This window comes from Pleurodeles waltl, chromosome 7 (genome assembly GCF_031143425.1).
Source record: "Pleurodeles waltl isolate 20211129_DDA chromosome 7, aPleWal1.hap1.20221129, whole genome shotgun sequence".
Taxonomy (NCBI): Eukaryota; Metazoa; Chordata; class Amphibia; order Caudata; family Salamandridae; genus Pleurodeles; species Pleurodeles waltl.
Genome location: NC_090446.1, coordinates 296,408,702 through 296,480,790, shown reverse-complemented (window position 1 = coordinate 296,480,790; position 72,089 = coordinate 296,408,702).

Here is a 72,089-nt window from a genome sequence, read left to right as displayed (position 1 = left end):
TAATTCTTCAAGCAACGAGTTGAACCCCGTTTGCCATATCATCACGAGATAGACACAACTCCCTTCATTTATAATTGATAATAACTCCAACTCATTCATGTATAATTGATTCCTTTTAATGCATGCATAATTCATCCAGCCCCTGTGCATTTGATTTATTCTATTAGGGCGACAGAGAGTAGAGACAAATCCAGTTTTCAGAGTTTGACGTGAGAGCTACATCCTCAAATCCCGGATCTGAACTGTGGAAGGCGCCTTGCTGAGGAGCGGCAGGTGGCTGGGGACATGCTCCAATACTTAGAGCCTCGTTCAGAGTGCTTCCCAGTGAAGAGCGTAGAAAATACATCTGTTTTCAACTCCGTTTTCGCACCAGTGTTTCACTATATTGCATGTTTTGTGGTGTTAAATGGGAAATAACGTGTAAATACAGTACTATGACAATTCTTTGAACATTGTTTTTTCTCTATCAAATTGTATGGGTAGTTGCAAAGTAGAAACCTTGCTACAGAGCAACAGAGCATTGAACATGGGTGGTAGAACCGACATATGATTAAAGTTATTTGCAGATAGGCACACTGTTAAAGGGCGGTGAACCTACTGTGTAGAGGTGTAGTGTTCTCTGCAAAAGTAAGTCTTGGGATCCTTTCTGAATTATAGGTGGATTGTAGCAGTTTTTCTGTTGGCAGGGTTGTGTGTCCTGGGGCTCGTCCTTAAGTAGGCGCCAGCTTGGAGGCAGGGGCGTTGGAACTATTGGTGCCTGCTGTAATGCAGCACCCCCAGAGTAAATTTGCAGGACTTCAAAAGAAGATTGATCAATAAAGAGGCCTTTCCTTTTGTTTTAATCTTGTACCATTTGCTGTGTATTCAAAGACAGTTGTCAAGTGTCAGGTAACGGCTTCCGCAAACCAGTGCATTCTTTTTTTTAACTTTGAGACTAGCATTTAGTTTTCTTTTCTCTCACTGTAAAGTGAGTGTATTTTGGAACCACCTGATAGTCCTCTTGGGGTACAGAGAGTGTGAAAGGAGAATACTGCAGTATGTCAACTGTTTTCTAAAACAAATCAAAATTGGAATACTTGTAAATGGACTTTACAAATATTTCAAACTATTTGCCCAGCAAGTAAAAAGCATATGACTACTGGGAATATGTTAAGTCAAGCAGTGGCAAAACATAAAGTTGCAAGTGACAGGTATATGTTTTTAATGCTGAATCCCCCATCAGGAAACAAACATTTTAATATGATCAAAACAAACCAAATTTGATGCAAAGTTAATGGCGACTTCAAGAGTTCATTTCAATTGACATTGTGATGTCTGTAAATGGCAGAACCCCCCCCCCCCCCCCCCTCGTCTCCGTGGTTTGGGAGCTTAGCTGCAAAATGCACCTTTGAAGCATACTACAACCTTACTGCTCTCCTGCTGATTGGACGTGGATCACTTGCTACAGTTCTTGCAGCATTTTCTTAGATTTTTCACAAACTCTGTGACTTTAGTAACATCACATTGATAGCAGCACCCCCACTCTGGAAACTGTTCCAGCGCCACTGCTTCGAAGACCGACCTGTGCATTTCGTTCGAGGTTGGGGTGAAGAGGGTGAATTTCTGCAAGACTTTGATGAGACGTGCTGCAGCGTGAGGGATGCCTTTTCCAAGGGTCTGATGTGGTGTCCAAGAGACCATGATGCAAATATTTTCCTGCGTCCACTTGTGAGAGGGCTGAGGTTTGGACTGTTTTGAGTTTGGTTTCCGCGAAGAAAGATTCCACATTTTTCTGATAGGGGAGCTGACAGCTTGCTGCTTGGCTTTTTTGCACACTTTTGCACCCATGTAGCTTCTTCCTGGTAGGAAATGAAATACATTGGATGTGCAAAAGCCAATAGTTAACATTGCACAAATTTCGTGAAAAGCGAAAAACAAGTAAAAAAGGTGTTTTTGACTTATTATGCACTATGCACACAACTCTGATTGAGGCAGTCAAGATTTATTTCTTCCTATATCTAATGTTCTTCTAAACCTAAACACAGGCACACATTTTTGCAGGCACAAATGGCAGTTGATGCGTCACGCACAGAAGAGTGAAACATCTTTGCAACAGTTTCATCTAACCTGGTTAATTTCACACACTGGAAATACAGATTATAAAATAATTGCAACGATTTCCTCTCCTCTGATTACATTCTCTTAAAGGATTGCACGAGTAATGTAAGATTTACATAGAGACACAATCATAAACCTAGAGGTGCAAAATGCAACACAAAATTACATGATTAAAGCACAGAACAGACACAGCAGAGTGCAAACTTCTTCATTCACACAGGGCAGGCAGTGGTGCAATTTAAAAAGATGCCCATCCACGCCTGGTGTAAAAAGAAGTGATGGACATCTGAAGTTCTCTTAACCCATGCTTAAGTGCCTAAACACATATACTTAATGACAGTGGTGTTGTGGTATGCGCCTATTGTCTCTGGTCCTGCTGAGCGACTAGCCAGCTGGAGAAGTTAGATAGTTATTTTGCATGAGAACAATATTATATCCAAAACACCAACTACCACTACATTCCAAGGCAATTGACTAATTTAATACTGCACTTGATCATTCTAAAGCACCTTTGCCTTATTAATTGCTAATTTGTTCTGGTGGGTGCTGGTGGTGGGCATCTGCGCTCAGTAATGGGGGTCGGGACTTAATTTTCATCGTCAGATTTTGACACAGTCACGAGAGAGAAAGGCAGAAAAGGGATAAAAGGAGAAGATAACATTAATAGTAAAGTGGCAAAGGGAGAAAGAAGGGAAGACAAGGAACCTGCAAATGTGAGATAAAGAGATGAAAAGTGTAGGTTTAATGCAGAACGATGCACGATGTAGAATAAGGGTTAGGCGACATTGGTATTTGGCAACCCCAGAGATCGACAGTTTATGTAGGTAGACTGCTTGAAAATTTTTGGGGCCACTGAAACATTGTTTTACAAACAAACACTGGCTGCGTAAATCTGTGCAGAATCGGTAATAGTTTTAAATTCTGGAGGGGCCTACTAAGACTTCTATTCTTCGTAGGTCAACAAAGAGCACCGATTTACTTGGGGTATTGCTGAATCTGTTATACATGGTGGTATCAAGAAATAATACTGTGAAACACACGGTTTATTTAAACAAGGTATTGTAATCATTAGGATATTAATAATGCCTGTTTCGTAATCATAAACATATATAATGTGCACCATATTAGTCACAAAATAATTTACCTATCCTGTGCAACAAAACGAGTAGCCTCTTACTCCACAAAGTTAAGTATATGCTAATTTGACCCCTTCTTCTTACATCCCTTCACTTCACTCTATATTTTAGTGCAAGAACAAGTCCTGCAATATACTTTAAGCAACCCTCCAGTGCTTAATTTGTGCATTTTTGTTTCCAATGCAGGGCACCAGCACTTATTTTTGAGGGCCGGCACTTCTTTTTCTGCTTCTAGCATTTACTGGGAGCAAAAGACACATAAGGAAAAGATGGAGGATTAGAAAAACGAAAAAGTGTCACAATGGGAGAAAGCAGAAAGCTGCAAAAGTGAGCTGCAGGGGCAGGGAGTGTATGTAAATGGATTGAAGAGACCTGAGAAGGCTTCAGGATTACACTGCCTCAGGATTCAGGGTTCGCACATTTAATTGCAGCAGCCATGTATTTAAGAGGAGGGCTTTGGGCACCGGCACATTTTTATTTACCTATTAAGCACTGCAACCCTCTGAACTTCACACACATAACCACAACTCTCCTCTCAGAGGCCATGCTGAAAACCCCACTCTACCATCCATGCACATAAAAAAAAACACAATAACCACTTACTCAGCCACTGTAAGTTCTTCGTGGCCTCGTCATGGTTAGCGGGCTAGACAAATAGTACGCTTCATTTATAGAACTATAGATGGGTAACAGTGAATTACTGAGTGACGTCAAATAGACAACGAGTGTGAAGCTCAAGTGTTCTATGGTGTCACTCAAAAAGCTGAGATGAAAATCATCCCTGTAAATTTTTGTTTTATCCCTCTACATTGTTATGTTATGAATGCCTCCCCACCCCCTCCCAATCATCTGCCTGTGCTTTCAACAGTTATCTAAGCAGAGGAGTAACGGTGAGCTACACATAGCATGTCATCTCCTGCCCAACCCACATGTAAAAAATATACCTTACCAGCTTCCCTGCCTTCTTTGCACTCCTGAAGCTGAGCTTTCTGCTAGCAGTCAAATTAGACAAGCAAGGGTGCGCTAGAGAATCACAGAGATCCCTATTGCCTGGTTGGCCTAAAAGGACTTTATGAAGTAGCAACAGTCGGCAACTACGAGTTACCAGATTTAGAATCTGGTGTAAATGATAGGCTTCCTTTGGAAACCATACATAACAGCATAATAAAAACACCAAGGCAGGAAAATCCATTTACATTCAGACTACAGTTCCAAGAGAAATAATGTCACTCATAACATCAAGTTTTGAGAAATAATATCTCAAATTATTGATTCAAGCAAAATAAAAGTGCTAAGAACGTCCCGTCAGATGACATATTGCCCCAGTTATGTCCAGGAGGGATAATGACCACTGAGGCACTGTGCCAGGAAAACAAATACACTTCAGACATTGTACAAGGAGAATTACCTCTTTGTAGAAAACTGCTCCTGAGACATAAGGTCCCGAGAGTGGCACAATAAATAATGCCCTTCAGAGTGCGATGATAGGGCAATGATACAACACATATTCCTAAGCCAGAAGCAGGAGCGTATCTATCAATAGAGCAGAACGTGCGGTGGCATCAAGGCCAGGCGCCACATGGACCCCTCGGAAATCCAATCATGAATGTATTTTACTGCCTGTTAAGTGGATTGGGGCATTTTCCTTCTTTGCACCAAAGTCAGAAGTACTTTTGCGCGGCTAGTGGGCAGAAGGAAAAGCCCTATCACAAGTGTGAATATTTTCACAATACAAATAACGCTCATGAGAATATTGTGCTAGGAGGACTGGTGAAATCAGGTGAAGAAAGGTAAAGAACCAGAGCCCAAGAATACTAAGCTATGAGGACTAACTAGGGATGGGAGGAACTTAATTCGCAGAATTCCATGGATTTTACGTAAAAACTCCATGAGATTCCGCAGATTTCTGTGAGCGGCTGAATTCCGGTCCGCTGACAACATGGTTGTAATGTTTGATGAGAAAGGCTCAGAAACCTTTGAGGCTGCTTTGCGGTCATTTTGAAATGTATTCTTTGTGATTTAGGGGTATATTTAAGGACCCTCTGAACTTCACATACATAACCAAAACCCAAACCTAGTGCAGCACCACTTTCCTTGCACCCCTTAGTACTCCTCTACCGCCTCCAATGGGGGCGTCATACCAATAGGGGCGCCGTATTTAAGATACGTCTCACAATGGTGCAGAGTAGGGGGCAATAGCGTAATTTTTATTGATGCTATTGATGTACTCTGCAGGAGTAGAGCCAAATATTGGTGCTACTCCGGCAGAGTACAGAGGGGCGTATTATATGTAATGGGAGCCCCCTTTTAATGCCTGCTCTGAGCTCTGAGCAGGCATTAAAAGGGCCGTAAAAATGATGCAAAGAAATGTATTATATATCCTTGCACCATTTTTTCACCCCCCCCCATAATGGGGAAACGCCCCTTTGCATACATCATGCCTGACGCAGACATAATGTAGCGCAAAGGGTTACAAAGTGGCGCAATGCATGCATTGCACCACTTTGTAAATTTGGCCTTTGTAAATATAGCCTCATTGCTCATTGGGTTACATTAGCTTGAAAAAAATGACAGTAATGTGGCGCAAGGTGGTTCTAGTGGCTTATAAATATGCCCCTTAGTGTTTCCTAAATGAAAGAGTAATGATGATTTAAATAATGCACTTCTCATATCAGTAGCCAACAAACTTATGTTTTTATTTCCTCAGCAATTCCAACGTATTAAGTGTATGAGTAGGCCTTGTAAAGAGTGACCTTTATGTCTCTGTGTCTCCCAGACAGGTGAGTGACAGGCAGGATTCTGTCACAAGCTTATTGACCAAGATAAGCAAGACTGACACAGCCTTGGGGTGAGCCACCATGGCAGTGCCAGCAGACTTGTTCGAGCATGGACTGCAGTAAAGGTGAACAGAAGATGTAAGAAAATCACAGACACGGGACTGAATGCTGTCCGTCAGCCGTGTTTTCTCCTAAGGTTTGTCAGCGCTTGTCTTTCAGGTGCCACCACTTACAGGATCATGGATGCGGGGAGGGCTTGTCATCTCACTCCAGGCCGCTGGTGTGGCCCCTATCTCGTTGTTGCAGTCAAAAACCCTGGGAGCACCATTTCCGAAATAAGAAGACATTGCAGCTATAGCCAACTGGCCATTATAGGTCATGCAAAAAAAAACAAAGGAAGTGTTAATAATGTCTCAAATTAAGCAAAACCCTCAGATTTGCATTTAACAATGGAGTGCAAATGGAGGCTTCTGAAGTATGAACAGTTTCGTAGATGCTGCTTTATTCACATCTACACAATGCAGACAGCAATGACTCCCTCCCTTTTAGACAAGTATCCCCATACAGAGATCCACAACCAGCAACATTCTGCAAACCATACTCCCCACAATGTACCCACCAATGGATAGCTACGTTGTCATGACCGTGGCCTACTGCCCTGCAGTAGATGTTCCCATCCAACAGAAAATGGGCCCGAATGACAGACAGCGCTTCCCAACAGACGGTTGCCCCTGAACAGACTGTGTTCATCCCATCTTAGGACAACTCCCCCAGATTACCTCTCGTGACAGTCTCCCAATAGGTGAGGAACCCTATGCAGGTCTCATTGGCACCCAGGGCCTACTCAATCCATGATGGTGGAGGCAGCTCTCCTTATCCACGAGCTGCCTGTCTTCTCCCCCTGTATGGGGTGCTGCTCGCTCTGCTTTCTTCTCACCCTGCCGATGTCTCCATACTAGTAGGCCCAGATGGTAAACTCTGCCCCGCTTGTGGTGTTTTTGATATTCGGGCACTCTGTGCTACACAGAGTAGTGGTGAGTTCACAAAATTCCAGCATCCGATATGAACTAGAGTTCTTTGTTTCAGTTCGCAAGCATGAGATTTGTTTTTGGCGCTTGCTCACGAGTGCCCTAATATTCTCAGGCTGCTAGTGAGAGTGCGCAAGATTTTGTTCCCCCTCGTGCGGCTTCCACCCATGACGGCATGATGCGAACGCACCTTGATTGGATTTTCTACTTGAGAAGCAGCTAAATCTAGGCAAAAAACATGTCCAAGTAGATTTTCTTCTAATTGCAGGAACACGGTGTTGGGGTAGGTCCTCGATCTTCATCGGTAGCGCCACAATTCTGCGCTTTCGGTGACAGACCCGTGTACCCCTAAGGCACCATAATCTCTAAATTGGGTTAGGAGACTTTTTATTTTTTAATAATACTGACCAGACGTGCAGTGGACATAAGTAAATGACCATAATACCTTTACTTACCCGTACCCTATTTGGGTTTATGGAATATCTAGAGGAGAAGTTGCGTCTATTTGTTGGTCCTGATGAAGCGTCACTGGATCCTTTGTGACCATTGAGACGCGAAACATGTTGACCTAAGAGGAGAGGGGTTAGAACAGTGTCTTGTTTCCCCCTATACATATTTAGTGAAAGTGCATAGGAGCATTATCTCTTTAGGCACACTGGTTATTTTTTAATCTTAGCCTATACCTGTCTCTGATACATTAAATGATGATGGTTTGGGTTTAGAGCTAATTTTATCCTTTGTCTATTTTCTCTCCTCACCATGGTTACCAATTGTATTCATTTCCGGCACAGCTTAACTTAAAGAACTCAGGTTAAGAGCCCCCACTTTTTTGAAGGGATGCCCGTCAGACATTGCAGCACCGGTCTGACGAGGAGCCTGCCCGGTGATGAAGCTTGACATCCGAATGGATGTTTGAGGGCTCTCGTTGCTCCTGAGAATATAGTCCCCCTGTGTCTTGTTTGTGTTTTTGTTTTTTTTGGGAACAGGGTACTTCACGATTTTTTCAGGTTATGTTGGGAGACTGTACACTGGACCGTTAATCTCCCTGTCCCCCCTTTTTTGGAGTGATTTTCTTCTACAACAGCACATTCAGGTTGTTTTTTGGTGCAAGAAGCTTTTTTTGCCAACAGGATAGAAGCGCAATAGAAACTCCAATGTCGTGTTCCTGTCCAGCAGGTTCCTAGCAGGGCTATGTCAATCTCCAGGTCACTTTTCACTTGGACGTTGGGGTGGAAGGATCACTCTCTTTTTCTGCTGGATTTGTAACTTTAAATTTAACGTCTTGAGGTCTGATTAGAAGTTTGGCTATCCTAGGACTGACAAACTCGTGGTGGCGGTCGGACCCCTGCAATCTTCATGGTCCAACTGTCAGATTATGATCCTGGTTGTCAAACGGACAAGAGACTGCCACCCCTACCGAGATCAGGGATCCCGAAAGGTTGGCGGCGGTGAAAGTCATGGTCAGCCTCACTGGTGCTGAGTTCGGGACCACCATGATGATCACAACTTTCCTTTCTGCCAGCCTTTTCATGGAACGGCAGAGTTAGGGGCCACAGGGGGTTGTGGGCAGTGCAGGGACCCCCTGTCAGCACCCTCAGAATGCACACTAGCAGGCAGTGTGCATTCTGAGGGTGCTGCGTGTGACAGAATTTGCCTTGGCTCCCTGTGGCAGCTGAGGTCTGCCGCACTGTTTCCACCGGGAAAATCGTAATACGATGTTTCCACCTGTTAGCCTGGTGGAAACATCGTAATACAACAGTGGTGTGGCTGCCGACTTCCCGGCCGCCTAACCACCGCTCTAATGAAGTTCAGGCGGTTCGTCTGCTTAACTCATAATCCGTACCTTTGTTTTTGTGATATCACACAAGTAAGTTACAAAATTATTGTATAAGGGTGTTGTTTGTTTGATAAGGTGTGCATCAGTCTTTATCTGTAATTCTAAATGTGATTCCGGTGGGTGGCCTGGAGTTTTAATGGGGGCCTAGTTACTATTTTTTTTTTTTGCATTTCATTTTTCACCTTTTGTAAAGGTAAAATATTGCACAATTCAATACCTTTTCTCCATGTTTGATACAGTTGCAATACTAATTTATTTTACTGTGTGGGCCATTCAGTCACCAGGCCCAGTACTAGTCATTAGTGTATGAAAGAAATGTTTCTGTGGTATATGTTTTTAAAACTTAATTTAGTGAAGGAATGGCATTGTATTAATTTAAAATTATCGCTATTGTTTGTATTTTGTGTGTATTTCAGCAAACTGACTACATGCGAGGTTATATTTGATGTCACATGAAGATGTGTGTTGTAAAATTGTTATAGTTCAGTTCATTTTCGAGTTTTGTATCGCTGAATTAATGGTAGTGTTTTCTTCAGTGTTGCAACCATGCCTCCTTTTTCTATCCAGAGTGTGTGTCTGTTTGTCATTGGCCATCATTTGTCTTTGTTCTCCATGCCATGTGGCCAGGGGCCATTTTGTGTACTCTGTGTTCATAGGCCTGAATGTGTTCTTTGTTCTCCATGCCTCCTTGCTTGCTATTGTTGTTTGACTATGTGGCCAGTGGCCATTTTGTGCATCCACCCAGTGTGCCTTTGCCACAGGCATGCCTGTTTTCTTTGCTCCCCATTCCTCCTTGCTCGCTGTTGTTGTTTGAATATGTGGCTGGTGGCCATTTTATGCATCCAGCCAGTGTGTTTTTGCTATAAACTTTGAATATGTTCTTAGTTCCCTATCCCTCCTTGCTCACTGTTGTTTTTTGACCGGGTGGCTGGTTCCCATTTTGTGTATCCAGCTAGTGTGTTTTTGCTACAGACTTTCATGTGTCCTTTGTTCCAAATGGCAAGTTACTCACTGTTGTCGTTTGACCATGAGATTGGCAGCCATTCTGTGCAACTAGCAAGTGTGCTTTAGCCACAAGCTTCGATGGATGGATGTGATATCCGTTTAATAATGTGCTTGAGGATCATTGTAGTATATGTATATTAGCAATATGTATTTGACTAGCAGTGCTGAAATGCACTTTTTTGTATTTTTCATTTGCACCTCCTTGCCTCACAAAAGGTTTCTTCTTATTTCTTACTCCCATACAAACATCCACAATTATTTTTCTTTTTTTTTCTTTTATTTCAACATTTCCATTTTTATTCTAATTTTTTATTTAATCTTTTATTAAATGTTTTATTTTAGATTTTTTTTTTTTTTTTTTTAATTTAATTAATGTATTTATTTATGTATTTATTTTTCATGTTGCCTTAATCCATCCAGCCACCATAGGTGCACAGCCACACAACAGCATTTAGTTCTTTAGGTATATTCCATTTCCTCCTGGACACTCTGGTGCACTGCAGACACATCAGCATCACGCATTTTATTAATGATTATTCCATTTCCCCCTGGGCCACCTTGCCTGTCAGAAGTGCACACTAACCTAATTTTTTAAGGATTATTCCAGTTATCAATGTATCTCCCTGACTGCCACAGGGGCCAATAGGTAAAGCAAAAAGCTATTTCTGTATGTTGTGGTTATCCTGACTGGAAATAAAGATTGATGTTATGCTGGTGTGCTTTGACTTTATAGTGGTCGATTTTTTTAACCTGAGTGACCAACCACACTAATATTGCCTTTGCCGGTACTAATTTAAACTGTAACAAAGACACATTTCACCAAATGTTTTTCTTGCATGTTTGCTTTTATGTGCAGAAAAGAAGATACATCACCTGCAGTACTGCCAAACAGAAGAACTGTTCATGAAGTCAGTCCTCCAATCTCTTTCACTTGTGCAGCTTAGTGCCACTACCCACTAACAGCTTTAAGATAACCCGAAAGAAATTTTATCTCAGGAAAGTGGTCAGTGGGGCAAACCAGCTTTCCACAAGAGGTGTGGCGACCGCAACCGTTTTAGGGAGACGTGTGCCTGCCACATCGGCCTCCGTGGGGGAGCCTGGGAGCAACACTTCCATATCAACAGCACCGCCCCAACCTAAGCTCAGTACCATGTCTGTCAGTGAGGCAGCCACTGCAATCATGGCAAAGCGAGCAGTAATGTTGAATTAGATTTGTCACTTTCACCAACTAGTTACCAATCGTTTCATGAAAAGGATCAAAGTGTACTGCAGCTGTAGCCAGCAATAGTAGATGTTCCTGAAGTTGGAGCAGAACAAGAGGTCAGGCTTCCTGCCAAGCAAGAACCTCCTCTTTTAGAATCATTGGCTCCCAGATCTCCAGCAAGGAAAAGCAAGTGTATTACACCATCTTTTGCAACCATCACCTCTGATGATGATGATGATGGGCACATGGAGTGGACCCCGGCAGTGTTCAGGAGATTCCTGGAGAGGCAAGTGAAAAGAAGAGTTCCTGAAAGCCTTAGAATTATGAAGGTGGATGATGAGAAGGATGACGACAATGAACCAGTCATTGTGGAAGCTGACACAGAGGAGTCTGACATTACTCTTCCTATTCAACCTGCTCCGTGGGATGTGGCAAAGGTAGCCCCTCCAGCTCCTACGTTTGTAAGGTTACCAGCTGGGACCTGCACTAACTGCTACCTCAGTGGAAGTATGCACTGCAGAGAGGCAAATGACGACACAGCCACCTACCTCCAGTTCTTCTTCAGGCATTGGCATTGGCCCACAAAAAGAGTACTTCTCCCCAGTTTGGGACTTTTTTACTCTTAGCAAACATGAAGAGAACATTGCAAGATGCTGCATTTGCCACATTAGCTGCTCATTGAGGTAAGCCTGTTCACATTAGGGTACTGGAGGTCAAACAACCTATATGAAAACATATCACACAATCCGGTGGGAGGAGCACCTTAAAAAGACTTCAGAATGTGATTGTGGTGGTTTAGGTGAGGCGAGCCGGAAAATATCAGCTACAAGTCCAATTACAGTGAGATGTGATAATGACGAAGAAGATGGTGACATCCTCATGCAAAGCAGCCCTAAACCCTGCAGTGTGCCAGAATCACCTGCCTCAACAACCTCACAATGGCACAAGAAAACTCAGGGGTATATTTACAAGGCACTTGCATTGCCGCTGCATCATATCTTTTTGATACAACGGGGGCGCATTCGGTGCTCCATATTTACCAATTGACGCATTCAGCAAAATGTGTCACTTTTCTTTGTTCTGTGCCATTTGTTACCTGCACTACAACCAGCTGTGTCAGATAACGCTAATCATATGCGAGGTAGGCATTCCCCCTCAAATTCCAATGCAGAACTGACACATCCATATTTACAAGTATTTAAGAAAGTTACGCCTTATTGGCACATTACGCGCAGAGTCCAAAATGCATCTAAATTCCTGAGCATCAGGAACCCAGGTGTAAAAATGACACATTGGCACGTATCCATAAACACAAACAGAACATAGCCATAGCATTTTGGCAAGCTCAACTACACCATTGAGCTACTCGTACTGCACCTCGGAGTAGGAAGAGGATGACCACCTGCACCATCACTGTGGAGGCAGACTAGGAGAAGTAAGTAGACATACCAGCATACCTACCATAGACTACCATCATTGACCTCAGGGAGGAGGAGGCCATCACCTATTACAGGCTCAGAAGGCACTCCATTGTCCAGCTCCTGCAGCAGATTCCGCCAAGGCTGCAGACATCACAGAGGTGCACCAACATCCCTCTGCAGGCCAAGGTGATGGCAGTACTACACATGCTTCTGTCTGGCTCATTGCAAACCACCACAGCCAGAGTGGCTGGAATATCTCAGCCATTATTCTCTGAATTCCTCTCTCTATCGTTGATGCCATTATAAGCCTCACACCCTAGTACCTCATGCTGCCCAAAACACAGCAGAAAGAACTGGAAAACAAGCAAAGCGTCTATGCCATTGCTGGGTTTCACATGTGTTAGGGGCAGTGGACTGCACTCATGTACAACTGGTGCCTCCTGCTGCTACATCCCACCTGTACCGCATTCGGAAGCACACATATTCAGTCAACATGCAGGGAATTGTGGACCATCTAGGGATATTCATCAAAGTGCTGGCAAAGTACTCAGGCAGTGCTCATGAAGCATACATCTTCAGACATTCCATCATAAATGAGCACTTCCAGAATGGGAGATATGGGTATGGCCTACTGGTAAGTGCATTCTAAGCCATACGTTGGGATTTCCCACACAACACCAATGAGTTTTAACGCAGTCCCAGAGTTACAAGGATTGATAAAGCTGGAAATGTCCTAACAATTTACCTAATTCCTCCTTGTTACTTACTCCTATGTATGCTGTTTTCTGCAGCACACACACAAAGAGGATAAAGCTTCCATTGTTTGTTTTTTGTGCACAAAGGTGTCCCTTACTGGATAAAAACAATTGAGCCCCCAACTCAGACACACCCGCCTCATGGTGCAAAGGTGCTTCAATTGGTGCTTGCCAACAATCTGTGATCTTGCCCATGCAAAAGAAACACCAATCCACCATCTTTCATTGACATGGAACATTCCTGCTTTTTCTATTTGATACAAGGCAGCACAACTAAGTTACTCATTGTACGTCCCTGTGGCAGCAGCCCCTAAATGATGCCCTGTGTGTGTTTGGAAAGTGTGGAATGATCCTCAGCAGTGCAGCACTATGTAAAATGCTGTGTCCTAATAAAGTGCTGAATGAAGGGCCACCATTTCTGTTGTCTGTTCGTCCACAAGTAACTCCCATAGTCTTGAGGCATGTCATGGATCCAGTACCTGTGAAACTTAGAAAGTATCAAATATTTGGCCCTCCCCAAGTAATGTGTACCATGCACAAATACATTAGTCATCATACATACACCCCTGCCATCCTATGTGTGCTCCATTTTGTGCTACACAAACCTACTCTATAAGACGGTCAAGGGTTTAGACTGTGCGGCAAGGTAGACACTCATTCATAAAGTACAGCTCATAGTTTTGGTTCCCACACATTCATTATTCATATAATGAGTCTGTCTTGATGCAATGCTGCCCATTGTCTGCCGGTGCAGACTGCAAACCCAGGAAACTGAATCATGTTGAAAAATATGTCTCTAATGCCTTCAGTCAGTGAGGCAGTGAAGTTCTGAGAGTTTACCAGTTGCACTGTGCAGCGCAAGACTCCCACAGATCTCTCCCCTTGTGTACTGTCAGCACAATGGACAGAGCAAACTGCCATGTGTAGGCAATCATGTCCAACATAGACATGCGGTCACTAACCTCTCCATGGCATTAGCTAATGAACAACAGTGACTACTACTGTCACATCCAAATATATGTGAAGGAATGAGACAACAGCATCTGCCCAGGCTAAATGTGGAAAAATCTGACATGTATTACTTCAGAAATGCCAATAGTAGTTCCAAACAAACATAAAAGAGGAGTGCGAGATAAGTGTCTCCTGGCTAACTGACTTTCCATACTAAGAAAGATCTACCACAATCATGGCATTGGCGCTCACAAGTATTAGAAATAGTAAGGGGTATATTTACAAGCCCCTGGTACCACCGTAGCATCACTTTTTTATGACGCCTCGGTGAAAGCAGTCCCCTACATGGTGCCACATTTATAAACTGGTGCACTGGGATCATTGTACCAGTTTGTAAAGCATTGTGCCACATTGTAGCTGCACCAGGTATATAATGTATGCAAGGTAGGCGTTCCCATGTTAAAAGCCACGCAGAACTGGCGCACTGAAATATACAAGATTTCACTCTGCAATTCTGCACCTTCACAGCTTAAATTTTTTAATGTCTGCTCCATGCAGGTGTTAAAGTGACGCAGGGCATTTTTACACTGGACTCCCTCGCATTGCTGGAGTAGCGTAATCTTTTATGGTGCTAGTCCAGCAATGCATCAGTTTAGACCACAGATGCGTCAGAACTTCTCACGCATCTTTGGAAAAGTGTGCCATGGAGTGCTTCACAGAGGCAAGTATGTGTACCACAGTGTCAGTCATATAAAAAATAAAAGTGCATGGATGCCAAACAATGTAATTGCACATCCCATAGTGGTTGAAAAGTCTATGAGTCATTCAGGGCACAAGACAGAATGTACATGCATGTGGGCACATCAACCACCATGACCAGTGACTGATTGCTCCCCTCCTGTCTTTTCAGCTGACCTTAGATATGGTTTGGAGCCATGGGTCATGGCCCCAAATGCACAGCCCCAGATGGAGACCCAGTGGAGCTACAACCAGGTACTTAGTAGGACCTGGTCCTTTCGCTGTCTTGATATGTATGGGGGAGATTGCTGCACTCACCTCCTATGGTATGGAAGATCATACTTCTGTCATGTATTTTGCACAACATATGATGTGTGGTTCAGTGTCCTATTGGACGAGGTAAACCAGGTTTGTGAAGGCCTGCAGGATGATGATGATGAGGAAGATGAGGAATAACACCAAAATTTAGCGTCAATTGCTGGGACACGGCAGAGTGACCCAATTGTGTACAATTTTTTGCAGATGCCTGAGCCAAATCAAGGAATCACAAACATATGGACTACATGAGAAAAGTATAATAAATGACAAATCATCTTTGAACACTACCATTGTGTAAGCAGTCTTACTTCTGAGTTACACCAAACATCAAAACATTCACATCACACATGCTAGTGATTGGCACACAACAAATGTATGTAGCAATGTGTAATAAGCAGTGCTAGACAACATGGTGTAAATCCGAAAATGTGTGCATGCCAATGACATGTGCCAAATGCAAGTCCATTGGGAAGACAGACACCAAACAAAGATTGCAATGTGGGACAGTATGGAAAGGTCACAATAATGTATTCTGTTGCAGTGTAATGACCGTCAGACATCCAAAAACAATCCAACTGGTGTGCTAAAGTAAATAGAACACAAAGACTGTGTATGTGTGTTGTACCGTTAGCCATTTCTACAGCCTCATACTTGTGGAGGATAATAGAGTTAACTCATAGTCTGAAGACTGTGAGCCAAGGCGCATAGTATGTGCATGGGAACGCACTCCAACCCATACAATCAACATATGCTACATCAATGTCTGCAGGCACATATTAAATCCTTTGTGACATCGTACAGCACACACATAAATGCAAAATACTCAACTGTAACAGTGCAAGATTGGCTACGTAGTAGCAATGCTGCCACACTTGCCCCGCTAGGCTAATATGCAAATGGACCAAGCAGGGATGTAGCCTACCATGTTGGTGTGTCACACTTAGATACAAACAATGGGTACACTCCTACAACTACATTTTATGTGCGATTGTAAAAACACAACACAAAGAATCAGAATATGAACATGCACCAACGTGAAAATGAAGCTCCGGTGGCGCAGGCCTATTGCAAATAAGGGCCTATCTATGTTACAGATGAACCCACTCATATGTATAAATCTCCAAATGTCTGACAGGCTATTTGGGCCACATCTGAATATTTCTCATACATGTTGGAGTTCAGATGTTCACAGTCCCTCATTGTGCCTGTACAGGACATGAATGGACAATGTGTATATACTGTGCAGCATTGAGAGGTACTGAGCTCAGTGAAGGCAAGGAACAAGGATGGCCACTGTCTGATGTGTATAGCGTTGTCATGGATATGTAAACATATGAGAAAGGTAAGGCTAATGTAATACCTTGCAGAGTGTGGTATGTCAAATCATTTGGTTCACGGACCCATGAAAGGCAGGCACACTTGTGCCATTTTGTAAGTAGTGATGTATTTGGCCTTGTTCCACACTTTGAGCACCAGATTCATGATTACGCACATCATAGAATGTGTACACTTCATCCTGCCTTACCGCTGTGTATAATTAAGCTTTGTCAACTGTGCCATATGCTTCATGATCAACATGCAGACTTACATAGCAATTGCTAATTCAATGTACTGTGCATCTCATGTCCACAGCGTATGTGTTCTACAGTGCAATATACCATGTTATGTCTTGTGGGTTGACCAGCATCACACACAATGGATGGGGTGGAGAGCTTCAGGGATCCGGATGCTACTAGTGAGTGTCACCTGAATGGGTACTGTGTTGTGAAAGGATAGTGTGTGATGTTGGATGATGTTTGCAATGTCATGTTCAATGGACGTCCAAATTCCAATGGAATAATATGTTCCAGACATGGTACATCATAAATAAAATATGTCAACATTGCATGTGCCTAAGCTTCTGACTAATGTGAAGGTGATTGTGTTGCCAGTCTCTGCAGGCCCACATGATAGATGGACTGACAGAGGAGCTATGACCAAAATGCAATAGTTTGTTAAGATATGTGGTAGTGAATTCATAGGTGAACATGAGTGGGGATGGTTAACCTTCCAAATGCATGTCAAATGCACATTGCTACTGTAGTCATCCACATTGCAATCTATGTCCATTTTTGTTTGGCTAGTCCACACAGAATGTGAGGATTGATACCTCAGTGACAACAGCCTGAGTAGGTGGAGCAGGGCCAAATGTCAGCATTCCCCACAACGGTAATATAGTTGAAGGCCTCAGTCATTTTGTCTCATGCACCATTTTTATTAATGGATACATAGACATACCTTTGTGCTGTCTTCTTAACGGACATGTGTGTTTGACCAGAGGCATGTTTGCACAGTATTGTCATCCGACAGCCCATTACCCAATCCACCTTCTGGTGGTGTTACCCATGACGGCTTGCCACAAAATTCTTCTCCAGGCTTACAACTTGGTTAACACTTGCTACTTACATTACAAGATAGCTGTGCAGATGAGAAGTACAGCATGTATGCACTCACCCATCACATGGGTATGCTGAATGATGATGTGCAGCAAGGTGACATTAATAGTTGACATGTAGGGACAGGCACTAGGCTATGTAGAGGGACACATGCCATTACCTGAACTGCATGTGATGAGTCATGGCATGGTCCACCATGGATTTACATTATTCACTAAAGGAGATGTATCTAACATCTCTGTTTGATATGAGTTAGCTAGCCAGCCTCCATTTATATTTCCAAAACCACGGACATCGTAAGTCTATGTAGCGATGTGCCTGGAGATGTGTCCTTGCCATATCGGGTACACAATGTTGAGGCACAACACATGTTCTTAGCAGACATCCCCCATCTTTCCTCGGTCAACGGTCAACGGTCATGGAATCATGACCATTGCAGGCTGTAGAAGGGCCACAAAAGTCCAGTAATAAGGATATGTGTACCATACCATGTGTACATAACAGCATTGTTCCTCAGCATACTCTCTACTGACATGGTTATACCTAGATTTGGCCAACAATGCAATTGTAATATCCAACATTTGCAAAAACCTTTGTATTTTGGCTTTATTAAATTTGGAGAAGAAAATGTATTAGTAGTAGTAGTAGTAGTAGTAGCAGTAGTAAATAGCTTTATTGCAGCTCAAAGCCAAAAAGGTGCATAACACAAAAAAGAGAAAATATATGCATTACACAGTACACAGGTCATATTGCTACCTTAATAAATAGTAGCTAAATAACACATTGGCTAGAATAAAATGTATTAGTGAATGGATGGTCGCTCTATCCTTACCTATGACATTTTAGTTGTAGTAATGCCATGTGTGATGTTTGATACTAAATGAACAATTATAATGATTGACCCAGGACCTAGTTACACTTTGTCAGATAGATTTTCATTCCTCTCCAACAGACAACATGACCCCTGAGCAGAAGAGGACATACCTCCAAACGTTATCGCCACATCCGCCTCATAGCAAAGGCATACCGGAGAATGGCCAAACAGTTTTTGGAGGAGAGGGCAGCCAGAACCAGGCACATCATACTCCAGGGAGCAGTCAAACCTGGCCTGTCAGGAAAACCCCATAATGTTGAAGCAGAAAAGGGAGGTGAATCTGAATTGATGCCAAGCACCTCCACCAGCCAGCCCACAGAAGCAGCAGTGCCCTAGTCACAGACCCCAGGACAAGTTACAGCCTGTGAACAATTGGTGATGAAGGACATGTCTGACCTCAGGTTCTGGGTGGCAGGCATTGAACATAAGATGGAAAATAGAATTTGGCAGTATTTCAATGTTAGGACATGTAAAACACGTCAGTACATGTCCCACTTTTAACATACACTGCACCCTGCCCATGGGGCTACCTAGGGCAACCTTAGGGGTGCCTTACATGTATGAGAAGGCAATGTTCAGGTCTGGCAAGTGGGTACACTTGCCTAGTCGAATTGCTGTGATAAAACTGCAGACACAGACACTGCAGTGGCAGGTTGGAGCCATGTCTACTCGTGTGTGTGGCACAATCAGTGCTGCAGGTCCACTAGTACCATTTCATTTACAGGCCATAGGCACCTCTAGTGCACTTTACTAGGGGCTTACTAGTAAATCAAATATGCCAAAACAGCAAAAACAGAGTTCAGCACACAGCAACAACCTGCAACAGGCATTGCAGGGATGGTGATGTCAAACTACGGTTGCTAATCATGGGGTTTTATGGTCGCACACTGATGCCAGCCCCTTACACATTGACCTTTGCATTAGTTGCTTGTCACAGCACTGTTGTTTGCTCACTGGCTAGTATCCATGGATAGACTCCCCACCAGTGCTGTGACTTAGTTCACCATCAACATTAACTGCATGCTACTTGTTTCACGTCATGCTTGTGATGTTGAGTAAGTACTTGCTACTCTACATACAGAGAGGGTTCCCCAAATACATTTTCCACTAGCTGTGCATCTTTGTTCATGGCTCCATTACACACATGTCCCTTTGGAGAGTAGTTGTTGTCTTAGCCTAACACAATCCGCCATGTTCTACTTAGTCCAGACTCAAATAGACTTACAATAAACAGGTTGAACTCGGTGCATTTATTTACGTGTGCAACAATTGCTAGGATCACATGCACAGTTATTAGGGCAACAACCCCAAAAGTTTGTTTGGGTCACTGAATGCTCAGACAGAGTCCATGGGTGATATACTGCATGTGACATGTGGAAGAAAGGAGTGTTTCAGTGAGGAGGAGAATTAACAAATTACCAAAAGGGAAGATAGGCCACATTGACAGTCCACAAATGAGTGAGATCAACAGGAAAGACAGCAAATTGAGAACAGTACCAATTAGGAAGGCCACTTCCATGGTCATCAGCACTACGCAAAGGACGAACTTGCAGTTTGGCACAGACAAATGCTACCATGCTGTTTTACGTTGGAAAGAGGTGAAGTCCACATCTTCTTCCTCTGATCTGTGGTGCTTCCCATGAGAAGGATGGTGTAGGAGTTGGAGGCAACAGAGGCACACACACATCAGGGGTTGAAGATGTGGGGCCCCAGTCTGTGGCAGCATTTCTATGTGCCAAAAAGTGAGGCACTGCACTGAGAAGGACGTACTTTTTTTGACATCACAGCACGAAGGTCGTGATGTTAGGAACCCATTGTGGTGATGTATGTGTCCTGCTTCTGCTCAAAGGACTCAAGGATCTTGAGGATTGCCATGAGCTCCGTGGCAACCTCACTGGTGCCACTTTGGCAGGGCAGTTTTCATTCGTCTGCCTCATGACATCAGCCATGTCAGCCAGGGACTGTTGGAGTCCACAGAGTGGAGGGAGGTGCCTCGTATAGTGGCTGAGGTGTCCTTATTTGGACTGAGGCACGTATAGACTGCCTCTAGGGTGCCCGGCATGGTTTCAATCCCCAACCGCACTACATCTAGTATCTTCCACTGGATTCCTATGGCACAACATTGAAAGTCTGCTTGGGTGTCCTCGGAGTCCAGGGCTTGGAGTGGGGTGGTAGGCGGGGTTTTGTTGGGTGCTAGGTAGATCCTAGAGACCCAGCAATGCTGTTGGCCTTTCCCATACCCGGAGATGCTGGGTCAAAGGAGTTGCTAGAGGGTGTTTAGGTCAAGGGTTGGCAGGCTGTCATCCTCAACCAGATCATCATACCAGACAGGCAGCCTCTCAGGAGGTATAGGTTGATCCTCTGCAATGAAAGAGAGCAATGATAATTGGGTCCAAATTTAGAGGTTGGCATGAGTAATCTGATTGACAATCTGACTTGCTAATGTTTGACTTTCAGTGCAACTTTGATGCATAGGATGCCTGTTACATGGAGGTATTGTGTACAAGATGCACTATAGTTGCCTTTGTCATGGTATTCTTAATACAACCAATTTGTGACAAGGCAGACTTTCTGACTCATGGCACATATTGCAACACAGTTACACAGGTCACTGAGCCTACCATTACTGGACGTATGAGAAGAGGTCAGGTCCGCACCTGCTAAGGTGATTTGCAGTCTTATTTAAGATGCGTTACTGATTGTGTTTTCACATGTTGATCCCACTACTGTTCTTCTGATTGCACATAATCCCCAGAGTGCTGCATTCACTGTGGTGAGTATTCAGCCCACTGCTCCTGTGCAGGGGTTGTGGGTTTGGTCACACATTTGTAATGATCCTGACATCTGGGTTTCACACTGTGCAGTATGGCACTCTGCTTTGTTGTGCTGTCTACCATACACATTGTGCATTCATGTGGGCATTGATTTTGTTACACTTATCCTGCACAATTCTACCAACCCAAAACACAGTGATAGACCTAGGAATGTGTGAGGGCATGTACATACCATGTATTTCCTTTTTCTGTCCTCTCATTTGATTTGATTCTAAACACTTTTTGGCTACATAATTGTGGACAGTGACCACCATGTACCAAATCTGAGAGCATGGGCAGTGTCACACTAGGTAAATTGCTAGCACTGAAACTCAATCCCGGTGTCAATTGCCAGATTTGGGTTTCTGCATAGTGTGACACATCAGTTGACTCCTGCCTGCTCACTTGTACATGTACATGCCTTGTCTGCCTCTCCTCATTTAGGGCCAGGGACTTGACATACTGCCACAAAGTGATGTCACCCAGATCATACATTAACAATCATGTGCCTACAACACCAACAATATGTGTGACCATATCCAATGTAGTGACATGCTAGGCTATTATTGAGGGCTATGGCTCAAGCTGCACCCTACATGTTAATAGTGCTGCAATTGGCAACATGTATCTACTGTGGTTTGCTGCATAACTGGGCACATCCACCTCAGTCTCCAATCATCACTGACTCCTGCCCTTTGTGGTGGTAGACTTGTTTTTCATGTCCTCTGACCACTCTCTAGTTCACATCTTCCAAATGAGACATATTTGGCATGGAGAAACAATTTTCCTTCAGACTTCCTCCTGCCACATGCTACATCTTCAGCCCGGACCACATCACATGGAGGATGTTGTACCCAAATGGGATCTCCTCTGTCATTTCCGCTCAGCTGCAACACCCTTGTGACACTCTCAGACACAGCAGTACATTTGAATTGGTCTGGCTACCTTGCAGTACACATTTCCATTCTGACCTCCTTGCTAAGCAATGTCTCCCCATCCAGTCACAGTGGCAGTTCAACCTAATCAATCAGCACTTACAATGTGCAGCACACCCATGGGCCCACAAGGACAACACATCAGCTTTGGTTTCAACATGCATGGTCCTCTGATGTGCATCCCTTGCATTAACCCTGACCCCGTCAGATTTAGTACATGGTATAAGTTCTTGTGGTCCCTACCATGGCAACTGACACGTGTGTGGTCTCACCACGCACATCAGGGTGGCTGTGTGCTATGCATTATCATGCCAGTTAATGTACATGTAGCTCTTGGAATATTCCTACGTAATAATACTTCACATACCCCACACGTGACCACCCTCTCACGTGAGCTGTTTCTCCTTTGATAAATACAAGCCCTTGGTTTCAGTTACAGTGCATATTTATGATTATGGGACCATGTAAGACACAGTGGCCTCATGGTGCAAGGTGGCCTGCATTGTTACCATCAGGTTGTGTATGGTTCTGGTGTTCAAGGATGATGTGTTATTCCAGACCATGGGGCATATTTACATGCAGCTTACACCACAAGTCTGTCACTTTGTGTTAGAAACCATTGGCCCAAGCTACAGACCCATTTCTACAAGCCCACAAAAGGCCACGGCTTTTCCTGGCCTTGTAGATATGGAGTGAGAAAAGTTAGTACAAGCCGCTGTGTTGCTTCACTCTGCATCAGGGGGGCATAGCATGGGCATTGCAGTGGCTTTTCAAATGCAGTACACAAGAGTTTTGTTGCATTCCATGATTTCCAAGGATCAGTGAACCAGGGAATGTGACAAAGGCTTACACCGCACCAGCGGAGATGTAACAAGGAGTGATAGCTTTTATTCTATTTGTTTTTTTTTATTTTCAATGTGTGCTGCATTCTGCATCACACATAGGAAGAGGACAAAGCCTGACATGATTAGTTTGTGCAGAAAGGTTCCTGCAAAGGGACAATCCTGTCTGCGACACAAGTATCATGGCAAAATGGTGCAAGGGTGCGTGCGTCTGGCGCTAGACAGCCTAGTGTGAATCAGTGCATGGGGAGAGGACAGGAGTGCAATTATGTTGTCAGTGGAGGGCACTCTTCACCTTTCCATTTGGCACAGGTCAGCACAGCAAGGTGACTTGCTTCGCTGCCCTGCACAACTTACCTTGTGATGGGGCCCCATGTTTATTCCTTTCTAACTTGTACTTCTGGTGACTCATGCTGTTCATTTCACTACATGTGCCAGTGTACACAGGTTCACCTGGACTGGTACTACACTTCACAAATGTAATGGATAAATGTGACAGAGCCTGACTGAGTTGTCCAATATCTTACTGGGCAATGTGAGTGACATTTCTGTGGCAGTTCACCGGAAATGATCAACATTCCTGCCCTCTGCCCTGTAGACAGCGCAATGGAGCGTTGGGACATAGCTAGCTGCACTGCACAACATGAGCTTTTGGACCACATTGCCCATTGTTGATATTTACCCTGCATCTGTGGTTGTTTCTCTTGTGCTGCACTGTTGTGTCCGGGGACTCCAGCCACCAACTCGTCTGGGATGACAGCTGACACTTGCTCATACAAGTCATCCAGCTCCTCCCGGGGCGCTGGGCTCCCTCCTTGGGTCTGAATTGCTGCCTGTAGGTTCTTGGCAAGCTTCTCCTTGTCTGACACTTATAATCATGCCAGCACTTCTTGCAGTCAGTGACAGTCCTCTGCACTTGTCCCACACTGTTGAATTTCTCCACATTGAACTGAGAAAATGACCTCATTCCTCTCTAGTGGCAATTTTGGGGTGACAAAGAGCTGATGTTAGTGTTCTGACACCTCAGATATCGAGGTATCATTCTTCTCATTAATGAAGTTGCACTTCCTCTTCTCCTAGGAGTTTGTCTGGACAGCTTAACTGGTGCTGGGGTTGTTGTCCTTGCTGATTCTGCTTGCTCCAGGGATGCCTTCTGTGAAATGTGCCACTTTATTTCACAAGGTGTAATTTTTTGTACTTTTTTGATGCATTCCACACTCAAAATTGATGACGGGCCAATTTGCATCACTTTATGTGTCGCAAGTCAATCATGCATCTTTTTTTTGCAGCAGGAGCATCAGATTTCTCTATGACACGCTACATGGATGTGTCTTTTTTTGATGCATCCAGGATCCTTATGCCATGATGAGCCTTATTGTAAATACAATGCATCTATGACGTAGGAGTCTGACATGCTGCAGCTCAAGTTATTTTGATGCATCACTAATGTAATGCAGCAACGCATCATTTCAAGTAAATATTGCACTCAGAGTCAGACTGGGAAACCACAGCATAGAGTGACTGACCAACGATGCACATTGACTCTACCACCACCTGCTTCTCAAAAGTCACCCATGTCAGTGGCCTCAAAAAGGAAGAAAATTCGGGGCACTATTACAGGCATGTATAGGCAGGAGGGGCCCTAGAACCGCAACCACTCATCAGCACGTTTGTACAATGGGTAGCTGTCAAAAATGCTAGCGCTGGACTTAATCCCTTTCTCTTTTGTGGAAGGAGTGGTATTCCTGAAATTTGTGGCAGCCATCTGCCCTAAATGGAAAGTTTCAAGTTGGACCTATTTTGCCAGAGTTGCTATTCCAGTGCTGGATCACAATGTGCTTCAATTAGTTGGACAAGGTTCGCAGGAAAGTGTTGTTGACACTCTCCATCTGATGACAGACATGTAGACCAGTTGTCAGGTGACTGATTACATGTGCATCACTGCACACTGGGGGGCATATTTATACTCCGTTTGCGCCGGATTTGCGTCGTTTTTTTTGACGCAATTCCGACGCAAAACTAACTCCATATTTATACTTTGGCGTTAGACGCGTCTAGCGCCAAAGTCCATGGAGTTTGCGTAATTTTTTAGCGTGGACACCTACTTTGCGTTAATGATATGCAAGGTAGGCGTTCACGTCTAAAAAATTGACTCCGAGGCATGTGCGCCGTATTTACACTCCCGGGCAAAATTCACGCCCGGGAGCGGGCGGGTCAAAAAAAATGACGTACGGCCGCTTTTGCGCCGTTTTTTAGCGCCTGAAAAAGGCAGGCGTTAAGGGACCTGTGGGCTCTGAAGGAGCCCAGAGGTGCCCTCCCATGCCCCCAGGGACACCCCCTGTCACCCTTCCCCACCCCAGGAGGACACCCAAGGCTGGAGGGACCCATCCCAGGGACATTAAGGTAAGTTCAGGTAAGTCATTTTTTTTTTTTTTTTGTGGCATAGGGGGGCCTGATTTGTGCCCCCCTACATGCCACTATGCCCAATGACCATGCCCAGGGGACAGAAGTCCCCTGGGCATGGTCATTGGGCAAGGGGGCATGACTCTTGTCTTTGCTAAGACAGCAGTCATTTCTATGGGGGTTGGGAGTCGAAAAAAATGGCGCAAAGCAGGTTGAGGCGAAAAATTTGCCTCAACCTGACTTGCCCCATTTTTTGACGCCCAAGCCCCATATCCCCCTACGCCGGCGCAGCCTGGTGTACGTCGTTTTTTTCCACGCACACCAGGCAGCGCCGGCGGCTAACGCCGGCGGGTAACGCCGGCTAACGTCATTGATTAAATACGGCGCCCGCAAGGCGCTTCAGAATGGCGTTAGCCGGCGCTAATTTTTTTGACGCAAAACTGCGTTAGCGCAGTTTTGCGTCAAAAAGTATAAATATGGCCCAGGATCTCTTTTGTGGAGGTAAGGCAACAGCTATCCACAGGCCTTGACCCTGAAGAAAGTTTTAAGAGTGTTCAGGAACATGCAATAGTAGCCATGTTCACCTTGGAGAAATCACATACAGCTGCAAACATTGTGGACGAATTTAACAGCAAGGTGTCTGAATGATTGTGATTCAGAGGCCTCAGTATTGGATTTGTTGCCACAGACAATGGCAGTAACATGGTCAAAGCCATGGCAGACAGGAGCTATTTCAGGGCCATTTGTTTGGTGCATTGCATCAACCTGGTTGTGCAACTCTTTCTCAAAAAGGAAGACATAGTCAGCAACATACTGACCACCTTCAGAAGAATCTGCACACATTTCAGCCATTTTTTATTAAGTCCAGAAGCAGTTGCAGATTATTGAGTGTGCTGACAGAGTACCAGTTAAAGTCCCTTTACAGGAGGTGCCAACATGTAGGAACTCGACCTATTAGATGTTCCACCTTCTTTTTGAGCAGTACAGACAGATCAATTACTATGTCATTCAAAAAGGAGGGGGGTGGAATTTGGAAACCTATGAACATGGATGTAGAAAATTGGGCCTAGTCAAATGTCTGACACAGATGCCCTGCTACTCTCTTTTGACATTTCCACACAGGAAGTTAGCAGGGAGGACAGTACGATGGGCCAAGCTACCCCATTGTTGCATCTGCTGCACGATGAAGAAGGTGTCTGAAACGTTTGAAGTCGCAGGTGTTAACTAAAACCCAGAAGTGCATGCCTTAGTTGAGAGCTTACTCTTTCACTTGGCTTGTAATGTAAGTCTGCAAAATGACATCATAGCGTCAAAGAATACATTTGTGCCACACTACTTCATCCACAGTACAAAAATGTTTGCCCACTTTCATTCCTTTTTCTGAAGGGGATGTGTTAAAATACAAGAGCTGTATTGTGAGCAAGCTGGTGACCTGGAAAAAAAACGGCTGGAACTTACAGAGTCCCACTCTGCAGTTCTGGGGTGAAACCTTCAACTTCCAGAGAAGGCAGTCTTGTCTCACAGCAGCAAATAACTGCAACAACAGCAACAGAAGAATTGGACCCAACCTCTTCATTGGCTTAGTTTCAAGTTGCAAGTCTTAATTCCAGTGCAGAGGCAAAGGCAAAAGAGATCGAGCAAGTGGCAGCACCAATGACCATTCAGAGGATGTTCAAGGAGTCTATGGATGACCCAAAAGAGGTGCATGTGGATCAAAACCCATTGGTGTATTGGTATGGGAAGATACACCATTGACCAGAGTGCTGCAGGATGGCAATAAAGTATCTGGCTTGTCCTGTACCCATTGGGTGTGCTGAGCATGTATTCAGTGCAGCTGGAACAGTTGTTATAGTGAGAAGGACCAGTTTCTAACCTCAAATGTGGAGAAATTGACCATGATCAAAATGAATCAACATTTCATACCACACAATGACACCATTCCTGAAACAGCACAGGAAGAGGATGATGATTGGTTAGAATCAAGTGTGTCAGCTGACCAACTTCTGGGTGAACCACCTGAGTATGCCAGTTCCACCATAGAACCTTTGAATTATTTCTTGTTTAACATCGTTCTTTGCAAAAACTTAGCTAGTGAAACATTATACTTGTGTGTGATTTATGCTCCTCCCACCATTTTTTTGTTACATATATGGGCAGATTGGAGTTCGACCAGTGTGCAATGAAGAAGCTTCCACAATTCCTTCATGACACTGGAGACAATGCCTGCCTCCCTCGCATGCCTATCCAATTTTAGTATCACTCAGCCGAGCTGCCCCAGAAGATCATTGATTTACATGAGTGCAATACCAAATTCCAATGTGTTGCCGGTGTCAAAGATACAATTGTATGTGCTTGGATTGGAAGAGATAACTACAACTATTGCATCAATGAGTGAGTGATTGTGAGTGATGGTTGATGATTTATGTAGTGGCATACATGAGGGAAGGTGTTCAATTAATAGTAAATTTGATTTTGAGGAATTGCAATGTTTGGTGCCTGATCAGTGATCATTTTTCCTGAAGGTGATTGACCTTCCTTCTGCCCTTCTCCTTGACCCTATAATACAGTTTCAGATTTTTTCAAACCAAGAAGGCAGAATTAGATACATAGGCCCATATTTATACTTTTTGACGCACAACTGCGCCAACGCAGTTGTGCGTAAATAATTTTACCGCCGGCTAACGCCATTCCAAAGCGCCATGCGGGCGCCTTATTTATTGAATGACGTTAGCCGGCGCAGCGGACTGGTGTGCGTCAAAAAAAATGACTCACACCAGGCTGCGCCGGCGTAGGGGAAATGGAGCTTGGGCGTCAAAAAATGGGGCAAGTCAGGTCTGAGGCAAAATTCAGGCCTCAACCCGATTTGCGCAATTTCTTTTTGACGCCCAACCCCCATTGAAATGACTCCTGTCTTAGCAAAGACAGGAGTCATGCCCCCTTGCCCAATGGCCATGCCCAGGGTACTTATGTCCCCTGGGCATGGTCATTGGGCATAGTGGCATGTAGGGGGGCACAAATCAGGCCCCCCATGCCACAAAAAAAATACGAAAAAAAAACTTACCTGAACTTACCTTATCTTCCCTGGGATGGGTCCCTCCATCCTTGGGTGTCCTCCTGGGGTGGGCAAGGGTGGCATGGGGTGTCCCTGGGGGCATGGGAGGGCACCTCTGGGCTCCTTCTGAGCCCACAGGTCCCTTAACGCCTGCCCTGACCCAGGCGTTAAAAAACGGCGCCCATCAGGCTGGGCGCCGTTTTTTAAGGCCTGCCCCCTCCTGTGCGTCAAAATGACGTCACAGTATAAATAAGGCGCACAGGCATTAAAGTCATTTTTTGGAAGGGAACGCCTACCTTGCATATAATTAACGCAAGGCTGGTTCCCCCTTCCAAAAAATGACGCACATGGTGGAACTTTGACGCCCGCGGGGTCGGACGTCAAAGTATAAATATGGGGCAGGGTTTGCGCTGATTGTGCGTCAAACATTTTGACGCACATTCGGCGCAAAGAGAGTATAAATATGCCCCATAATAACTTGGGTTTCTGGGGCAGAAGCACTGTTTGCAATACATTTAACTGAGCCATGTCATACTCATTCCTTTGTTTCTTTCCACCTCCTATTGATGATGATGATGTGCTTCTCATCACCCTGATGAAAATTGTTTTTGTGTTCTGTTTGTCTTTGTCTCGCCTTTTCCCTAAATCCCCTTTCCAATCCATTCAACATACCCCTAACCTTCTTCCCGCCAGGCTGTGTGATTTTTTGAGGTATGTCTTTGTTTAGATCAAATAGATCACACCCTTGGTGGGGCGATGTGGGTAAATGCAACACCAACTCACTGTGGGATCTTCTATTACCTAAGCAATAGCCCACACCATCCCCACTTACCCAAAAACAGATAAGTTACAATGTCATTCCTCAATGCTAACATCATCATTCAGTCCTTTGATATCAGTAAATAAATGCTTAACTTTGTCGACTACAGAGAACAGACTTTCAGTACATTGTTCATAACTTTGGTTTTCAAATTCCATGCTTACCATTGCTCAGAACAATTTCCCATTGCTAGTTTTTGATATAATATGTGGTATTCTTTGATGTGTCATGTGGTAGTAGTCTGTCCTCAGACCTTCTAAAGCTACAACATAAATGTATATGTATAGCCCACTAACTCTCAGTTTTTCTTTCAATCTAGTTGCCTGTGATCCTTTTGAATAATCATACAGTTGGAGATCTCCTAGGTGTGAGTGGGATCTTGATTGCTGTAATGGCTTCCCTGTTAGCGAACTACAACTACCAAAACATAGGCACCTTGGAAAACCCTCCAGGAAGGTGGTGGAAAATTGACAGCAGGAGCAGCCGCCAGCCATCACTTCATATATTCAGGGAAGAGAACTATGGGGTGAAGTGAGCTACTTTAGTTAGTACGTAACTAACTTCTACTAAAGATGAGCTAAGTAGTTGTTTAGTTTGGTTTCTGTAGGCAATATAGGGAATGGCAGCATACTGTCTTTACTGGCATACACTTTGAGAAGTAGATTAAAATGACAGGCTGCATGAATAGGTATCAGTGCAAAGTTAAAGTAAAACACAAAAAACATCTTCAGACGTAAAGTAGATTAGAAAGATGTTCTCTTTACTAACATAAAAATAAATCCTTTCCACACCCAACAGGCCCACCCGTCTCCCACATCTCTTCCCATCCTCAACCAGTCTCCAAAATAAATATAAACGTCCAAAGAAAAATCCCCTGTCTGAATTCCCACCCTCTCCACCCACAACAAAACTCCCTCCCACTAAAACATAGGTCCAGGGTTTTCTTGATGAATGTTCTCAAGTGCCCCAGCTTGCACAGCACTCGGCAATGGTCTAGCCAGTCTGTAAGAGGGACCGCAATGCTGGTACGAGGGTAGGCAGCTCCAACTGCCGGCGGCACTGGTGTGGCCTGGAGACTGGAGGCGCAGGTAACTGGCTGGTGGAAATGGGCACCGGAGCAGGGGTATGTGCCTTGCCCTCCTCATCCACTAGCTGCTGGTAGTGGTCCCTGGTGGCTTCCAGCCTCTGCCACTGTGCTGCATATCTTCTTCCGGGTCTGTGTTGGTGGTGGACCAGCAGAAGTAGCAATATCAAGAAAAAAAAAGAAAAAAGTAAAACGAGAAATTATAAAGAATACTCTCGGCAAACACTTGTTTTTAAAAATTATATAGTGGCACAATATAAGTACATTGCTGGCCCTGTAAGGCCATTGGAATTTTTAATGTGTTTAATAAAGTCACAGGGACATGCTTTTACTAACACATGGCTCACATAAAAGCTCTGGCTGGCTGAAAGGAGGCAGCATAAGATTAAAAGAAGTGATTTTCCTGTAAAGGTTTTCCTAAACAATTAAACCACAACACTTTGGGGCATATTTATACTCTGTTTGCGCCGAAATTGCGTCGGTTTCGACGCAAAACTAACTCCATATTTATACTTTGGCGTTAGACGCGTCTAGCGCCAAAGTTCATGGAGTTAGAGTCATTTTTTTGCGTGAACACCTTCCTTGCGTTAATGAAATGCAAGGTAGGCGTTCCCGTCTTAAAAAATGACTGCGATGCATATGCGTCGTATTTATACTCCCGGGCAAAAATGATGCCCGGGAGTGGGCGGGTCTAAAAAACCCACATTTGCGCCGGATTTTAGCGCCTGGGTCAGGGCAGGCGTTAAGGGACCTGTGGGCTCAGAATGAGCCCAGAGGTGCCCTCCCAAGCCCCCAGGGACACCCCCTGCCACCCTTGCCCACCCCAGGAGGACACCCAAGGAGGGAGGGACCCACCAGGGACATTAAGGTAAGTCCAGGTAAGTATTTATTTTTATTTATTTTTTGTGGCATAGGGGGGCCTGATTTGTGCCCCCCTACATGCCACTATGCCCAATGACCATGCCCAGGGGACAGAGGTCTCCTGGGCATGGCCATTGGGCAAGGGGGCATGACTCCTGTCTTTGCTAAGACAGGAGTCATTTCAATGGGGGATGGGCGTCGTAAAAGAATGGTGCAAATCGGGTTGTGGCGAATTTTTTGCCTCAGCCTGACTTGCACCATTTCTGGACGCCCATACGCCTTTTTCCCCCTACGCCGGCTAACGTAACGCACACCAGACAGCGCCGGCGGCCAACGCCGGCTAACGTCATTCAATAAATACGGCGCCCGCATGGTGCTTCAGAATGGCGTTAGCCGGCGCTAATTTTTTTGACGCAAAACTGCGTTGGCGCAGTTTTGCGTCAAAAAGTATAAATATGGGCCTTTGTGTGGAAAAAAAACAAAAAAACTCTGATTTATGAGCAAGGGATGTAATATTACCATAATTTATATAACATATGGTATGGTCGTCTAACACTGTGGGTTGTCTAGAGTGTGCATTTCCAGATAGATCGGAACTTGGCCTCAAACTGAAGTCTTATTTGTTGTATTTGGAGTGCTGTGAGTGCTTGAGTATTTGTCAATTGTGCTAGGACTGTAGTAGGGAATATGGGATTCCAAAAACAACGGGACAGAATATGGTTACAACAATATAAAGGGACAAAATATCAAAAGGTAAGTGCATAGGGTGTGGTAAGGATTTACTATTTTTAATGCCACATTATATATGAGAGTTAAGTATAAAAAATGTATAGAAACATACCTTTCAATATTTTGTCCCTCAATATAGCTGCAACAGTATACTGTCCTGTTGATATTCAATAATTGTAGCCTGCATGTTGTGCTACAGTTAAGTCCCATGTTTCTCTTTTGTCTTCACTGTATGGATCCTTCTGGAATCATCAACACTCTTTTCGTTTATTAGAGGGCCAATGAGTACTATGACTAGCTTGATGTGTTTTATTCCAAATAAGGCTAAGAATTTGTCACCAAAGGCAACTAAATAGTGGGGCAAAAGATTGTGCATTGTAAATATTACCACCTTTGCTGGGTCATTTCAAGCAATATGCTGAAATGGACAGAAACACAATGTATAATCACACATTAGCACTCACGCCTATAAGAAGCCCAAATGAAACTTGCACCTAACTTTGCTTGAACATCTACAATCACCTGTTACTTGGTGGTACATTCCCTAGTAATTCACAGCTCTGGGGTATTAATGACTCAAAGCATGTTACCATTGTTGGTGATTGCTATTTCACCTTTTAATCCCCGATCTCTAAATCTGATGCAAATAATGTAAAGCACACCCATCACAAAATGCTTTTTGCAGTGGGATATATTTGCGCCAGATTTACAAGAAAGTTTAAATGATTTGGCCCAGATTTACAGACACTCTGTGTGTGGTTTGTGTTACTTTTTAATGCAAACGTTATGCGAAGTGCTGTGGTGGGATTTACAATCTAATGCACATTATGATTTGAGATGCATTGTAACCTAAAGTTCCACAATGTGCTGCCTTGCATTACTTTGCGTTAAGGAGGCTTTTCATGGGAGGTGCAGGGGTGTTTCCATGCATTCACTCATGGGTTTTTAATGCAAATTCCCATCTACAAAGGACTGTAGGAAGAGATTTGTGCCAAACTCCTACGCCTTCTTGCGAAAGGCATGACAAGGAGCAATGTTTTTATTTCTCCTCGTTTTCCCCACTTTGTATGTGCACTTTGTATGTGCACTGCACAGTACACATACTAAGAAGGAAAAGTCTGGGAAAGTGCCCCTTTCAGCACAAACTTATGCTTCACTCAGTGGAGACACACTTGCACTTCAGCGCAAGGGTTTCTATGCTGTTGCATCGCTGCCTAAAGTGCGCCAGTCCAGGGAGGGAGCAGTGCAGTGCAACATCTTTGTAGCAGTGGGGCTGTTCTGCTCTCTAAGTTGAAGTAACACAGCACTTCAACTTTACTCGGTGCCCTGCATTGCATGACATTTTGGAAATCTGAGCTCTGCTATGTAGATAAGTTGGTGCATGGAGGCAGAGGGAAAGGAAGCAGTAAGCAAGCATGTCTAGACCCATTTCTAACCTTGGGTGTAACAAAGGTCCCTGCAGCTCCTGAGGCTCAGAGCGGACCCCGACCCTTCCTGGGCCCCCCACACCTTTCATAGGTCCCCTATTCCTCCCAGGGTCGATGAATATCTGTGAAACATGGAAATCTCAGAGAGCCCTCTTTAAATTCTGAAGACGACCTAATAATTTCCAGTTACACCACTGCATCCCGCAAGTCATGTTTCATTCTTCTCATAACATCAGACTGTCCTTCCAGAACTGCACACGTGCCTTTTTCGGTTCCTGACCTATAACAAACTGCTGCATCCCTTTCTCCAACACGCCTTCCCCTTGGCCAGGCGCGCGAGCCCCCAAGGATCGTTATACTTCTCAGCAATTCCAATTGCCTCTCATTTAGAGGAAGCCAATTAATTATCGCTGTTTTGCAATTCGAAAATGTCCTGGTGTGGTTTGATAACTCAGCAAAAGCGGAGCTACGAGCCGAGCAAACACAACTCGTCCTCGGTTTGCTTAATCAGGAGCGGCAACCAAGAGGCCGGTGGGAGCGGCAGTTCTCACCGCCTCCGGCTGGTCTCGGGGCAGCCTTTAAAAGCAGAGTGTGTGCGGTCTGAACTGCCCTGATTGTGTTTATAGCGCTTCCACACTTGTATCTGTAACCTAGGTTTACAGAGCGGTTCTGTGTTTAATTTGTGCTGGTGGTGGGCACTAGCAGTCATTTCTGGAAACTGGGTCTTATTCTTCAAAGTGGATTATGAGTCATTACTCAGCGCGAAAAAAAGACAGGCAGAAAAGGAAGAAAGAAAGGCGAATAGAAAGAGGAAGATAGCCGAGTAAGCAAAGACACAAAATAACCTACAAGAGTGGGATGAAGGAACTGGAAACAGTGCCTTCTATAGAAGTAAATTGCAGGTGGGTGTCCACATTGAGCCGTAGAGAAAATTGGTGTGGTAGTATGTGCACATATATATCCAAATGTACATATGTAAGTATAGATATATACATAAATACATACAAACCCAGATTTAAACAAACAACACTGCTTTGCAAAGAAAGGTGGTTGTGCTTTTTCGGTGTCGCCTCCAGGTACATGCACTAGCTGTGGTGGGGGGGCCACAAGTGTGGTGCAAGGCAACTAGAGCTGGGGCGCCCACTCTAAAGATGCCACTGAGCATGCAGGAGCGTACATTTACACTTTCTTCCAAATGACCTTTTTGATTGGTCAAGCTACACATGAGTGTTGCCATAACAGACAATTTTAATTTACAGTGAAGCCCATTTGGCCCCACAATAGGACCAGGAATCTGAAATTTCGATTAAATTGATTTATACTCAATCAATAATCAATTGAATATAGATGCATGTCAATAGAATATTGAATAGCTACAGAATTACAGCTGGCAAACTGGAATATTGTAATCGGTTCAGTCTCAGTGGATTTAGATATAGAACAATAAAAATCACAACAGTACAGAAGCAGAGAATTAAAAATAGATGCTCCTTAAAGGAACTCAGGCCCTCTCTCTTAAACGTGAAATAATTCTAAATCATCCAGTAAGGATTCTAAGTGAGAAATGAGGATGGTTCGGAAATAAATCTTAAGGATGACTGAAATAAAGACATAAGGCAAATTGGGAAGGCAAGAAGATGTCAACTTAGTGATGACCCCAATAGATGTCTTCCAAAAAGAAAAGAATGGTTAGCAGAATGCCCTAAATTGCAAGAATAAAGGAAGCCGAGAGAGCTGTACTCTAAGTCTAAGAGAATCTGCAATAACTTCTAACAGCGTAACCATTAATTTAAAAAAAACAGAACTTTCACATCAATGTTATCTTTTCCTCCTCTCCTGGGACCAATGATCTTCTAGTCCGGCTCATAAATGACAGCATCACCCAAGCCTCTCACCCCACAGAACTTGAACAGCCTGCAACCTTAAGCATCTTAAGTTCCAGTTACACAATGAATAGGAGGCTTCAGCTGTTCACTAAATCTTCATATTTCATGCCAAAATGTTCTCTTCTCAGTCCTTACTATCAATGAAACTAATAAACAAGTTACACTTCTTCCCTCTTGCTACTGAAACCCTGAAACGCATTCGCAAAGAAAGAACACACTAGCCAAACAAAGAATGCATTTTAGAATTAAGGCCTTTAGTCAGTTGACTTAGCCTGACTTTAATAACCAAAAATGTAATGTGCATCTCAAATACATGATTAAACATATGCTCTTTCAAATTTTAATAATAAATGCAAACATGAAGAAGGGAAATATATGTTACTTCAACTAATGCAACTTAAAAGATAAATGTGAAACATGAATAATGGATGCATGAAAGTAATTTTAAATGAACATTGGTGTGCACGTTTATAAAACTTCAGCCTTCCAGTCGTTACATTTCATTAATGAGTCAAGATAGGCCTACATGTTAATAATATTAAAACACAGTAAGTCTAATGTGAAATATAAATGCGTATTTGCACAATGATTGACTTATAAAGGATGGAGTCTAAATTTGCACTACTCCACACCTGACAGAAAAGGTAGAGAAGTAGAAGAAAGAGGCATGAAGTGCAATCAAACTGAGCAGCTTTGAAACTCTGCAACCACAATTTTGAGGGAAATAGTGGTACTTCAAATTTCAGCAAAATGTGCAAAGTGTTTCTATAACTCCAGAGGCGTAACTTAAATTTATCCAACATATTCCGTGCAGCTGGTGTCTCAACCAACAGGAACTGGACATAAGGTTGAGCTGTGTTCCCCGCTCTCACTCAGAGTAGCCCTAGCCCAAAGTGCCACAGGTGAAAAAAGTAGTCATTTGCTAGCCATATCGTCCCCTTTTCTTGCTGCCGGAAGTTCTAGTGGGTGGGGGGATGAGATGTATGTGCGTCTTATAAACAACAGTAAGTAGCTGCCCAGTGCCACCCTTAGGATCTTTGGGAATGTTGCTGCGGCTACAGAGGGTACTATTTCCTACCATTTTGCAAATGAAAACTTTACAAAGAGTGTTAACTATGTGATACTTAATTTGATAAAGAATGCTGGTAGACTGCAAGTCACTGAAGGCACTATGGGGCATATTTACAAGAAAGTGGTGCATGGGTCCAGATGCGTCACATTTCTTGCATCTCCCCTGCCCCGCCTAAAAACACCATGGTTGCGCTGTATTTACAATAAGGCTCACCATGGCAGTCGTTAGGACAATAGTGTCAACATTTTTGTTTGATGCTATTGTGGCGCTTTGCAGCACTTGCGTCAAAAAGTTTGACTCAAGTGCAGCAAAGCACAGGGAGGCCCATTTATAAAAAAGCAGGCGCTAAAATGATGGAAAAAATGGTGCAGTGAAATGTTGTAAATTTCACTGAGCTATTTTCCGGGCCTCCTTGCCTCATGCAGGCATAATGTGGTGCAAGGAGTTGTAATGTGGTGCAATGCAAGCATTGCGCCACTTTGTAAATATGGCACGGGGAAAAAGCCACCTTAGTGTAAAATGAAATGACACCACAGGGGTGCAAGGTGACTCCAGGGGCTTGTAAATATGCCACTATGTCCTTGACTTTCCTGTTAATAAACCTCTACAACATGATGCCAAAGTCAAATTTATCCAAAGGAAGTGAAACAAGACAACAACTTTTAAAATGCATCAAATTGGCTCATTTTCACCCAAGACTTGAAAATATCACCGGTGTGATGAAAACAAATGGTAAACGTAAGCAATATCATCCTTGGTTTTGTCAAACCATGATAAGGAATGACCTGATGGAGGTTGAATGCTTAAATTAAGTCACTGTGTTGTATGTATTTTGGTCAAAATGTGTTTTTGGCTAAGGGATGAGGCAGCCCTGAGATGAAATAGAGACCTGCACTATACTGAAGCTCTTCTACTTTAAACAGCAGGCACATCTGAACATGACAGTCATTAATGCACAGCACAAACACACAGGTTAGGTTACCAGTCCAGCTCGAAGTGTTGGTTGGTGTCAGTGTGCACTCATTACCAAACTGCAGACAGGGTCTGCATTGGAAGAAGGACCACAGACAGCAACCATAAGATGGGCTGAGACTTTTCAGGGTGTGATAGCTTTATGCCACTCCAGTGTTGGGTATAGTTAATGCTCCAAGTTGCCCTTTGAGAAATGGCACAGAGGGTACAATGGTATCACTGGGAATCCATAAGGGATATGCCACTGTTTGGGTATTGCATAGCTGGTGCAAGTGCACAAAGATTGTTTGGCCCAGAAGATATGTCTGTAAAGGGGTGCATGCACGTAGCCAAAGTGCCTGGGTAAAGGCATTCCATCATTATTCCCAAGGAGCATGAACATTGGACAAATCACCCACTGAGCTCTTTATTTGCTTCTATAATACTTTCCCAGAACAGTTTGTGGTGAGGTTGGTGCACAGACACAAAAGGCCTAATTTAGAGTTGGCGGATGGGATACTGCGTCACAAACAAACCCGTTTGCTGTAAAACAAGTGTCATAGGATATAATGCATTTGTAATACGATGAAAGGATATACATAATATTTGTAATGGAGTATCCCCTCAAAGTTAGATCAGGCCCTAAATGTCAAATTCGTGTCTGGCTATCCAGTTCACCCTACATCACAAAATGATCCTGTCCTTCAAACACTACTTGCATGTGATTCCGTCTTCTGATGTAAAAATAAACTGTGCACGTCTCTGTCCCTCAATGAATAATATAAATATGATTGGATTTTTCACACCTGCGAGACTCCCCAGGTGGTTATTTCCAAAGGACATGTTTGCGAACACTTTTATTATTAGAAAAACATGCCTCATGAAAGAGCAAAAGATTTATATTTAGAACCATTGTGTTTTATAGTTATCTGAAAACGTTACAGCTTGACAGATGATTTGACATCACAATCTTCTTGCAACTCAAGCTTCGCACCTACTTCAAAACAAGAGCCTTCAGATACACACTCCACAAGAGAGAACTCAAGTTTCCTTAACTTATCTATACCGTTTTTCTGCTCTATTCAGTTTTTTTTTTGGATTCTTTAATTTTTAATTCTGTGAATAGAGGTCAAAGTGGGAGGGATGTATGGGAAAGACAAAAAAAAGAATGGTTCTCCTATTCTGTCTACAGTTCTTAACTTGAAACATAATTTCCCCTCCTTTTACTCAAGGTATTCTAATTTTTTGTAAAGCTTTGAAGACCTGATTCCAGTGCTGGCTTTAAGGCTGAGCAAGTAGGTGGTGGATGGGTAGTATGGCAGAAAGACAAGTATGGGGTGTTTGAATAGGTAAATGGACAGAATACACTGATGATCTTGTGAGAAGGGCGGCGGAATGCCTAGGTATGTGTTTTTGATATGGGGCGTGCAACGGTAATGCAGAGGGTGAGATGGTGTGCTGACAGAACACAAATTAAGGATTGGTTTGCATGGAGAGGAACAGTGATTAGGGGGACAAAATGGCAAAAGGGTTTTGTTAGAAATGGGGTCTTTGGTTGGCAGTCCAGTTACCTCCTGTCCAAGCAAGGACCCTCACTCTAGTCAGGGTAAAAGAGAATGACCCTCAGCTAACCCCTGTTTGCCCCCTTGGTAGCTTGGCACGAGAGTAGGCTTAACTTCTGAGTGCTAGGTGTAAAGTATTTGTACCAACACACACAGGAACTTAATAAAAACACTACAAAATGACACAACATAGGTTTTGAAAATTAGGAAATATTTATCTAAACAAAACAAGGCCAAAACGACAAAAATCCACAATACACAAATAAAGTTATCAATTAAAAAGCAAAAAGAGTCTTCATGCAGTTTTAAACACACACTATCACTGTTAGTGTGAAAATGTTCCTTGGGTGTGTCAAAAATAACCTTGCACGGGCGAGTGTTTGTCAAAAAGGGCTTGCGATGGGCCGATTTCACTCACGAGCGAGACCTTAAGTTGTTTCTCCTTTCGTTGGGTGGGGCGTGTCGTTTCTTCTCTCCACAGGAGAGCGGTGCGTCAATCCGGTCAGCACTCTCGGGTCCAGGTAGGCCTTGCGTTGTTTTTACATGCCCAGCGGTACTTGCATCAGAAATCCAGCTGCACGATCATCCGAAAACCACACAGCGCGGGTTGTGATCTCCCCAGCCTCCCTCCGTCAGGGATGCTGCGCGTCATTTCTCCAGCTCTGTTCATCGATTCTTCAGTTGTGTTACAGACGAGCCTCGATTTTCAGCCATAAAGCTGGCGGTGCGTCGATTTCCCAGCTGCAGATCGGAGTCACATCGATCTTTTCCCCGCACAGCATTCTGTGTGTGGATTTCTTCCACGTATGCTGCCAGCTTCTCCTTTCAGGGTCCCAGGAACTGGATGGGCACCACTTGGCAGAGTAGAAGTCTCTCCGGAGACTCCAGGTGCTGGTAGAGAGAAGTCTTTGCTGTCCCTGAGACTTCAAACAACAGGAGGCAAGCTCTAAATCAATCCCTTGGAGATCTTCACAAGATGGAAGGCACACAAAGTCCAGTCTTTGCCCTCTTACTCTGGCAGAAGCAGCAACTGCAGGATAGCTCCACAAAGCACAGTCACAGGCAGGGCAGCTCTTCTTCCTCAGCTCTTCTCCAGGCAGAGGTTCCACTTGGATTCCAGAAATGTTCTAAAGTCTGTGGTTTTGGGTGCCCTTCTTATACCAATTTTCTCCTTTAAAGTAGGGTTACTTCAAAGCAAAGTCTCTCTTGAACGTGAAATCCTGCCTTGCTCAGGCCAGGCCCCAGACACTCACCAGGGGATGGAGACTGCATAGTGTGAGGGCAGGCACAGCCCTTTCAGGCGTGAGTAGCCACTCTTCCCTTCCCTCCTAGCACAGATGGCTCATCAGGAAATGGGGACTACACCCCAGCTCCCTTTGTGTCACTGTCTAGTGTGAGGTGCAACCAGCCCAACTGTCAAATTGACCCAGACAGGGAATGCACAAACAGGCAGAGTCACAGAAATGGTATAAGCAAGAAAATGCTCACTTTCTAAAAGTGGCATTTTCAAACACACAATCTTAAAATCAACTTTACTACAAGATATATTTTTTAATTGTGAGCTCAGAGACCCCAAACTCCACATGTCCATCTGCTCCCAAAGGGAATCTACACTTTAATCAGATTTAAAGGTAGCCCTCATGTTAACCTATGAGAGGGACAGGCCTTGCAACAGTGTTAAACGAATTTAGCAATATTTCACTGTCCGGACATATAAAACATATTACTATATGTCCCACCTTAACCCATACACTGCACCCCGCCCATTGGGCTACCTAGGGCCTAACTTAGGGGTGCCTTACATGTAAGAAAAGGGAAGGTTAAGGCCTGGCAAGTGGGTATACTTGCCAAGTCGAATTTACAGTTAAAACTGCACACACAGACACTGCAGTGGCATATCTGAGACATGATTACAGAGCTACTTAGGTGGGTGGCACAACCAGTGCTGCAGGCCCACTAGTAGCATGTGATTTCCAGGCCCTGGGCACCTTTAGTGCACTGTACTAGGGACTTACTAATAAATCAAATATGGCAATCATGGATAAGCCAATTACCTACACATTTTGTAAAGGAGCACTTGCACTTTACCACTGGTTAGCAGTGGTAAAGTGCCCAGAGTAACAAAAACAGCAAAATCAGAATCCAGCACACATCAACAACCTGGGGAACAGAGGCAAAAAATTAAGGGAGACTACGCCAATTATGAAAAGTCTAACACAAGTCCCCCCTAGCTGAAAGCAGGGAGCAACTACCCATCCTCACGGGAGTTCTCATCACTAAGGCAGAAGAACCTGGACAGACCATCAGCATTGGCGTGCTCTGTACCAGGACGGTGTTCCACCGTAAAGTCCATCCCCTGTAGGGAAATGGACCACCTCAACAGTTTTGGATTCTCACCCCTCATCTGCATTAACCAACTGAGGGGCCTGTGGTCGATCTGAATTCGGAAGTGAGTCCCAAACAAGTAGGGTCTTAGTTTCGTCAGTGCCCAGACCACAGCAAACGCTTCATGTTCTATGGCACTCCACCTACGTTCCCTGGGTAGCTGTAGGAAAGTATGTTTTAGCCCCTGTGTCACTGGGATCCTGCTAGACAGGACCCAGGTGCTCATAGAATGTGCCCTGTATGTGTTCCCTGTGGTGTGCCTAACAGTATCACTGAGGCTCTGCTAACCAGAACCTCAGTGTTTATGCTCTCTCTGCTTTCTAAATTTGCCACTGCAGGCTAGTGACTAAATTGACCAATTCTCATTGGCACACTGGTACACCCACATAATTCCCTTGTATATTGTACTTAGGTATCCATGGTATTGGGGTTCCAGGAGATCTCTATCGGCTGCAGCATTTCTTTTGCCACTCATAGGGAGCTCTGACAATTCTTACACAGGCCTACCACTGCAGCCTGAGTGAAATAACATCCACGTTATTTCACAGCCATTTTACACTGCACATAAGTAACTTATAAGTCACCTATATGTCTAACCTTCACCTGGTGAAGGGTGGGTGCCAAGATACTTAGTGTGTGGGCACCCTGGCACTAGCCAAGGTGCCCCCACATCGTTCAGGGCGAATTCCCCAGACTTTGTGAGTGTGGGGACACCATTACATGCGTGCACTATACATAGCTCACTACCTATGTATAGCGTCACAATGGTAACTCCAAACATGGCCATGTAACATGTCTAAGATCATGGAATTGTCACCCCAATACCATTCTGGTATTTGGGGGACAATTCCATGATCCCCAGGGTCTCTAGCACAGAACCCGGGTACTGCCAAACTGCCTTTCCGGGGTTTCCACTGCAGCTGCTGCCAACCCCTCAGACAGGATTCTGCCCTCCTGGGGTCCAGGCAGCCCTGGCCCAGGAAGGTAGAACAAAGGATTTCCTCTGAGAGAGGGTGTTACACCCTCTCCCTTTGGAAATAGGTGTGAAGGGCTGGGGAGTAGTAGCCTCCCCCAGCCTCTGGAAATGCTTTGATGGGCACAGATGGTGCCCATCTCTGCATAAGCCAGTCTACACTGGTTCAGAGATCCCCCAGCCCTGCTCTGGAGCAAAACTGGACAAAGGAAAGGGGAGTGACCACTCCCCTGACCAATACGTCCCAAGAGAGGTGCCCAGAGCTCCTCCAGCATGTCCCAGACCTCTGCCATCTTGGAAACAGAGGTGTTGGGGGCACACTGGACTGCTCTGAGTAGCCAGTGCCAGCAGGTGATGTCAGAGACCCCCTCTGATAGGCTCTTACCTTTCTTGGTAGCCAATCCTCCTTTCTTGGTAGCCAAACCTCCTTTTCTGGCTATTTAGGGTCTCTCCTCTGGGGAATTCTTCAGATAACGAATGCGAAAGCTCACCAGAGTTCCTATGCACTTCCCTCTTCAACTTCTGCCAAGGATCGACCGCTGACTGCTCCAGGACGCCTGCAAAACCTCAACAAAGTAGCAAGACGACTACTAGCAACATTGTAGCGCATCATCCTGCCAGCTTTCTCAACTGTTTCCTGGTGGTGCATGCTCTGGGGGTCACCTGCCTTCATCCTGCACTGGAAGCCAAGAAGAAATCTCCTGTGGGTCGACCGAATCTTCCCCATGCTAACAGTGGCACCAAAGGACTGCATCACTGGTCCTCTGGGTCCCCTCTCATCCTGACGAGCGTGGTCCCTGGAACACAGGAACTTTATCCTAGTGACTCCCACAGTCCAGTGATCCTTCAGTCGAAGTTTGGTGGAGGTAAGTCCTTGCCTTCCCACACTAGACTGCAAACCTGTGGACTGCGTGATTTGCAGCTGCTCCGGCTCCTGTGCACTCTTCCAGGATTTCCTTCATGCACAGCCTATCTTGGATCCCCAGCACTCCATCCTGCAGTGCTCAACCCTCTGAGTTGGCCTCCGGCGTTGTGGGACCCTCCTTTGTGACTCTGAGCCAGCTCCGGTTCACAAATCTTCCAAGTGCCTGTTCAGGTACTTCTGTGGGTGCTGCCTACTTCTGTGGGGGCTCTCTGAGTTGCTGAGTGCCCCCTCTGTTTCCTCCCCCAAGGGACGACATCGTGGTCCTTCCTGGTCCCCAGCAGCACCCAAAAACCCCTACCGCAACCCTTGCAGCTAGAAAGGCTTGTTTGCAGTATTTCTGCATGGAAATACTTCTGCAACCTTCATCGCGATGTGGGACATCTTCCATCCAAAGGAGAAGTTCCTAGTCCTCTTCGTTGTTGCAGAACTCCAAGCTTCTTCCACCCGAAGGCAGCTTCCTTGCACCTTCATCCGGGGTTTTCTGGGCTCCTGCCCCCCCGGACACTATTGCGACTCTTGGACTTGGTCCCCTTGCCTTGCAGGTCCTCAGGTCCAGGAATCCACCTTCAGTGCCTTGCTGGTATTTGTTGTTCTTGCAGAATCCCCCTATCACGACTATTGTGCTCTTTTGGGGTGGTAGGTGTACTTTACTCCTACTTTTCAAGGTCTTGGGGTGGGGTAATTTGGACACCCTGACTATTTTCTTACAGTCCCATTGACCCTCTACAAGCTCCCATAGGTGTGGGATCCATTCATGATTCGCATTCCACTTTTGGAGAATATGGTTTGTGTTGCCCCTAGACCTATGTCTGCCTATTGCAACCTATTGTAATTCTACACTGTTTGCATTACTTTTCTGACTCTTACTTACCTGTTTTGGGTTTGTGTACATATAACTTGTGTATATTACTTACCTTCTTACTGAGGGTAGTCACTGAGATACTTGTGGCATATTGTCATAAAAATAAAGTACCTTTATTTTTAGTAACTCTGAGTATAGGGTTTCCTTATGATACTGTGCATATGATATAAGTGGTATAGAAGGATCTTTGCATGTCTCCTAGTTCAGCCTAAGTTGCTTTGCCATAGCTAACTTCTATCAGCCTAAGCTACCAGAAACACCTCTATTCTACTAATAAGGGATAACTGGTCCTGGCACAGGGTGTAAGTACCACAGGGTACCCACTATAAGCCAGGCCAGCCTCCTACATTGGTGGTGCAGCGGTGGGATAAGTACTTGTAACTGCTTTACCACTTTGTCATTTTGTACTTTTCATAAGAGAATCATATACCAAACAGTTCAGTGTATGTACACTTAACCCAAAAAGTTTGCTTTTCTATCCTAAAACGTTTTACAAAGTTCTGAAAAGTTTCTTAAAACTTCTAAAAGTTTTCTAAAAGTTAGAAAAAGTTTTTTTCTCTGTGCTTTAAAAAGTTCTAAAAACGTTTTCTCTCTTCTCACTGTCCTTAAACCTTTACTATCATGTCTGTTGTAGATTCTACTCTCAAGACTGTTAATGCAACATATGAGAGTTTGAACTACAAGAGTTTAAGGGGTCTCTGCCTGGATAGAGGTTTATGTTTAGGAAAGAACCCTTCAAAAGTGTTTCTCTATAATATGCTTATTCTGGATGACCAGAACCAGTCTGGACCATCAAATGAGAGATTAGAAAAGGGAGAAGCTTCCCAGTCTGATTCATAGGAGTCCCCTGAAAAAGCTGGGGAGGGTTCTGACAAGGGTCTGCCCCCTAGCAGGGAACCTAGTGATGCTGGTAGTGAGAAAGGTTCCCATCACAGTAGGGCATCCTTTTTCCCTAGAAGCCAGGATACCAGGGTCCAGACTGTTAGGGACAGGTCCCCCTCTGTAACTTCCCAGATTTCATCTGTGTCAAAGCATTCCCAACCCACCCACCCGGAGGATAACGTGTTAGAAAGGGAACTCAAAAAGTTGAGGATTGAAGACACCAGACTGAAGCTTAAACAGCAGCAGCTGACCTTAGATAGGGAATCCCTAGACACTGAGAGGGAAAGACAGAGGCTGTGTCAGGGGTTAACCGCGGCGCCTGCATTGACGATTAGGATATTGTAGTACTTCCGGACTACATGTCCCATGACGTGTATCACCGGAAGAGATCGCGTAAAACCACGCGCATCCAGGAAGCGTTGTGCGTTATTCGTTTCACAGATCAAGGTCGGATGGTCAACGAGGGCTCTTGTTGACGGCGTTCTCGAGGGTGGGTCTCGTTCGGCTTCCAGTGGATTACTTGCTGCTCTTTCGTTTCCCTCAAGTCTGGGATATTCCCGTTATCGTCGGGAGTCTCGAGTTGGTAAGCGGTGAGGCGATCCGGTGCCGGATTCCCTCGCCTTTTTTCCCACTATCCTATTCGACCAAGACACTGTTGATATCCGAGGCACGGCATTCCTGTACTTGAACTGTTCGATACCCAGGAACTGTTGTTTTCAGAGCTGGAGAACATTTTTATTCTGCTGTGACGCTGTGCTAATGTTTACTTTTACGGGGATGGAACTGCTGGGACATTTTTTGCTTTTTAGCACATGGGGTAGAAAGAATGGGTCATTTCTACCATTTGCAATACTATGACAAGAGGCTCAGTGTCTTAACTGAGTTATTGAAAGGAGCCCGAGTTGGGTTTTTCCGTTAGTCTTTTTCTTCTCTCTCTTCGTTTTGTTTCCTCACTATTTTTTGTCTATCTTGTACAAGAGTGGGTGTTGAACAACCCATAGGAGATTATCTGTGTTCATCGTTGGCCTGTGGTATCCATCTATGATTTAGATGGAGCATAGACAGGCGTGGGACTAATCCTGCCCTCAGGAGATATTGGCAGGTACGGTCGTTGGTGCTTTAGCGAGACATTGCGAGAATAGATTGGCTAATGTGATATTAACGCTGTGTATTCTTCTCATTACAGATATCCCTTCCATGCTGTTCCTTCCCCTTCCTTCCCTCACCTGATTACTCCAATGCACCGTGGTTTTTATCGGTGACTTGGTGGTGTCAGGAGGCGGACTCCCATTTGCATCGCACCGAGTCTGAGGAGCATCTACAACGTGACAGAATAACGCACCCACGAATAACGCTCCTCCCGCTCGGGGTGTTGCAAAGATGGCATCTATGGATGATGTATTACAGGCGTTAGCAGTAGTACAACAAGAGTTGGCTAATTCTAGGGCTGAGGCAGCGGCTTTAAAAGAAAGGGTAGAAAAGCTTACTAGAAATCCCTTCAACGTCTCAGCATCCACACCACAGGTAACCGTGAATGTCTCCCCTCCTATCCCTTTAGCCAGCCCAGAACGGTTTTCGGGGGACCCCAAGAAAATTCAGGCCTTTTTGACTCAGTTGTCTCTACATTTCTCTTGTAAACCCGCGTCCTTTCCCTCTAACCTTTCCAGGGTAGCTTTCGCTATTTCTTATCTCTCTGGAGACGCAGCTAATTGGGCCGTGCCATTAGTCAGGAACGATGACCCCTTGTTAACAGATTGGAATGCCTTTCGGACTGCCTTCGAGAGGGTGTTTGATCATAGAACAACCACTTTTAGTGCTGATAGGGAATTACTGGAGCTGAGACAGGGGAGGTCTGATCTGGTCACTTATCTTACGACCTTCAATAGACTGGTGGCGGAATCCGGGTGGCCAGAGGAAAAGAGAATGTCTCTCTATTATCAAGGCTTACGAGATGACATGAAGGATATACTCGCTCAAATAGATCCGCAGCCTTCCACTTGTACAGACCTTGTAAATCTTACCCTGAGACTGAACCACAGATTAGCAGAAAGAGGGGTAGAGCGTAGAGCGGGTGATAGGCGACCTGGCATTCTAGAAAGGGAGGTGCGATCTGCTTCTACTCCCAATGAGATAGGTGGGGAGCCTATGGACGTGGGAGCCATTCGGGCACCCTTGTCGAAATCTGAGAAGGAGAGTAGGAGGGTACAGGGGTTGTGCATGTATTGCGGCAGGAAGGGTCATTATGTAAGAGAGTGTCCCCTCAAACCAAAAAAAAGATTGTCCTACTCCCCCACTCAAAAGGTGGCGGTTATGTCAGGAAAGACATCTGAGAAAGAGGTCCTGCCCTTTACAGAACCCCAACAGGTGCTACGGTTAACTTCCTTAACCTTTTTTCCACAGGAAGAAAGGGCGTCCCACCTTTTGTTTTCAGTAGAGTTGGTGACCAAAGAACGAAAGCATCCAGTATGGGCGATGATAGACTCCGGAGCCACGGGAAATTTCATAGATGCAGGGGTGGTTAGGAGATTGGGACTTCCTAGCATTCAGAGAAAGGACCCCGAAACAGTATTGGCGGTTGATGGTACTCCGCTGAAATCTGGGCCCCTCACAGAACATACGGAGGACATTGGTTTGATCTTCAATGGGGTATCTCCGGAACATAAAGAAAGAATCAGGCTGAATATAATAGAGGCGCCTCAGTACGAAATTATTTTGGGAATGCCTTGGTTAAGAAAACACAATCCTTTTATCGATTGGCAAACCAAGACGGTTAGTTTTCAGTCCTCGATGTGTGAGAATAGCTGCTTCTTGTACGACGATCCCCCCACGGTAGCGTTGGCTCAAGGGTTACAGTTGGCCACAGTGGTGGAGAAAACAGTGATATTGCCCTCCGTTTATGTCAAGTTCAAGGATGTGTTCGACGAGGGTCGGGCTGAGACATTGCCACCACATCGTATGTATGATTGCAAGATAGATCTGATCCCTGGAGCTCTCCTTCCTTCTTGTAGGGTTTATGCTCTATCAGACCTAGAAACCAAGCATTTGAGAAAATACTTGGATCACTTCCTAGAGATTGGGTTCATTAGACCGTCTTGTTCTCCGGCAGCCTCTCCACTCTTTTTCATAGCTAAAGCTAATAAAGAGTTGAGAACCTGCATCGATTATCGAATGCTGAACAAGAATACGGTACGGAATAGATACCCTCTTCCTCTCATACCAGTGTTACTGGACCAGGTGAAAGAGGCGGTAATCTATACAAGGTTGGACCTGAAGGGAGCTTACCATCTGGTCAGAATCCGCGATGGGGACGAGTGGAAAACGGCGTTCAAAACCCGTTATGGCCTGTTTGAATACTTGGTAATGCCGTTCGGGTTGTGTAACGCCCCGGCGGCATTCCAGTATTTCCTGAACGATGTTCTCAAGGAATACATAGACCATTTCGTAATCGTTTACATAGATGACATTTTGGTGTATTCCACATCCCTGGAGCGCCACTTTGACCATGTTTCTTTAGTACTCCAAGTATTGCGACAGCATAGCCTTTTTTGCAAACTGAGCAAATGTGAGTTCCATGTCCAGAAGGTTGAGTTCTTGGGGGTGGATTTAAGCCCCGAGGGGTTTTGCATGTCGACAAGAAAAATACAGGCTGTTCAGGAGTGGCCAGTACCCACTAGTATGAGAGACGTGCAATGCTTCCTTGGGTTTTCTAATTACTACAGAAGATTCATCTCTCATTTTTCCCACATTGTGTCACCTATAACAAGGTTGCTAAGAAAGGGTGTGTCTTTTGTTTGGTCAGAGGAGGCAGAGGAGGCTTTTTGCTTTTTAAAACAGGCCTTCTGCTCCGCACCTATACTTCAACATCTACAGCCAGATGCACCTTTCATCGTTGAGGCAGATGCCTCTGACATAGCGATTGGTGCAGTGTTATCTCAACAAAACAAAACCACCGGACAGCTTCATCCTGTTGCGTTCTAATCCAGAAAGCTATCTGCTGCGGAACTTAACTATACGGTGGCAGAAAAGGAACTGCTAGCCATCAAAAAGGCATTTCAGGAATGGCGACACTACCTTTGGGGAGCTCAACACCCGGTCACGGTGTATACGGATCACCGCAATCTGCAGAATATGAAGGAGGCAAGACAACTTACCCAGCGGCAAATGAGGTGGATGTTGTTTTTTTCGGAATATGAGTTTGTGGTGACCTTCCGTCCTGGGGTTGACAATCGCAAGGCAGATTCACTGTCCCGACAAGAGGACGTGAGAACCAGAGTTTCAAGACCCGAGGAAGCAATCCTCAAACCCGAAAGAGTGATTTGCGCCCTTCATATCTCCCATTTCCTAGAAAAAAATTCTAAGCATAAGTCTGCTGCTCAGTGGAAGAAATGGGCAGAACTAAGTCAGGACCGTACCCTTAAGCATGGAATACCGTTGCAAGGTAATCGTTTGTATTTGCCAACACAAGAACTCCGAGTGCAAGCCTTCAATTGGTGTCATGATGCGGTAACGGCTGGTCATCCTGGTTACACCAAAACTGCGCAAATTGTTCAACGACATTTCAGGTGGGAAGGTTGGGCTAAAGACGTTGCGGCCTGGGTGGCTCGGTGTGAGATATGTGCACGAGCCAAGGGAGAAAACGCGAAGAGCCAGGGCAAACTGATGCCTTTGCCCACTCCGGATAGGCCATGGCAAACCGTTAGCGTGGATTTTGTGGTGGGATTACCAATGGACCAGGGGTACAACGCTATCATGGTGGTAATCGACAGTCTTACCAAGATGGGTCATTTTCTCCCTTGTAAAAACCTGACTACAGCAAGTCAAACCGCCCACCTACTTTTGTCTCAAGTGGTGCAGTTACACGGTCTACCGAGAACCATTATCTCGGACAGAGGCCCCCAGTTTGTCGCTAGGTTTTGGCGCATGTGGTGTAAGGTTCTGCGTATTGAATCCGCCATGTCCACCAGCTTCCACCCGCAAACCGATGGCCAGACGGAGCGCCTTAACCAAACTCTGAAGAAATATCTGAGGTGCTACGCATAGGACGCTCAAGAATCCTGGGTTTCGTTGCTATGGTTGGCCGAACTTTCATACAGCAATGCTTGGCATAGCTCGATAAGGGAGTCTCCTTTTCGTGCTAACACAGGTTTCCACGCAGAGATGTTGCCCATAACCATACCTAGGGATGTCACGGATCAACCTACGGTTCATGCTGTGATTAAGAATCTCCAATCCGTGCAAAAGAAGATACGACTCAATCTGGAGACGGCCAAAGAACAGTATAAGAAATGGGGTGATGAACATCGGCGTGAGGGACCGGCATATCAGCCAGGCGATAGAGTGTGGCTTTCCACCAAGTATATACGCTTCAAGATGCGTAGGGTCTTTCATCCTCGTTACATTGGCCCCTATGTGGTGTTACGCAAGATAAACCCTGTGGCTTATCGTCTCCATTTACCTGCTTCCTTACGGATCCATCCGGTGTTTCATTGCAGCCTTTTGAAACCGGCCCTTTCAGCGACCAGGCAGGCGGTGCCTCCGGTGGTCAGAGATGGGCAGCTGGAATACGAGGTGCGCAGAGTGTTGGATTCCAAACGACGGGGGGTAAGCTGTGGTATTTGGTTTCGTGGAAGGGGTACAATGCCGAGGATGATTCATGGGAGCCAGAACGCAATGTCCATGCCCCTAGGGCGGTGCGGCTGTTTCATGCCCGTCATCCCTCTAAGCCTGGTCCAAGGAGGCGCTTTGGAGGAGGGCGTACTGTCAGGGGTTAACCGCGGCGCCTGCATTGACGATCAGGATATTGTAGTACTTCCGGACTACATGTCCCATGACGTCTATCGCCGGAAGAGATCGCGTAAAACCACGCGCATCCAGGAAGCGTTGTGCGTTATTCGTTTCACAGATCAAGGTCGGATGGTCAACGAGGGCTCTTGTTGACGGCGTTCTCGAGGGTGGGTCTCGTTCGGCTTCCAGTGGATTACTTGCTGCTCTTTCGTTTCCCTCAAGTCTGGGATATTCCCGTTATCGTCGGGAGTCTCGAGTTGGTAAGCGGTGAGGCGATCTGGTGCCGGATTCCCTCGCCTTTTTTCCCACTATCCTATTCGACCAAGACACTGTTGATATCCGAGGCACGGCATTCCTGTACTTGAACTGTTCGATACCCAGGAACTGTTGTTTTCAGAGCTGGAGAACATTTTTATTCTGCTGTGACGCTGTGCTAATGTTTACTTTTACGGGGATGGAACTGCTGGGACATTTTTTGCTTTTTAGCACATGGGGTAGAAAGAATGGGTCATTTCTACCATTTGCGTGACTATGACAAGAGGCTCAGTGTCTTAACTGAGTTATTGAAAGGAGCCCGAGTTGGGTTTTTCCGTTAGTCTTTTTCTTCTCTCTCTTCGTTTTGTTTCCTCACTATTTTTTGTCTATCTTGTACAAGAGTGGGTGTTGAACAACCCATAGGAGATTATCTGTGTTCATCGTTGGCCTGTGGTATCCATCTATGATTTAGATGGAGCATAGACAGGCGTGGGACTAATCCTGCCCTCAGGAGATATTGGCAGGTACGGTCGTTGGTGCTTTAGCGAGACATTGCGAGAATAGATAGGCTAATGTGATATTAACGCTGTGTATTCTTCTCATTACAGATATCCCTTCCATGCTGTTCCTTCCCCTTCCTTCCCTCACCTGATTACTCCAATGCACTGTGGTTTTTATCGGTGACTTGGTGGTGTCAGGAGGCGGACTCCCATTTGCATCGCACCGAGTCTGAGGAGCATCTACAACGTGACAGGCTGGGGTTAGTTCCCCATGGTGGCAGCAGTAGGATTATAAATAATAATAAAACTTTTATTCGGTATGAAAAAATTCATCCATTACAGCAAATGATCACCAATACATTATTAATATACCAATAAAACCATAAATAATAAAAAACACCTGTCATAAATATGAACATATAAAAACCACATTAAAAAAACCCAATAAAATAGACAAAAATCATTCTAAAAATTCTACATTATTACGCCAAGTAATAGCTCCCTTCAAGAATGAACCCAGGCCCTTCCATACCAGTACATCTGAGGCCATTTGTAACCACAGGAAAGCAGGACGATATTGCACGAAACCCTTGGGCCTTAGGAGAGGTAATAAGAAACGAGTTCTAAACGGTGCATAAAAAACACAGGACAATGTAAAATGGAGCAAGGTCTGATGGGACACCCCATCGCAGGGGCATAGTCTAATACATTTGTCCCCATACTGACCTAGCGGGAAGCATAAGTTACTTCTAATGCTTCCCAGGCGGAATCGAGTTATGAGAGACCTTTCCCTCACATCCTTTATTTCTAAAAGATAGCGCTCAGGGCCCACCCACATCTTTAACATGATGTAATCCCTAACCATTTTTTTTCCCTAGGGCCTCCCCCTCCCTCTTGGCGTCCTGTATTCTCAGAAAATTGTCCTTAACCCATTTCTTGTCATAGCTAGTCAGACCCTTGGGATAATCAAACAATTCTGGCCGCCCCATTTCATGAGCCGTCTTCCTTATGTGCAACAGTCAGGGAATATTCTTTGCATTGTCACAAGCCAAACAATCCCTTGGGATATCCCTATTAAGAGTGGCATGTTCGTTACTCCAGATTGAGATCCATAACAGATGGATAGTATCCTGCACAAACTCAAGCTCTAGTTCCAAGTGAAGGCAAAAACCAGGAATGTTTTGTCCAACTCCCAGGAGCCTTCTACAAAAACGATTTTCTTCCACCGTAAGAGCTTGGGTATCCCTATACCCCCAAAGTGCCGAGCCATACAGCAGGACAGGAAGGCATTTCCGCCTATGGATTTCAGGCAGGGGCTTAATAGGTTTACTCCCCACCCTTACAGCAAAGTCAAAAGCTGCACCAACTGTTGCATGGAAAAGCACAACCCTTCTGGCAATACAGGGTTTCCAGGATCCTTTCTCATCAAAAATGACCCCTAAGTATGGGAACTCATGGACCCTGCTAATAACTTGATCCTCCACCCTTAGCTCCCCCGCCCTGCTCAGGGGTCTTCCACAAACCATAAAATGTGATTTCTTAAAATTGACCTCTAAACCTAAAGCTGACATAAAAGTAACATAAGCTCTAACTATTTCCCGGAGACCATTCATCGTACGGGCCATGAGGACTGCATCATCCGCGTACGTCAGCACAGGGATATCAATACCCTTCACCTCTGGGACATCCCTACAGTGTTCCATCAAAAAATCAGACAGTCCATTTGTATATAGAAGGAACAAGGTAGGAGCCAGAACACACCCCTGATGCACACCTCTTGAAAGCTTAAAAGCCTCTGAGCATTCCCCATTAGGCCCCACCCTCACATTAGCAACTGTCCCAGAGTGGAGATATTGAAGCAGCTCTATAATGTTAGAATCCAAACCTAAATGATTTAGCCTCTCCCATAAAACAGACCGGTTCACTTTATCAAAAGGCACAGCTAAGGTCCATAAAGGCAAGATAAAGGGTACCTTTCCTGGCCTGCGTGTATTTACCGATTATCATCAGTAAATTGAGACATTGTTCTCGCGTACCAAGGCCTTCCCTAAAACCATACTGTTCCCGGCTTAAAATATCATTTCCTATCATCCAGGCCTCCAGACGCCTTAGAATGATCCGTCCCAGAATCTTTGCAGAAGAGTCCAGGAGAGATATAGGGCGATAAGACTTAGGGTCATTACGATCGCCCTTTTTGAACCCTGGGACAATGCATGCCAGTCTCCAAGAGGCAGGAATGCCCACAGTAACTGCTGCATTGAGAACATGTAGGAGAATAGGTGCCCATAGCTGGGGGTTAGCTTTATATAAGTCCATAGGGATCGAATCCGGGCCTGGAGCTTTATTGCTTGCGCTACTTTGTAATGCAACCTCCTGGAGCGAGAACCTGATTGCTAGGTTAGGAGCTGCATCGCACACGTTCTCCCGGATATTTCTTAAGGGGATACCCTCAAAGATTTTTTAGAAATGAATTACCCAGGCCTCCGGGGCGATATTACAGCCAAGGCCCTCAGAAGTTTCTGTTACAAAGGAATCTCTATTTACCACCTTCCAGAACAGGCCAGGGTCCTTCAGGGCTCAGCAGTAGGATTCCTGATAGCATTCCTGTTAGAGAGCAAGATTCCAGGAATCTGTACAAGATAGTCCCCCCTCACAAGGAGGGGGGTGATATTAATAAGTGGTGTGCTGCACTTGAGAGGGCCTGTATGGTACAATTGGTCCCTCAAAGGCAGTGGGCTGCTATTTTGTGGCTATCTTTCACTGGAAAGGGTAAGGATAGGCTCCTTACTGTTAGAGAAAGTGAAGCCAACAACTACACAGTTTTGAAAGATGCACTCTTGGATGGATTTGGCTTAACCACTGAACAATACATGATTACGTTCAGAGACACCAGAAAAGAGTCTTCTCAAGACTGGACAGATTTTGTGGACTGTTCAGTGAAGGCCTTGGAAGGGTGGTTACATGGCAGTAAGGTATCTGACTATGAAAGCCTGTACAATCTTATTCTGAGAGAGCATATTCTGAACAACTGTGTGTCTGACTTGTTGCACCAATACCTAGTGGACTCGGATCTGACCTCTCCCCAAGAATTGGGAAAGAAGGCAGACAAGTGGGTAAGAACAAGGGTGAACAGAAAAGTTCATACAGGGGTGACAAGGATGGCAAGAAGAAGTATGGTAAGTCTTCTGAGAAGGGTGGGGACAAAAGTAAACATTCTGAGTCTTCATCAGGCCCACAAAAATCCTCTGGGGGTGGTGGGTCCAAATCCTCTTCTAATAATCAACCTAAAAAGCCTTGGTGTTTTTTGTGTAAAGTCAAAGGCCATTGGACAACTGATTCCAGTTGTCCTAAGAAAAACACCAAACCTCCCACCACCACAACCCCTGCTGCAAATTCTAGTGCCCCTAGTAATAGCAGTGGGGGTGGGAAATCTACTACTAATAGCCAATCCAAGGGTGTAGCTGGGCTCACTATTTGCAATGCAGTTGGGGTTGGTCTTGTTAGGGAGACCACAGAGGCTATTTTGGTCTCTGATGGTGACAATGATTTTGCCACCGTAGTTGCTTGTCCACTTAATATGGATAAGTACAAGCAACTTCCCCTAATAAATGGTGTTGAGGTTCAGGCCTACAGGGACACAGGAGCCAGTGTAACTATGGTGATAGAAAAACTGGTCCACCCTGAACAACACCTACTTGGTCAGCAGTACCAAGTGACAGACGCTCATAACAACACTCTTAGCCACCCCATGGCAGTTGTGAATCTCAACTGGGGGGGGCGGGGGTTACTGGTCCAAAGAAAGTTTTGGTTGCCTCAGATTTACCTGTAGACTGTATACTAGGGAATGATTTAGAAACATCAGCTTGGGCAGAAGTGGAGTTGGAGGCCCATGCAGCAATGCTGGGCATTCCTGGGCATATATTTGCTTTAACCAGGGCTCAGGCCAAAAAGCAAAAAGGACAGGGTGACTTGGATCCTGGAACAATGGACCAAGTGCTCCCTAAAGCTAGGGGTAACAAGGGTAAATCCCTACCCATTATCCCTCCCTCTACAGATGATTCCCCTTCTGAGGAAGACGAATTTCCTCCTTGTGCAGAACCTACACAAGAGGAGCTGGCAGCAGACACTGCTGAGCTTTTGGGTGGGGGGGGCCTGCCAGGGAAGAGCTGAGTGTGGCACAGCAAACCTGTCCCACATTAGAGGGACTCAGACAGCAAGCTGTCAAACAGCAAAATGGGGATGTCAGTGACAGCCATAGAGTACACTGGGAAGATAACCTCTTGTACACAGAATCAAGGGACCCAAAACCTGGAGCAGCCAGGAGATTGGTCATTCTCCTGTAGTACAGAGAGTTTCTTCTAACTCTAGCACATGACATTTCTTTGGCTGGGCATTTTGGCCAGACGAAAACTTGGGAAAGACTTGTCCCCTTGTTTCACTGGCCTCATATGTCAGAGGACAACAAAGACTTTTGCAAGTCTTGTGTGACCTGCCAAGCCAGTGGCAAGACTGTTGGCACCCCAAAGGCCCCTCTAATTCCACTTCCAGTGGTTGGGGTGCCCTTTGAAAGGGTAGGGGTTGACCTAGTTGGCCCCCTTGACCCTCCTACTGCTTCAGACAATAGATTTATCTTGGTGGTAGTGGACCATGCCACAAGATATCCTGAAGCCATACATTTAAGGGCCACTACAGCTCCTGCAGTGGCAAAGGCCCTCCTGGGAATCTTTTCCAGGGTGGGTTTTCCTTAAGAGGTAGTATCAGACAGAGGTAGCAACTTCATGTCTGCATACTTGAAAGCAATGTGGAAGGAGTGTGGTGTTACCTACAAGTTCACCACCCCTTACCATCCACAAACAAATGGTCTGGTTGAGAGGTTTAATACAACTCTCAAAGGAATTATAATGGGACTCCCTGAAAAGCTCAGGAGGAGATGGGATGTCCTGTTACCTTGCCTCCTTTTTGCTTACAGGGAGGTACCCCCAAAAGGAGGGGGCTTCAGCCCCTTTGAACTCCTCTTTGGGCACCCTGTAAGAGGTCCACCTACTCTTGTAAACGAGGGTTGGGAACAACCTTTAAAAGCTCCTAACCAGGACATAGTGGATTATGTACTTGGCCTAAGATCCAGGATGGCTGAGAACATGAAAAAGGCCAGTAAAAACCTTCAGGCCAGCCAGGAGCTGCAAAAGCAATGGCATGACCAGAAGGCTGTTCGGATCCAGTACCAACCAGGACAGAAGGTGTGGGTATTGGAGCCTGTGGCCCCAAGAGCACTCCAAGACAAATAAAGTGGACCCCATCTAATTGTTGAGAAAAAGAGTAAGGTTACCTATTTGGTAGACCTCGGCACTGCCAGGAGTCCCCTTAGGGTGATTCATGTCAACCGCCTAAAACCCTACTATGACAGGGCTGATCTCACCCTGCTCATGGCAACAGATGAGGAACAGGAAGAAGAGAGTGACCCTCTCCCTGATCTCTTCTCTACCAATGAAGCAGATGCCTTAGTGGAGGGAGTAGTGTTAGCAGATTGTCTGACTGCAGAACATAAAAAAAGACAATTGCATCAATCTCCTAAGCCAATTTTCAGACCTCTTTTCATTTGTACCAGGTACAACATCCTGGTGTGGACACACAATTGACACTGGAGACAGCCCGCCTGTCAAAAGTAAAATTTATAGGCAGCCTAACCATGTCAGAGACTCCATTAACCAAGAGGTGCAGAAAATGTTAGATTTAGGGGTGATTGAACCTTCTGAAAGCCCATGGGCTAGCCTAGTGGTGCTTGTACCAAAACCTCACACCAAAGAAGGAAAGAGAGAGATGAGGTTTTGTGTAGATTACAGAGGGCTCAATCAGGTAACAAAAACTGATGCTCACCCTATACCCAGGGCAGATGAGCTCATTGATACACTGGCTTCTGCCAAGTATCTTAGCACTTTTGATCTGACTGCAGGGTATTGGCAGATCAGATTGGCAGAAGATGCTAAACCAAAGACTGCATTTTCTACCATAGGAGGGCACTACCAATTCACAGTAATGCCCTTTGGTTTGAAAAATGCACCTGCCACTTTTCAGAGGTTGATGAACACAGTCCTGCAAGGGTTGGAAGCTTTCAGTTCAGCATATCTTGATGACATTGCTGTCTTTAGCTCAACCTGGGATGAGCACCTGGTCCACCTTTGGAAAGTTTTAGAGGCCCTGCAAAAGGCAGGCCTCACTATCAAGGCCTCAAAGTGCCAGATAGGGCAAGAAAAGTGGTTTATCTGGGCCACCTGGTAGGTGGAGAACAGATTGCACCACTACCGGGGAAAATCCAGACAATCATGAATTGGGTTCCCCCTACAACTTAGACCCAGATGAGAGCCTTTTTAGGCCTCACAAGGTATTTCAGGAGAGTCATCAAGAATTATGGCTCCATAGCAACCCCTCTTAATGATCTCACAAGCAAGAAAATGCCTAAGAAGGTGTTATGGACAGCTAGCTGTCAGAAAGCTTTTGATGAGCTCAAACAGGCAATGTGCTCTGCACCTGTCCTAAAACGCCCATGTTACTCCAAGAAATTCATTGTTCAAACTGATGCATCTGAATTAGGGGTAGGGGCAGTCTTATCACAACTGAATTCTGAGGGCCAGGATCAACCAGTTGCTTTTATCAGCAGAAGGTTGACCAATACAGAAAAGCGTTGGTCTGCCATAGAGAGGGAGGTCTTTGCTGTGGTCTGGGCACTGAAAAAGTTGAGGCCATACCTGTTTGGCACTCACTTTATTGTTCAGACAGACCACAAATCTCTACTTTGGCTAAAACAAATGAAAGGTGAAAATCCTAAATTGTTGAGGTGGTCCATATCTCTACAGGGAATGTACTATACAGTGGAACATAGACCTGAGAGTACCCACTCCAATGCAGATGGACTCTCCAGATATTTCCACTTAGACAATGAAGACTCATCAGGACATGGCTAGTCCTATTGTCCTTTGTTGGCGGGGGGGGGGTTGTGTAGGAAAGTAGCATCTTGCCTGGCATGTTACCCCCATTTTCACTGTATGTATGTATGTTTTAGTCCCTGTGTCACTGGGATCCTGCTAGGCAGAACCCCAGTGCTCATAGTATGTGCCCTGTATGTGTTCCCTGTGTGGTGCCTAACTGTGTCACTGAGGCTCTGCTAACCAGAACCTCAGTGTTTATGCTCTCTCTGCTTTCTAAATTTGTCACTGCAGGCTAGTGACTAAATTGACCAATTCTCATTGGCACACTGGTACACCCACATAATTCCCTTGTATATGGTACTTAGGTACCCAGGGTATTGGGGTTCCAGGAGATCCCTATGGGCTGCAGAATTTCTTTTGCCACCCATAGGGAGCTCTGACAATTCTTACACAGGCCTGCCACTGCAGCCTGAGTGAAATAACTCCCATGTTATTTCACAACCATTTTACACGGCACATAAGTAACTTATAAGTCACCTATCTGTCTAACCTTTACCTGGTGAAGGTAGGGTGCCAAGTTACTCAGTGTGTGGGCACCCTGGCACTAGCCAAGGTGCCCCCAAATCGTTCAGGGCAAATTCCCCGGACTTTGTGAGTGCGGGGACACCATTACATGCGTGCACTATACATAGGTCACTACCTATGTATAGCGTCACAATGGGAACTTCGAACATTGCCATGTAACATGTCTAAGATAATGGAATTCCATGATCCCCCGGGTCTCTAGCACAGAACCCGGGTACTGCCAAACTGCCTTTCCGGGGTTTCCACTGCAGCTGCTGCTGCTGCCAATGCCTCAGACAGGATTCTGCCCTCCTGGGGTCCAGGCAGCCCTGGCCCAGGAAGGCAGAACAAAGGATTTCCTCTGAGAGAGGGTGTTACACCCTCTCCCTTTGGAAATAGGTGTGAGGGCTGGGGAGGAGTAGCCTCCCCCAGGCTTTGGAAATGCTTTGATGGGCACAGATGGTGCCCATCTCTGCATAAGCCAGTCTACACCGGTTCAGGGATCCCCTAGCCCTTCTCTGGTGCGAAACTGGACAAAGGAAAGGGGAGTGACCACTCCCATGACCAGTACCTCCCAGGGGAGGTGCCCAGAGCTCCTCCAGTGTGTCCCAGACCTCTGCCATCTTGGAATCAGAGGTGTTGGGGGCACACTGGACTGCTCTGAGTGACCAGTGCCAGCAGGTGACATCAGAGAACCCCTCTGATAGGCTCTTACCTTTCTTGGTAGCCAATCCTCCTTTCTTGGTAGCCAAACCTCCTTTTCTGGCTAGTTAGGGTCTCTCCTCTGGGGAATTCTTCAGATAAAGAATGCAAGAGCTCACCAGAGTTTCTCTGCACTTCCCTCTTCGACTTCTGCCAAGGATCGACCGCTGACTGCTCCAAGACACCTGCAAAACCGCAACAAAGTAGCAAGACGACTACCAGCAACATTGTAGCACCTCATTCTGCCGACTTTCTCGACTGTTTCCTGGTGGTGCATGCTCTGGGGGTCACCTGCCTTCACCCTGCACTGGAAGCCAAGAAGAAATCTCCCTGGGTCGATGGAATCTTCCCCCTGCTAACACAGGCACCAAAAGACTGCATCACCGGTGCTGTGCACATGGCAGCCTTCAGGGCATCAAAAGCGTTCTGGCAAGCCTCTATCCAGATCACTTTCCTGGGTTGCTTCTTCGAAGTCAACTCAGTCAAGGGAGTAACAATGGTACCATAACCCTTGACAAACCTCCTGTAGTGTCCTGTGAGACCTAAGAAGGTTCTCACTTCAGTCTGGGTCTTGGGAGGCTCCCAAGCTAGAATTGTGTCCATCTTAGGCTATAGGGGTGCCACCTGGCCACTCCCCACCTGGTGTCCCACGTACACCCCAGAATCCTGCCCTATTTTGCACTTGCTTGCCTTAATATTGAGGCCTGCCTTCTGCAGGGCCTCTAACACTTTTCAGAGGTGTTGTAGATGTTCCTCCCATGTAGAACTAAACACAGCAATGTCATCCAGGTAGGCAACACTGAACTCATCCAGCCCAGCCAACACCTGGTTGACCAACCTCTGAAAAGTGGCAGGGACATTCTTCATCCCAAGTGGCCTGACTTTAAATTGAAAGTGTCCATCTGGGGTAGATAATGCTGACCTCTCCTTGGCCCCCTCAGTTAAGGCAATCTGCCAGCACCCAGATGTTAAGTCAAACGTACTGAGGTACTTGGAAGATCCTAACTTCAGTGAGCTCATCAGCTCAGGGATGGGGTGTGTTTCAGTCTTGCTGACTGCATTGAGTCCCCGGTAGTCCACACAGAACCTGAGTTCTGGAGTGGCACCAGGTGCAGCAGCCTTTGGGACCAATACCACTGGCCTGGCGCAAGGACTGCTGGGGGGTTCAATAACCCTAGGGTAAGCATTTTGGATACTTCTTCCTTAATGCATGCCCTCACCCTGTCAGTCACCCTGTAAACCTTCTGTTTAATGGGTGTACGGTTCCCAGTGTCCACATCATGTGTGCACAAGTGTGTGGCACCTGGGATCAGGGAAAACAGTGAGGCAAACTGTCCCAACACATGGCAACAGTCACCCTACTGCTCCTTAGTCAGGGAGGGGGAGAGGATCACTCCCTCCACTGACCTATCTTTTTCTCCTGCAGACAGGAGGTCAGGAAGAGGCTCACTCTCCTCCGCCACCCCATCATCTGTCGCAAGGACCATGGACAGTTCAGTCTGCTCAAAGTGAGGTTTGAGGCGGTTGACATGCAGGACCCTTAAAGGGTTCCTTGGAGATTGCAAGCCCACCAGGTTGGAGACTTCGCTCTTGCACTCCACCACCTCAAATGGCCCAGTCCACATATCCTGGAGTGCCCTAGGCTCCACTGGCGCCATTACCCACACTTTCTGACCAGGTTGAAACTTGACCAGAGTCTCATTTGTACCACCATTTCATATCCTCCTGGCTTGCTTCCAGGTTCTCCTGAGCGAGATTCCTGAAGCGGGCAGTCTGGTTTCTCAAAGCCAGCATGTAGCTAAATACAACCTGGGGGGGGGTTTACTAGGAACTTTCTCCAAAGCCCCCTTTACCCGACTCATAGGTCCCCTCACACGGTGGCCATAGATGAGCTCAAAGGGACTACACCCAAGTCCCTTTTGAGGCACCTCCCTGTAGGCGAACAGAAGGCATGGCAAGAGGAAGTCCCACTTCCACCTCAAGGGCTCTGACAGGCCCTGAATCATGCTGTTCAAGGTGCGGTTGAATCTCTCAACCAGACCATTACTTTGGGGGTGGTAAGGTGTGGTGAACTTGTAGGTCACCTCACACACTTTCCACAGAGACTTCATATATGTGGATATGAAGTTGGTACCCCTATCAGATACCACTTCCTTGGGGAACCCCATGTGGGTAAAAAAAAAAACATCAGTGCACAACCCACCACAGGGGAAGTGACTGGCCTCAGAGGAATGGCTTCTGGGTACCGGGTGGCATGGTCCACCAAGACCAGGATAAACCTGATGCCCAAGGCTGTCTTGGGGACCAGAGGCCCCACAGTGTCAATACCTACCATCTCAAAGGGAGTACTAACCACCGGTAAAGGTTGGAGGGAGCCCTACATTTCCCCCCACTCTTGCCACTTGCCTGGCAAGTCTGACAAGACCTGCAATGTGCATCTGAGTGCCTGCGCATTAGGGGCCAGTAAAAGTGGGTGACAAGCCTCTCAAAGGTCTTGTCCTGCCCCAAATGTCCAGCTAAAGGCACATCATGAGCCAACCCCAGTAGGAAGGACCTGAAGCACTGGGGTACCACCAGCATCCAGGCTGACCCAGGCTCAGGAACCTTAGGCTCGCTATACATGAGGTCATCCTCACAATAAAACAGGTGTAATCCTGGCTCTTGCCAGCTGTCTGGTCTGCAGCCTGCTGCCGCTAACCCTCCAGAGTAGGGAATGTCTTCTGTGCTGCACAGAATACTTCATGGTTGCCCCCCCTTCCTGCTGCCACTGCAACAGCTCAGGGACCTCCCCCCGGTTCAGCCACCTGTTTCCCTGTAGGTTCTGGGGCATCACCCTCAGGCTTCGCCTCCTCCCAGACCATGGGAACTTCTGGGGCCGGTTTCCCATGCCCCCCTGCCCTTCCTCTTCTTGGTAGTCCCCTGGGCCACTGTTTCAGGCTCCAGGGGGTCTTGATTACCCTGATGGGCTGCCATTGACCGGGTGGATATGCATACCCATCCAGGCAGTCCCAACATCTCCAAGTGAGATCTGTGTTCCACCTCCTTCCAAAGGGAATCCTCCAGGTCATTGCCTAGCAAACAGTCAACAGGTATGGTTGGACTCACAGCTACCTTCAAGGAGCCTGAGACACCCCCCCCCCATTCAAAGGGAACATGCGCCACTCTGCACAGGCGCTCTGAGTTGTCCACTGCAACTACTTGGTGAAGTACCCAGGGATCTATCTGCTCTTCAGACACCAGGTGACTCCTCACTGTAGTCACACTGGCTCCTGTGTCTCTCAGAGCCTCCACCCTCTGTCCATTGATGGCCACCTACTGCCTGTACTTCTTAGTGTTCTAAGGCACGAGGGTTCTCTGGACCACCTCACTGTCCCCTCGTGAGACAAGGGTCATCGCAGCTGGCTCCCACCCACCTGGAACCAACTCCTCACCAAGCGCTACAGTGGCCAAACCCTGGACGACACACCAGTGGGTGCCGGTGTACTTTTGGGGCATTTGGGGTCCCCCTCACATGACCCACCTGGTCACATGATTAGCACTTACGTGGGGGGACCATCTGCCACTGGCATCCCTTTGGAGAACCATGGCTTCTTCTCACTGGGGGGTTGGGAATCCTTACCCTGGGAATCAGTTTGGGCCATTTAGAGAACTCTCCCTGTTTACCCTTACCCCCCTTTCTTCTGAGAGGGACCCTGCCCACCCTTGGCATGGTCTCCCTCATACCTCTTTTGGACCCTGGTGCTCTCCCAGTGGTCCGCTTCCTGCACAAGCTTCTTTGGGTCAACCAGCTTGCTGTCAATCAGGTGCTGGCGAAGCTCTAGAAAACATAAACTGTACAAGTGCTCCCAAGCAATTAGATTGTAAAGCCCCTCATACGTAGTTACCTTACTGCCCTTCACCCAACCATCCAGTGACCTGCAATAAGAATCAACACATTCCACCCATGTTTGGGATTCCTTCTTCTTATAGGATCTAAACTTATCTTTGTACTGTTCAGGGGTGAGACCATATCTTGTGAGTAGGGCATCCTTCATGCTAGAGTAGGTGAGATTCTGAGCATCTCCTAGGGCTGTCAGTGTATCCCTCCCCTCTACCTCAAAGTGCTTCCACAGACCCGCCCCCCAATGAGCTTCAGGGACCAGAGTCATTTGGAGAGCAGACTCATACCCCTTAAAACACAAGTATATGTTGACCTCCCTTTTATAATCCTTCACAAGATCCTTAGGAATGTGCACCCTCCTTTCAGGCTGCACTGTGATGTGGCTGCCACCATCCCTACTAGACTGGCTCCTCTGATCCAGCTCATTCAAGCTGAGCACATGAGCCAACAACAACTTTTTCTCTTCAATGGCCATCCTCATTTTCTCCAACTCCCTCTGGTGCTCCCTCTTTGCCTGTATGTCCTGCAATTCTTCAGGGGTCAGACCCTTAGATGAAACACTGCTACCTGCCCTGGAGACCCTCTCCCTGGACATAACAAGCCCACCCACATTACCATTGTGTATGGACTGCCCTTCCTCCTCCTCATCTTCTGTGTGCCCTTCAGTGCTCTTGGCTGTCACTCAGGCCCTCAGCGCCTTTTGGAGCTCCTCCTTCTTGGACGAGCTCTTAATGGGACAGTTAAACGTTTTACAGAAGTGCTTTAACTGAGCATTGGTATAGCTTTCCAATTTCTCCAGGTCAAAAGCACCTCCAACTGATGCGTCTCCAGATTGGGACATAATGAAAGGTCAACAAAAGTGCAAAGTGCCAAAGAGCAGAAAACAAGTTCCCAAATGAAGATCAGAAGTCAATCAAAGATTACCACAAAAATAGATGTAGGGAAAAATCCAAGCAAAAGAGAAAAAAATCAAAGATCACAAGACAATAAGTATGTGGTCACGTAGTGGTCTGCACTAAAAACAGTAGTGTACACTTAATTACTGTATGTCATGTACAAATACAAGTCCAATCCCAACCGCTTATCACCAATGTTAGAAATGGGGTCTTTGGTTGGCAGTCAGGTTACCCCTGTTCAAGCAAGTACCCTCACTCTAGTCAGGGTAAAGAGAATCACCCTCAGCTAACCCGTGCTTACCCCCTTGGTAGCTTGGCACAAGCAGTAGGCTTAACTTCAGAGTGCTAGGTGTAAAGTATTTGTACCAACACACACAGTAACTTAATGAAAACACTACAAAATGACAAAACACAGGTTTAGAAGAATAGGAAATATTTATCTAAACAAAACAAGACCAAAACAACACAAATCCACAATACACAAGTCAAGTTATCAATTAAAAAGCAAAAAGAGTCTTCATGTAGTTTTAAGCACACACTAACACTGTTAGCGTGAAATGTACCTTGGTTGCGTCAAAAATAACCCTGCACGGGCGAGTGTGCATCAAAAAGGGCTTGAGATGCGTCGATTTCACTCACGAGCGAGACCTTGCGTCGTTTTTCCTTTCGTCAGGTCGGGGTGCGTTGTTTCTTCTCTCCACAGGAGAGCGATGCGTTGATCTGGTCAGCACTCTCAGGTCCGGGCAGGACTTGCGTTGTTTTTACACGCCCAGCAGTACTTGCGTCGGAAATTCAGCTGCACGATGATCCGAAAACCATGCAGCGTGGGTTGCGATCTCCCCAGCCTCCGTCAACTATGCTGCGTGTCATTTCTCCAGCTCCATGCGTTGATTCTTCGGTCGCGTTACAGGCGTAAGCCGATTTTCAGCCGCGAAGCCGGCGGCGCGTCGATTTCCCAGCTGCATATCAGAGTCACGTCAATCTTTTCTCCGCACGGCGTTCTGTGAGTGGATTTCTTCCTCTTAGGCTGCCAGCTTCTCCTTTCAGGGTCCCATGATCTGGATGGGCACCACTTGGCAGAGTAGGAGTCTCTCCAGAGACTCCAGGTGCTGGCAGAGAGAAGTCTTTGCTGTCCCTGAGACTTCAAACAACAGGAGGAAATCTCTAAATCAAGCCCCTGGAGATCTTCACAAGATGGAAGGCACACAAAGTCCAGTCTTTGCCCTCTTACTCTGGCAGAAGCAACAACTGCAGGATAGCTCCACAAAGCACAGTCACAGGCAGGGCAGCTCTTCTTCCTCAGTTCTTCAGCTCTTCTCCAGGCAGAGGTTCCTCTTGGTTTCCAGAAGTGTTATAAAGTCTGTGGCTTTGGGTGCCCTTCTTATACCCATTTTCTCCTTTGAAGAAGGCCTACTTCAAAGCAAAGTCTCTCTTGAATGTGAAATCCTGCCTTGCCCAGGTCAGGCCCCAGACACTCACCAGGGGGTTGGGGACTGCATTGTGTGAGGGCAGGCACAGCCCTTTCAGGTGTGAGTGACCACGTCTCCCCTCCCTCCTAGCACAAATGGCTCATCAGGAAATGCAGACTACACCCCAGCTCCCTTTGTGCCACTGTCTAGTGTGAGGTGCAACCATCCCAACTGTAAAACTGACCCAGACAGGAAATCCACAAACAGGCAGAGTCACAGAAATGGTATAAGCATGAAAATGCTCACTTTCTAGAAGTGTCATTTTCAAACACACAATCTTAAAATCAACTTTACTACAAGATGTATTTTTAAATTGTGAGCTCAGAGACTCCAAACTCCACATGTCCCAAAGAGAATCTACACTTTAATCAGATTTAAAGGTAGCCCCCATGTTATCCTATGAGCGGGACAGGCCTTGCAACAGTGAAAAACGACTTTAGCAATATTTCACTGTCAGGGCATATAAAACACATTACTATATGCCCTACCTTAACCATACACTGCACCCTGCCCTTGGGGCTACCTAGGGCCTACCTTAGGGGTGCCTTGCATGTAATAAAGGGGAAGGTTTAGGCCTGGCAAGTGGGTACACTTCCCAAGTCGAATTTACAGTTAAAACTGCACACACAGACACTGCAGTGGCAGGTCTGAGATATGATTACAGAGCTACTTAGGTGGGTGGCACAACCAGTGCTGCAGGCCCACTAGAAGCATTTGATTTACAGGCCCAGGGCAACTCTAGTGCACTGTACTAGGGACTTACTAATAAATCAAATATGCCAGTTATGGATAAGCCAATTACATACACATTTTGTAAAGGAGCACTTGCACTTTAGCACTTGTTAGCAGTGGTAAAGTGCCCACAGTAACTAAAACAGCAAAATCAGAGTCCAGTACACATCAACAACCAGGGAAACAGAGGCAAAAGGTTAAGGGAGACCATGCCAAGGATGAAAAGTCTAACAGGTTTGCGGTACGTAGGGCTCCCCATTAGTTTCGGCCCCTACACAGATCTAATGAGCAGCGCTACAGAATGTGGGAGAGGAGCATTCATAAGAAACATAAAGTTGTAGATGACACAAACTGAATTACGGAGTTGCTTTCCACCTAAGTGTCATCACCGAGATCTCCAGATTCACTCTTGTTGTCTATTTGATGTTACTCACAAGCCCTCAGTGAAAAAAAATCTTCTTTATTCACAGTTATCCATGTATAATCCTATATATTCCCTCAAACATAAACTGGTCCAATCCAACAGATGACCATTCAGAGTAGGCGAGCCCCACCCTTGAAACACGCTCTTTCTCCCGAGATCCAGGAATGCAGTTAGTGACTAGATATTTTCCAGGAAAGTACTAACAACAAATGTCATCATAAGATTATTAAACCCAATACAATCACGACGATTTCATCAACCCAGTCTCAAACTTCAGTGTTACCCTACCATTAAACATTTCTGCAGCTTGGCTCACACCAGCCCATTTCTACCCATTTCTACCTTTCCGGGGGCTGGTTCTTGAAAGCAATAACACATATTGATATATTACAGTTCTGTATTTTGCCATAGATATGTTTCTTCATATGTGCTCAAATACACACATCTTCGAGGCATTTTGTGTAAACCAATCCCACTGTTGTTGTTACATCTTCTTTGCACCTGGTCAAATATAGTACGCATAAATAAAACAGGTCATTCTCATGATATTTTCTGGCACCCTAGTTGTGGTGGGTGTCTCTTGTTGAGGCTAGAATTGCAGGTGTGTCAGGGTCACTTGACAAAGTCCTGCACATTGTTGCTGAGCCCCACTGCCCTGTGTTCTTATTTTCCACAAACAGATATTTTGCCCCCTTTTCACCAATTTACATGTCTATGAACTGCAGTGTAGCTGGTCCTTGGAAAAATAAGCTATAAAAATTTGTATGGGCGTTACCTTTCCAGTATCATGTGAATGAATTCTGGTCCATGTGGGTCACAGATCTCCTCTCCACAGGCTAGCTGATTCTCTCACCATAGGTTCTAGGTGAATGTTGTTGACCACTGCAGTGCCACATCAAAGCCTGGGGCCCTATTACGCAGCTGAGGATCTTCCCTGATAATGCTGGGCATTTCCCCAGTGGGCTGGTGCCCTATGAGGATGGTTTTGAAAGCCCGGGGCCACTCCTGGTGCCTCTGTCATTTCCCCTGCTCCTGAGGATAATTGCATCTGGCACATGTAGTTTCAAGGAAGACAAAAGGGGAGGGAGGAGGAAGGTAGAGAGAAAGTGATCAGAGAGAGAGAGAGTGAGAGAAGGACAGAGTATGGATGGATGGACAGAGAGAGGTAGAATGAAGGGGGCTGGGCTGGTTTTAGCATTTTTGCCAGGGCTGCATTTGGTTTGGATTAGAAAACGAATAACAGTTGCTCTCATCCAGGAAGTTGCAAAAAGGATAGAAAGCATCTCTACTTGCTAAGCTCTTTCAGGTGTAAATTGTATGAAAATTGCAACACAGCTTCTTTAATTGTAAAATAGTGTGCATAGTTTGAAGTGTGAAGTGAACCCTTTCTATACTGTGAAGTGCTTTTAGCAAAAGATTTCAAGAAAAGACACAAAGTTCTATTAAGGAATATTATACAAATATATATCTGTTGCCCGCTTAATTTATTTGTTGACCTCAACAATTACATATTGTCGAGGTTCTCTAAATATGGCTCCACTGGAACCCTCAGAGATGCCTTTGATTGGAAGGAACTTGAGTTGGGGCTGACAGAGATGCATGGCATAGGACCCTGGGTCGATATGGACTCCTACCTGAACTCTAGGAGGCACCAATGAAACCCCTAGGAAAATTGCCTAGAAATGAATGACAAAACCCTACAGAGCAGTAGCCAACAAGATAAAAGAAAGAGGCAATAATAGCGGCATTCCTAAATTGGAGACAGACCCCTGGAATTTTAAGTTTTGCAGGCCCTTAGCTATCATGATTAAAGATGAAAACTCTTCATCAAAGCATGGGCAATGTGAGTGTCTCAGCTGGTTCACCAGGACCAATCAGGTTTCATACCATAGTGAAGCATATTATCGACAATCCATGTGCAAGCACTTGTCAGATATATAACATCAGAGATAATGGGGAGGACTACAGAGTAGCCCAATTGGTTATAGAAAAGGATTCAGATGGGGCTTCATGATTCAGGTGGTGGAGAATCATAATGTTAGACTGTACATCCTGAAATGGAGCAGACGCTTGCACTCCTATCCGAGGGCAAAGCATCAGGACAGGTGGCATAGCTTGCGAGGGTTGGACATTGGGCCATGGAACAGAGCCATAGCTGTTGTCACAACTCCTGCTCCCCTTAACTATGAAAATCCTGGGGGTGAGCCTAGCAAGATGGCCACCTAGATCCCGTTGGGCTCCCACTTGCCAAAGTAGTATCCTGCTGCATCCTTGTGCCTCATTAAACAAAACACCCTACTGAATTGGGGGCACACTCGGGACATCTAGTGACCCGCATTGAACTCTCGGGGATGGTCGTGGGCACCGTTGACGCTCGGAAGCTGTGAGAGTGGATCGCACAACTGTTGGCTGTTGTGCTGAGCGCAAGGCCACTCTGCTGGGGGGGTCCAGGTGGTGCTCACCTGTGCTTGCAATGTGGCTGGGGATTGGACAGGAGCTTGGTTGGAACTGCGTGGGTCCGAGTTGATGTGCCCTGGACCGGGGATTTCCGACTGCCACCCTCTGGAGATTGCGGCTCCGGTGTAACGAGACACCACTGCTCCTTTGGGTCTGGGAGAGTGCCTGGACCTGCAACAGTGACTGCTGATTGCCATGTAAAAGCAGGCATGCCGGGAAGAGGTGGAGTGGAGGGGTCCAGCTCAGCGACCGGTGATTGTGGAATGGACCGCAGTGGGGGCCCCCAAAGCACCTGTTGGAGGTGTAGGGGCCCCACTCTCCCTCCACCGCATCCTCTCTGCTAGCACCCTGCTGGAACCTGCACTTTCCTTATGCGCTTTCCCCAAAGACGGAGGCCTGAAACGCTGCTTCCCCAGAGAAGGAAGGAGAGGGACAAGGCTGGACCAGGTGCCCTGGAGAAAGGACAGGCACCCACTTGATATACATGAGGACCTGTGATGAGACCCCGTATCGGTGGTACAGAGGCTATTTTCACAGCGCCGTTGTGGGTGACTTGGGGAGCGGGGGCATTGCGGAATGCCTCCCTTGCAGATAGTGTGCTCTCCTGACACCTGCCATTTGGGAAGGGTCCCTGGGGAATGCGTCGGCCACCTTGAGCCTTCATTGCTAGACTGTTTAATTACAGAGACTGCAATTCCATTTTACAGCATATTCGAGTACATGATACACAGAAGTGCAAGGGCTGGAAATTAATGACATTTCTGGACTACACTCGGAAAGTACAGGGTCTCCGCAAACCTTTCTTGTTTGTCAAAAAGCACCTGAGAGACCTTAATCTGAAATATGGACTATCGTTCCTGGCGGGACTCACGGCGCAAGATAATGGCAGGGCATTCTTCTTTGAGCCCCGGCAGGAGGGTATTGACTGGCTAGGCATGCTGGGGGGAATAAGGGAAAAGACCCTCCCCCAGGGCTGCAAACGTTATCCTCCTGCTGCCCCTTGATGCAGCACTAGTATGCAGTGGAAGTCTATGTCAGAGTCCCTAACTTGGGTGGACACACTGGTACATTTGTAGTCTGACCCCATGGTTATTTTGTGTAGTCGGCTTGCATACCAGACACTGATGAATCACTTCTTCACCACAGAGGGGACAGAGAGGACCTAAGCAACAGCAATGACGCGGGGGCCTAGTGCCTTTGTACTAAATGGTTGATGGGGGGTCAGAATAGAGATCTGCAGCATGATTTGCTTTTACCACCCAATGGTTAAATGACTGCTACAAGGGCGCTATAGATTGTGAGACTGGGGTTATACATAACATTTTGTGCCGCTAGGCCTGGTGGCAGACGGACAGCAATGTATAATTTGTCTAACCCATTATCAGTGTGAATTGCACACTGTGGGGGAACTAATTGTCCCCTTAAATTGGAGGGAGGAATGACTTGAGGGATATGTGGGGATTTGATGACATTGATAGATACTGTGTTCTACTCCGTATATTAATTGGGGTTATTCTCCTTCATAATCCCTTTTAATGTGTTTTGTTTGACCTCAGTGGCGGCCGACGACTTTCCTGATGTCAATTAGGAGGGCCACACTGGTGCTTCCCGAGAATCTGCGCGATGATGGGTCTGTTGCCTCATTTGGTGGTGTGGAAGTTGGTTCTGAGTTTTAGCCTGGCATTGCTGGGCTTTGGTTGTTTGAACACACTGCCTATGGGTGGGGGGGACGAGTAGTTGGTTCCTTGACGGATGTTGTCCCTGGGAAAATAGATGCCGTACTTCGCATGGATATATTAATGACTGGTTTTGTGGGGTCTATGGGAAGTGTTGTGAGACACTGGGGAGTGATATACTGAAATTCTACATAGAATGCACATCTAAAAGGATCATGATTGGTAGTGTGTAACCTGGAATGTGTGGGACTTGAGCAGCCAAACAAGAGAAGTATGGTCCATATGTATCTAAAGCGGTTTAATATTGCAATTGCACTTTTGCAGGAAACACGCACAAGGGGTGACTGTATAGGACACCTACGTTAGCGTTGGAGGGGAAAGCTGTTTGCGAGCTCCTATTCCAGCTATGCTAGAGGGGTGATAATATCTGTAGCTCCTGGTGTGCCATTTACCGCCTTGGGGATGCTAGTAGACCCAGAAAGTAGCTACATGGTGGTGCTGGCGTATTTGATTCAAAGCCATTATGTATCATTAACGTTTATTCCCCTAACGTGGATGATCTGAATTTTTTTGGGGCGCTAATCAGGGCAGCCATGGATTACCTTGACACCGTAGTGATGATAGCTTGGGATTTAAATTGTGCGCTTCAAGGTAAACTTAACCATGATCCCCCTGTGGCAGATACAAAATCTGGTATGGATGAGGCTTTAATGGAGGTAATGTGGGGGCTGGGGCTGCAGGATGTTTAGAGGGAGTGAAATCGATTGCTGCAATGCTATTCTTGCCA